The sequence below is a fragment of the Schistocerca piceifrons genome, chromosome X (assembly GCF_021461385.2).
Source record: "Schistocerca piceifrons isolate TAMUIC-IGC-003096 chromosome X, iqSchPice1.1, whole genome shotgun sequence".
Lineage (NCBI taxonomy): Eukaryota > Metazoa > Arthropoda > Insecta > Orthoptera > Acrididae > Schistocerca > Schistocerca piceifrons.
In genome coordinates this window covers 34,697,993-34,770,081 of record NC_060149.1, presented here as the reverse complement: position 1 = coordinate 34,770,081, position 72,089 = coordinate 34,697,993, and positions in this window count along the sequence as shown.

Here is a 72,089-nt window from a genome sequence, read left to right as displayed (position 1 = left end):
TATAGTGATCAGAATACAGTAAATGTGTGATCTAAAGTGTAGAAAAGTTGCATTAATAAATGAGATAATGTTTATTTTGGTGTAAAAATAGCTTGTGCATGAACTTGTTGGCGCGCGTGAAGTTTTTCACGGCGTTGCTGAGTTGAGGTGAAATTCTACAAACAGTGAACGGCGTTGATAATGATGTGTACATAGATTAAGAAACTTTCTATGATATTTTGGTGACGTGTAAGATCGTATAACATGATGTTGACGAGAGCGCAAGCTCGCGCAATTCGAGAAAGACAGATTTTAGTCAGACGGTCGGAGATGGCGCAAAAACGGAGATTATCGCATAAGGGTAAACTCAAGATTTTGACAAGGTAGAGATTGATGTAGAACAAAAAGTATCGAGTGCGAGTCACGGAACGGAACGTAGTGATAGTGCAGAGATAATGGTGGTAGTTTCGCGACTGGTATCACAGTCTGAGAATTCACAAAAAGTAACAAATGATGGAGCTAGTAGGTCAGAAGTAGAATCGAACAAATTCAGAACATTGAACAACATATTTTGAGTCTAAATCATAAGGGACAGTTTCCAACAGAAAGAATGCGTGGAAGTTCATCTGCACTACGTACAGAAGTCGGTGAGACGCCACGTGAAAGACGCTAACGGCAAAATTTACATCAAATAGTGATAGGTGTCGATGGCGAAGAGTCAGATAGTGTGTTGGCAATATTGAAGCAACTCACTATGGTCGTAAAGCAGACAAATGCAGGGTTAGTTGACCTGAAAAGAGAAACAGCGAGTTTAAAACCTGCAACAGATGCAGGGTAAGTAGATTTGTAAACAGAAACAAATGGATGGTTAACAGATTTAAAAACAGAAACGACGAATTTAAAAACCGAAACGGCGATATTAAAAACAGAGACAAATGCTGCCTTGAATGGTCTCCAATTTGAAACCTGTTATAGGTCGGAAAAAGTCCGCGAAGATCAACAAAAACTACGAATAGAAGTCAATGAACAGTTTACTGAAATCCGGAGACAGGCGAGAGACACGCGCGAGCTTCTGCAATCGTTAACTGCTGACCAGAAAAAGATGCGTTGTGACGTTGACCAGGTGCAGGATGCAGTGTCTAATGTTAAACAACTTAGCACCTAAGACGTCTGGTAAGGCACAACAAACCATGGAAGAGTTCAATGTCAGAAAACGTGTCATGCAAGCCGCATTAAAAAGATCCGACACACACACTGAAAACATAGTCTCGAAACATCAGAAACAGTATGAACAGCTTCGTACAGAACTGAAACTGCGTAACGAGAATCTTACCGAAAGCAGTAGCTAGACAACGGAATCAGTGGTACCATACGACATAGTGATGGACAGAAATCGAGAAGTAAACACGTCAGTTGTGCAGTCTTCCGTAGAAGTAGCGGAAACACAAAAACGTCACGAAATTCCAGTCGTACATCTACAACAGGCTGCGGCAATAATTACCGAAACGAAACAGGGCATATAAGAAAAGAACAGTTAACACAGGTGAGCCAAGCAGGTAATGTGCTGTCACAGCTGACAATGTAGCGAGAAACGGTAAACGTGCGCATTCCAACAGGGCGGCAGCCGACCCTCCGAACGTGCACGTGTGACGTGAGAACAGAGCAAGTTACGGCGACACATGTACCGCAATTTCCAAGTTACAGTACAACAGGTTATAGATCGCAAGGCAATATGGATCAAATGGGAAGGCAAGACACTGAACCAGTAACGGGAAATGTAAACGAATCAGTCGGTCCGATACACGAGGAACGGTACGGTTTAGATAACTGCACACCACTGCCTACATACGATGGTAGATGGGACGTAAATATGTCATCTCAAGAGCCAAATGTGGTAAAATGACTAAAAGGAAACATGACACAGTTGAAGGGAACGGATAATGTTGTGAAAACACAAACACTGTATGGTAGAAGAGAAAAATTTGAAAACGATCATTTTTCGACAGTCAGAATATTCCAACATTACAAAGAAAGCGGCAACTGATTACACCCACACACGTTTATAAATCAGTTCCAGATCGGTTTACCAGAGCATTGACCAATTAGACATAAACTTGACTTCATTTGTGGGCATATGGATGGCGCAAAAGTGGAAACCATACAAAGAGTGGCTGTAAACTGTCAATCATATGAGCAATTTAAATCTGCCTTCTTGGAGCGGTACTGGTCCACGGAAACCCAAAATAGAGAAAAGTATGAATTTTTACAGAAAGAGTTATTCGAAAATTCAGGAGGATAGAAACCAGTGAGATTTTTCGAAGAAATAACAAAAAAGAATCAGTGTTTAGATAAGCCAAGCACTGTTGGCAGCTGATACGAATGTGCACAATGAAGTTACCGTTATCAGCAGTCATTGGTTGGTAGGGCAGGAGGTAATATACAAGCATTTAAAGGAATATTAAGAGAACTTGAATTCATTTTCAGTGAAGATGACGTGTGAAACAACGAGCAGTTAGAGAAAAAAATGGTAGGGGGAATAACAGCAACCGAGGAGGCGTTAATAATAATCACAACGGCAATGATAGCATAGGAAAAGGTAATCGTTTTGGGAGGAGTGGCAATCGCCCATGGGATAACAATAATAACTATGGTTTTGGAAACGCACAGAGGACGAACAATAATTATGGTTTTGGTCGGCCGTGGAATTACAATAGCAGGTTTGGTCCTAGAAATAACGGTGGTAACTACGATCCGAGATATAATCCCCGTGTAAATGAAGCCGGAAGGTTTAGAGGTTTTCAACAACAAAGTCCAAGTTATTCAGGTGGAAATAGAATGGCCAGAACACAGAAAGGTTGGGAAAAAGAAGCTTCAGAAGGACAAAACACGCGGAATGAACCGGTACAGGAAGTCGAGTTGAGGCCACCAAACCCACGTGTAAGACAGAATTGACGAGGTGAACGGTACGAAGACCAGTCACAAGTGATTCATTCGAACAGTGAAGTTAATTATATAATTAAACATGTGAATAGACTTAATTTTAATCAACAAGATTCAGAAGTAGGCTTAGGGGGAGATCGGATACAAACACCAGCATTCTGGGATTCAATTGTCTGGGACTCGAGCGATGATGAGGAACAGGAGTTATTAACGGTGAATGTTATAGTAGTACAAAACCTGACGATGACCCGATTGTAAAAGGTGTAGCTCAGCTATACAAAACGGAGAGAGAAATAGTATGCCCAGAGGATAATGTACCATTGGCAACACCAATAGTGGTACCTAAGGCTGATGACACATATAGGACAGGGACATATGAAGAAGCTATAGAGGCGTTAAATATATGTTATGGGCAAATAACTTCACCCCAAAGCATTCAGATGGCAGGTGTTAAAAGCAATGAGGAGAAAAAAGTAACGGTAATAAGCCAGTGGGAAAGGCAGGCCCAACACATTGACAGGTTAACCTATGGTTCTATCGAGGAGGCATTAATACATGAAAATGAAACTAAATCTCCTCATGAGGAGCAACCGATCGTTCGGATTGAGGCAGGTGGCACGTTTTTAGACGCCATTCGTGATGCGGGTAGCGAAATGATTGCGATTTCGGAAGAACGCTTTCAGAAATGTAGCGCTGAACGGACAAAACGTGTTAAAGTCAAAGGACCGATCATGGGTGCGTCATCAGTAATTAGTACGCAAACGCGTTTAACCTTTTCATATCAGGGGCACGAAATAGAAGCGAACATAGTAATTGTGCCGAAACTTTCAGTACCCATAATCATTGGAGCCGATTTTATGGGGCAAAAACGAGTTACACTCAATACGGACGAAGGGTATATGATGCTCGGGAAAGTGCGTCTTAATTTTGAAGAGAAACTCAGACATAAAGAGATGCCAGGGGCTTACAAATAATTGACTATGCAACTGGATCTGTATCAATCGAACGAGGGACATCCACGATATAGGAGGGCGAAAGAAACAATACCTGTAGGTGACGAGGTAATGGTGGAAATTCATCAAGAGATCGATAAGTTGCGACAAGTGAGGGATATTTCAGATACAGACAAAGCTGAATTAGAGTATTACGACAATAAGCTGAGGTGTTTCTACAAAACCCGGTGCCATTAAGAATTTTCAATACGAATTCCAGGTTAAAGAACACAAGCCATTTAGAGTACCGCCTTACACTATTCCACTGTGTTACCGAAGACAAGTATTTTTATAATTACATAAGATGATAGAAGACGACATTGTTGAAACTTCAACCTCAACATACAACACTCCCTTGGGAATTGTAGATAAGAAGGATGGCGGTACTAGGTTAATCATAGATGCAAGACAGATAAACTCCTTTATCATTCCTGAGAACGATCGCCCAGAAAAATTGGAAGAGCTGTTACAAAAGTTCTTTGGAGTTAAGATTTTCTCTTCCCTTGATTTGAGAGCTAGTTTTTGGCAAATAGGACTAACACCTGAATGTAGAAAGTATACAACTTTTATCGCATTTGGACGAAGTTATCAATTCAAAAGGCTCTCTTTCGGACTGAACATATCCTCTGCTGCTTTTACAAGAGGTTTAGGGACTGTGTTGGACAAAGAACTCCAACAGCGTCTCACCTGTTATGTTGATGAGATTTTAGTAGCAGAGCCATCATGGCAACTCCTTAATGAGGTGCATGACAAATTGGTAAAGGCGTTAAAAGAATATGGAGTAACCTTAAACATAATTAAATCCAGTTTTGGAAAAAAAGGTCGAATTTTTAGGCCATCTTATCACTGAACAGGGAATTGAACCTAATCCTAACAAACTGCAAGCCATACAGAACATAGGCATGCCATATAATGGAAAGACGTTGCTTGGGTTCTTGGGACTCATTAACTTTTGTAAAAGATTCATTTCGATAGAATCCCTTGCTACCCCACGTTTATGTGCGTTAACTAGTAAAAATATGCCCTTGGTGTGGGATGCCCAAGCATAACAGGAGTTCCAGCAACTGAAAAATTCTTGACGTTTACACCCTTGAAGAAAGCAACGGGGAGGAGCATAAGCAAAGCGCTGACACGAGATTTCCTTCGACGAGTTGGTAGGGTCGATAAAATGCTATCGGACGGTGGACAACAACCGTTCAGCTCAATGGCGAAACACGCTACGACGACATAAAATTAAGTCTATTTATGTTTCCAGGTACAAGCCAAGCGTCAACCCAGTTGAACGAACGATGAAACATTTGGGAACCCTCATTCGTTTGTATTGTAGCAAGCAGCATAATAAATGTTCGTATATCTATAATTGAAACGGACGACTTTGGACGTCAGCTAGTATAATATATGTTAAAAAGTGACGAAATTCCTCCAGCTGTATAAAGGTGTTGGTTTTATTGGCAACTAGTTTCGATGTTGTTACAACATCATCTTCAGGCCCTAAGTAAAACATACCATACATAAACAAGCAATGCAACAACGGTAATTTTTGAGTTATTATGCAAAACAATTCAAAAATGGCTCTGAGCACTATGGGACTTAACATCTGTGGTCATCAGTCCCCTAGAACTTAGAATTACTTAAACCTAACCAACCTAAGGACATCACACACATCCATTCCCGAGGCAGGATTCGAACCTGCGACCGTAGCGATCACGCGGTTCCAAACTGAAGCGCTTAGAACCGCACGGCCACACCGGCCGGCTAGCAAAACAATTCTATTATAACCATAATACATAATTGACAATTTTAATGAAAGTAATTACATTTTTGGTCATTTCTGTTAAAATGCCATCACTCTGGACGTTAGCCATTTACGTGTTATCACTAAATACAAATTAAGCTGTACATGCACAATCGTATTAATATCAGGTATTAAAAAATGGGAATATATAAAAGCTTAAGCGACAAGCCGTTATTCTAACGGTTAATAATATGGTCGTGTAACATTGTAATTTTTTTTTAAATAAGGAACTATAAAAATGAGAACATCCGCATTGCCAATCAGACATATGTTAGGTAAACTTCATTGTTTACTAGTAGTGAACGGTGGGCAAGGTAGACTAGAGTTACGTTCGCAAAATTCTGTACTGTCGTCATACTAAAGTAACAGTGGCGCAATTTACTTAGACAACTTCGTTCCTAACACCACGAAAGAAATGGTAAGGGACCGAAGAAACGGTGTGAAATCCAGTTGATACAAGGTAGTCAGTTGTGTAAAATACATACTAATCAATTTAAAAAAAACTATTCATTCCAATAAAAGTATAAGTTAACACGTTGCTGAAATACTTTCTATGTCGGTGTCTCATCGAAGGCTATGACCAGCGTCTAAAATAATAAATTGCAGTAAAAAAAATGTGTCATTTTGAAAACTTTCTTAACCCTTTTGGGACGAAGCGCGTTTCCCCAAAGCAGAGCAATTCGGCGTCGCTGTGCGGGCTCCATATCCCTTAGGTTTCTTTCGTCGCTTATAAAATCTACAGTTTTTGACTTATCGGTGTAATTTTTTGTAAATGAAGCTTAAAACACGCTCTTTACCCGCATACCATTTTCATTATTCCACATTGGGCACTTTTTGCCTTGCCTGCGGTGTTATAATAGAAAAAAAGGAAAAATTTAGTTTTTTGATTTTTTTTTAGTTGAGAGGTGATGCATTGAATTAGACATGTTACAATCAGTTGTATCTTATTCTTTAAAGTTTTAGCATTAAAACGACATATAAAATACAGTTTTATCTCTTATGGGACGTCCATTGCAATAAAAATAAGAAGTCCATTTTGAGGGATGAAAAATTTGATTTATGTCAATAAACTATATAATTTCATAAAATTTGCTTACAACAAACTTTACAACTTTGGCATATCAATTTTTCGATAGGCAACCACATTTTACAAGTCCTTTCGGTACTTTGCTACTTAGTAACACCTATTGAAGCACTCAGACACATGAAGAGAAGGGTCGGATGGACAAGTTTCGCAAAAAAAAGGGATACCACATCGGCAAAAGCAGGATGTCTGGCTCTTGCACGACAATGCACGGCCACATGTCAGTCAACAAAACTCGAATGGACAACACTGAAGCACCCGCCTTACAGTTCTGACCTGGCTCAATGTAACTATCATATCTTTGGGAAACTGAAAGACTCTCTTCATGGAACAAGGTTTGAAGATAATGAGTCCCCCGTGCACGCTGCCAAACAGTGGCTCCAACAGGTTGGTCCAGAATTTTACCTTGCAGGTATACAGGCACTAGCTCCAAGATGGCGTAAGGCAGTTGAGAGGGGTGGAAATTATGCGGAGAAATGAAAATATTGTTCCTAAAGGATGTATCAACACACTGTAAAACTTTCATACATGTAGAATAAAAGATGGATTAAAAAAATAGAGTGAATTCTTTTGGAGTGACCCTCGTACATTTAATTTAACATTGTCATTTTTCCTCTTCAAACTGAACTCCATGGCACTAGTTTTCTTTATGTTCAATGTCACTTTATTAGTTACTGATCAATCATAAACTTCCTTGACAGTTTCATTTGCTTTCCCAGCAAGAAGTTCTCTTGTTTTCTCACTGACTAAAATATTGCTCTCATCAGCGAAGAGGATTTTTTCACCATGAGTAACACTACTGGGAAAGTCATTGATGTATATCAGGAACAGTATTGGTTCTAATATGCTACCTTGCGGAACCCCTATATTAATGTATTTTGGTTCTAATAAGTGTTTTAGTAAATGTTTAGATCTATTTCAAGAATGTGTTATCTCTGCTCTTTGTACGCTGTCTGTTAGGAATGATCGAAACCAGTTGTTAGCTACCCCTCTTATTCCTAATGCTTCTAATTTATTTAATAGAATCTTGTGGTCGATTGTATCAAACGCCTTAGAAAGATCTAGAAATATGCCTGTGACACACTCATCTTTACCAAGAGCATCAAGTACAACTTTTGTGAATTCTACTATGGCTGATTTCATATTTTTGACACTTCAGAAACCAAACTGTGATTCGCTGAAAAGATTGTATTTATGCAGGTAATTCATTAATCTGTCTTTCATAATTGCTTACTTACTTACTTTCCGTGTCCGGAACTAGACTTCAGACTTCCAAAAATCAGCCGCCAATATGGCCTTGTCATTTGCCTCCCATAAGTCATTCATTGTGCAGGGCTGGTCTAAATATGTACAGATAAGCAGATGTTGAGGATCCTGGGCAGAACCACACAGAAAGAGAGTGTTCTCATTCTTTTTTAGGAAACCCCATTGCTGCAGGTTTGTCTTGCACTTTGGCACTTCTACCCTCATACGGTTTAGGGTTCTCCAGACTGTGTATGGTAGGTCTCCACCAGCCGCAAGTTCTTCTTTTATATCTTTATGGGGGTTTCTCAGGTCGATTTCCCACCTTTTGAGACGATACTCTACAGCCGACCCTTCCAGGGCTCGGATACGTGACAGCAAACTCTTCCTCGAACAAAGCCGTCGGTCAGCAGGCTGGTGTCCATATAAAGGGTGACGCATGTCCTTTTCTTGCTCGGTTTCTTCGGCTTCGGCAGCGATGTCACGTCGTATGTTGGGCGGTGCGATTCCCATGATTCAGTACATCTTGTGCACTGGGGTTGGCCTCAAGCATCCGGTAACAATCCATGCCATTTCATTCAACGTGACATCAACCTTTCTCGCGTGTGTTGATGCAGACCATACTGGAGCGGCGTATTCTGCGGCTGACACACTGAGCACAAGGGCTGAAGTTCTCCGTACCTTTGGGTTTGCACCTCAGGATCCGCTGGTTAGTTTCCTGATGATGTTGTTACCAGTTGAGACTTTTCTCCTCGTGGCATTACAATGATGTTTATAGCTCCGTGTGCGATCCAACGTGACACCAAGATATTTGGGCGTCTTACAATGCTCTAGACGTTCACCTCTCCATATTACATTTAATTCACGATTTGCCTCCTTGTTCTTTAAATGGAATTCACAGACCTGCGTCTTGGAAGGGTTCGGCCTTAAATGGCTTGCCTCATAATACTGAGAGAGAGCGTCCAAGGTACTAGTTATTTTCTCCTCTGCACCCACAAAATTGTTACCTTGGGCTGCAACTGCAGTGTCATCGGCATACATAAATTGGCGCGTGATGTTTGGAACTGGTTGGTCTTTTGTATATATATTATACAGAGCTGGGGCGAGGACGCTTCCCTGACGTAGGCCATTCCTCTGATTTCTCCACCTGCTCTTCTTGTCCTGGAGACAGACGAAAACTCTCCTATTATGCAGGAAAGTACCTATCAGTGATGTTAAATGGTAATCTCTTGTCACATTATATACTTTCCTGAGGAGCCTCCGATGGTTTTCAGTATCATATGCAGCTGAGAGGTCTATGAATGCCACTCCCGTGATCTCTTTCCTTTCAAACCCATCCTCGATGTGTCGGGTCAGGTTCAGGACTTGACCGCAGCACGATTAGCCTGGTAGGAAACCTGCCTGCTGTGGGATGATCTGTTGTTACAAGACGCTTTCTATGCGACTTAGCGTCAGGCGTTCCAAGATCTTTAAACAGTGACATAAAAGCGATACCGGTCGGAAGTTTTTTGGATCATCAGAGTCCTTTCCTGGTTTCAGAAGTGCAACCACTCGGGTTTTCCTCCACATCTTTGGAATATGGAGCGTTTCTACACATTCGTTTATCAAATCTAGCAGCCACTATAGGGTATTACTGTAGGGTATTGCTCGACTCTAAGTTCATCGATACCAGGAGCTCTGTTAATCTTCAAGCTGGAAATGGCTGCAGTAAGTTCTGACATTGTAAATGGTCCCTTGAGGTGATGATTTTCCTCTGCCGGATCACGTGCTAATGGTTCCTGGTACTTTCTGCCATGAGTTTTGCCATTCATAAGGAGTGTAGTGGCGACTTGGTCCGCCGTGGCGTTAGTAAATTTATCATTTGACTTTGCAGCGTCACCGTTCAGGTAGTTTAACAGTTTCCAAGCCCGCCTACTGTTCACTTTCATGTCCAGGTTCTCCACGAGGTCACACCATTTGGCTTTGCGGTTCTCAGCTATGACTGACACGAGTTCATCGCCTGCTAGAAGTGTCTCATAATCAAATGTGTCGTTATCGAAGAGCTTCTGGTATATTTCCAGTAGTGGCTTTGCGTCCTCAGACAGTCCCATAATATACTGTGTTCTGCATCCTCGCGATATTGTTTTCCTAGACACCTTCTGAACGAGTTTGACAAAAGAGTCGTACATCTCAGGTTGTGGGGAATTTTTGTTATTTCTAGATCAATGAGCTCTCTAAATTTCTTCCAATTGGCCTTCTTAAAGTTGAACCTTCTTTTGAAAGGAACTTGTTCAAACTTAACAACTGCATTGACCGTGCAAATTATGGGCCGATGCTGCGTATGGGGAATTGGCTCTCCAATCAGTTTTCCACATTGGCCAGCGAGTTTCTTGCTAGCAAAGATATTGGGATTGTACCCTTTCTTCCATCTGCCACTATTAAAGGAGCTTGGCAGTTTCGGGTCATGTATGAGCAGTAGATCGTGTACTTCAGCCCAGGTCTCTAGTTCCACTCCGCTGCTGTTAGTTTCTTTATAGCCCCATGTAGTGCTCTGACAGTTGAAATCGCCCAATACAAAATTAAAGTGTTGGTAACTGAAATTTCCAGGCTCAGTGAAGACAAAATCTGATTCTGGGGGTTTGTACCCAGAGGTAACGTTATACTGCTGAGTTCGAACGATTAATATCTCAATGTCTTGCCAGTCAGTCAGTGATGCAGAAGTGACTCTAATTCCTGGCCTGGCGAAGATGGCACTACCGTATCGTTCATGTGGCTTCTCCAAGATCATCTTCTTTCCATCTATTTTGGGTGTGGGTCTTGTACTGCCTCGATGAGTTTCTTGAATCAGGAGGAAGTCACATTGATATTCTTTACACAAGCGAGATAATAAAAATTCTTTGTCTCTCGATATTCCTTCAACGTTTATCGACACGTCACAAGTGGCCTTAGAAAAGACCGTTTGGGTGGGGTCTTATTGGTCTTCATTTTCTCAGAAGTCCGTTCCGGCTGTTGAAGGATTAGCCGCTGATAGATCAACGTTGCCCGGGGTGCGCCCGATTGCCGTTCTCGTTTGTATCTTGCTGTCGCAGTCTTCGTGGAGGCTCCTTCATTGCACCCCTTCATAATTGCTTCTGTTATATTTGAGAATGCTGACAGCTGGGAAATGGGCCGGTAATTTTCTATGTCTTCTGCATTACCTTTCTTAAGCAAAGGTACAACTCTTGCCTGTTTTAACTGCTCTGGAAATGTCCCTGATGTGAAGGATACATTTATTATATTTGTTAAGGGGGCTTGTATAATCCCTATGCATTGTTTCAGCTCACACATTGGTACTTCGTCTAAGCATACTGACTTTTTATTTTTTAGTTTTAGAATTGTTTTACGGACTTCATTCTCTGTGGTTCGAAGTAACACCATTTTATTTAGTGCAACATAATTTACGTGTGTTATATTCGTTAGGGGGAATTTTTGCTGTAACTTCTCTGCAATACTGGAAAAATTCTCGTTTACATAGTTTACTAAGTGCTGAGTATCATTTATTATTTTATCCCCCTCTCTTAGCAGTAAGTTATTTTGCGTTGTTTGCCTCTCCCCGTTTCCTTTTTTATAACATCCCAGACTGCTTTGCTTTTATTCTTTGCATTATATATTATCTTGTCATTGAATGACTTTTTTGCAGCAATCAGCACCTTCCTATAGATCTTTTTGTATCTATGATAGAAATTTAAGAATTCTGGATCATTGCGAATCTTTTTCATGGAATTGTGTTTAAGTGTTTGGGAGGACTTTTTAATACCTGCTGTTATCCATCTGTTTTGGTGCGATGTAGATACAGACATGCATACTTCTGGAAATGCCTTTCCAAAGTTCAATTTAAACAATGAGGAGAATTTAGGGAATTTGATATTCATATTGGTTTCCTTATACACTTCATCCCAGCTTTGTTTTTCTAGTTACTTTGAAAAATCTTTTATTTTTGTTTCTGATAGATGTCGTTTGTAGGCTTATAGTTTAGGGAATGATTCAATGCCTGATTTTACTGTTGTTATTTGACAGAGATGGTCTGATAGTCTGAGATGTTTTACAGCTACATCACATTTTTGCCAGTCCATATTTGTGGCCACATGGCCAATTACTGATGAAGTCGGTGTGATAACCCTTGTTGCACTATTGACCAATAGGGACATGCCAAAACTTTAGAGGATTTTTATGAAGGTGCTGCTGGATTCATTCATGATGTTAGTGTTGATGTTAAGGTCCCCTCACAGAATTACGTTGACCTTTGTACTTGAGACTTTATCTAGAACTTCTGTTAACTTATTGAAAAAAGTGTCCACACTACGACTGGGAGATCTATACACACACAACATGATCAATTTCTTGGTGATATCAAACCCTGTTAATTCAATAGCTGATATTTCGAAGTTTTTGTCTTCACTTACGGTACTGAGGTCATGTGTTGATTTGAACTGTGTTCCTTTTCTCATATAAATGCATGCTCCTCCACCCCTTGAAGTAGTCCTGCATAAGAGTTTGCCTTTTCATACAATGATAATGCTACATGTTGGATTTTTGTGTCTCTACACCAGTGCTCAGTAATACAACCTACTGTACAGTTCAAAGATTGTAGCTCAATTTCTAATAGTTGTATTTTATTTTTTATTGATTGCATGTTTTGATGGAGGATTGTTAAGTCTGTGAAATCCCCAATGTTACTCTTTCCAATGGTTTGTTTCTCTTTGTGACATTTGGTATATGTGATGTTTGAGGTGATAAAATCTGTCTTGTGAGTGATTGTTTCAGTATTTTTTAAAGAGCTGGAAATACTCTTTAGGCAGGGGAACCTGTTGTCTGGATTTACCCTAAAAAGATCTACTTTTCCTACCTATGACAACAGGTATTTGACCATGTGTGGCCCGACATTCTCCCTCTATACTTTCATGAATCAGCTGTACCAATCTTCCCTTTCCAGTCCTGCTTAGGTGTAGGCCATGCCTAGTGAAACCCCAACTGTTGATAGTCCCGACGGGCACCAGAGAAACTTGAGCAAAGTGGGCTGTCCTCAGATCCATCCCTAACCCCACGTTGATTCGCCTCACAGCTCCATCAAGGTGTGGTCGATCATAACGCCGGAACAGCTCAACAAAGTGTACGTTGGTGCCATGAGTCAGGGAAGATATCTTGGCCAGATTACCACCTATATCATATGCCCCATCCCTGTCCTAACTTTTTCCCGTCCCACCCACTATCACTACATGGTCCTCTTTTGTAAAGTCTTTACATAAAGACCCTAGGTCCTCTATCACGTGACTTAGTCCTGCATTTGGCTAGAAGATACTGACAGCCTGGTACGCTGCCCCTAAACTTCCCTGTAACTGAGGGCCTGCACCTCGCCCATGGTTACTACCTAGCAGCAGTGCTTTCTTCTTCCTAACACTTTGTACATTCCTAGACTTCCTGGCCTCGGTTGAAGTGTGCTGCACATTTCCTGCTCCTCGTTCTACTTGCGGCTCTTCTCCACTTAACTCTGGCAGTGGTAAATACCTGTATTTTGTGTTGATGATAAAACTGTCAGATTGCGTTCTCCTTCTTCCTATCCTCCTACTAGCTGCCAGTTTCCAACCACCCTCCACCCCCCTATCTCCCTTGATCCTTATGAGTTCTTTCCTCGCTTCCTCTAACTGTGCCTGAAGTGCACAGATTTTCTTTTCCTGTTCCCCAATCAAAATTTTCCTTCTGCATACTCTTCAGTTCCAGGAGAGAGCCTCTTCTCCCAACATTCTCCCCACTGTATTCCCCCCAGTGAAAATATTTACTCCAAGATTGGCAACAAATCCTTCTACTTACTACCCTATAACAGCTCCCACATTTCTCACTCATGGCCAGATCCGAAAGAATAATTAAGTTTAAGGAATGTTTTAAATTTGTCAAGGACGCGAGATTGGCTGTGTGTCAACAAAAACGAAACAAAGGTCTTTTTCTGTACCGATTTAGGGATACAATGACAGAAGAATGAATCTGTAATTAATCTGCATTTAGAGAATTCGCGTCATCAGGCGTGTTTTGTCAGGTTTTTAAACGTTTGTAATTCCGAAAATTTTGGCCTAGATCGCATCCATCTAACTAGTATACAATACGAAATGTGTTAGTTAAATACGATTTAGAAACGTTTAATTACTCTTTTATTGCGACAAGAGACACTGATGAAACTAGTAGCAGTCTTTTTTAAACGAATTTTGAACTATCAAGAAAACTTGAATAGAATTTTTTGTGTTTATGTCACGCAAAATTTTTAGGTTATGTAGCGATTATCGGGACTTCAGCTAAAGAACAAGTTTTTTCAAGCACAGGCTGTGCTGGGACGCTAATATTCAGTTGTGTGACAAGAACGGACACTACAGCAAGTTGTTGTTGTTGTGGTCTTCAGTCCTGAGACTGGTTTGATGCAGCTCTCCTTGCTACTCTATCCTGTCCAAGCTTCTTCATCTCCCAGTACCTACTGCAACCTACATCCTTCTGAATCTGCTTAGTGTATTCATCTCTTGGTCTCCCTCTACGATTTTTACCCTCCACGCTGCCCTCCAATACTAAATTGGTGATCCCTTGATGCCTCAGAACATGTCCTACCAACCGATCCCTTCTTCTGGTCAAGTTGTGCCACAAACTTCTCTTCTCCCCAATCCTATTCAATACTTCCTCATTAGTTATGTGATCTATCCATCTAATCTTCAGCATTCTTCTGTAGCACCACATTTCGAAAGCTTCTATTCTCTTCTTGTCCAAACTAGTTATCGTCCATGTTTCACTTCCATACATGGCTACACTCCATACAAATACTTTCAGAAACGACTTACTGACACTTAAATCTATACTCGATGTTAACAAATTTCTCTTCTTCAGGAACGCTTTCCTTGCCATTGCTAGTCTACATTTTATATCCTCTCTACTTCGACCATCATCAGTTATTTTGCTCCCCAAATAGCAAAACTCCTTTACTACTTTAAGTGTCTCATTTCCTAATCTAATTCCCTCAGCATCACCAAAATTCATTCGACTACATTCAATTATCGTCGTTTTGCTTTTGTTGATGTTCATCTTATATCCTCCTTTCAAGACACTGTCCATTCCGTTCAACTGCTCTTCCAAGTCCTTTGATGTCTCTGATAGAATTACAATGTCATCGCCGAACCTCAAAGTTTTCACTTCTTCTCCATGAATTTTAATACCTACTCCGAATTTTTCTTTTGTTTCCTTTACTGCTTGCTCAATATACAGATTGAACAACATCGGGGAGAGACTACAACCCTGTCTCACTCCTTTCCCAACCACTGCTTCCCTTTCATGCCCCTCGACTCTTATAACTGCCATCTGATTTCTGTACAAATTGTAAATAGCCTTTCGCTCCCTGTATTTTATACCTACCACCTTCAGAATTTGAAAGAGAGTATTCCAGTTAACATTGTCAAAAGCTTTCTCTTAGTCTACAAATGCTAGAAACGTAGGTTTCCCTTTTCTTAATCTTTCTTCTAAGATAAGTCGTAAGGTTAGTATTGCCTCCCGTGTTCCAACATTTCTACGGAATCCAAACTGATCTTCCCCGAGGTCCGCTTCTACCAGTTTTTCCATTCGTCTGTAAAGAATTCACGTTAGTATTTTGCAGCTGTGACTTATTAAACTGATAGTTCGGTAATTTTCATATCTGTCAACACCTACTTTCTTTGGGATTGGAATTATTATATTATTCTTGAAGTCTGAGGGTATTTCGCCTTTTTCATACATCTTGCTCACCAGATGGTAGAGTTTTGTCAGGACTGGCTCTCCCAAGGCCATCAGTAGTTCTAATGGAATGTTGTCTACTCCCGGGGTCTTGTTTCGACTCAGGTCTTTCAGTGCTCTGTCAAACTTTTCACGCAGTATCGTATCTCCCATTTCGTCTTCAACTACATCCTCTCCCATTTCCATAATATTGTCCTCAAGTACATCGCCCTTGTATAAACCCTCTATATACTCATTCCACCTTTCTGCCTTCCCTTCTTTGCTTAGAACTGGGTTGCCATCTGAGCTCTTGATATTCATACAAGTGGTTCTCTTCTCTCCAAAGGTCTCTTTAATTTTCCTGTAGGCAGTATCTATCTTACCCCTAGTGAGACAAGCCTCTACATCCTTACATTTGTCCTCTAGCCATCCCTGCTTAGCCATGTTGCACTTCAAGTATACAAAACAAATAAAATTTAAATTTGACACTATTTTAGCGGACGAAGAAAATACCTGTGATCTCAAATGGTTCAAATGGTTCTGAGCACTATGGGACTTAACTACGAAGGTCATCAGTCCCCTAGAACTTAGAACTAATTAAACCTAACTAACCTAAGGACGTCACACACATCCGTGCCCGAGGCAGGATTCGAACCTGCGACAGTAACGGTCGCGCGGTTCCAGACTGTAGCGCCTAGAACCGGGCGGCCATCCAAGTCCTGTGGTCTCACTCGAAGGCCATCTTGACTGGTAAAGTTGCAGAAATCGGTCACGGCGAAATACTTCTGGAAAAAAGTCCTGCTTTGTTGTTCAATCAGTAGAAAAGCAGGCTTTTACGTCACTTCTTTCATTCATTGCCATGTTGAGAATGGTACCCAAAAAAAGGTTTTATTCCCATAAAAGTCACAACATGCCAAGCTTTCCACTGCGAACGGGGTTTCAGGGTGCTCATTTTTTCAGTTTTATCGCGGGAATATCGGTTAGTGTCGGCCACAATGTCATTCAAAAGTTCACCGGAAAAATCTAGTTGGAAAAAATCTAGGAAGCTCCTACAGTTTGTCACAGCTTCAGGAATTCTTTCCTTTTATGGCACTAAAGCTCCCCTTTTCCTGTTACATCTGTCAATATACCACCAGCCCGAGGAACACCACTATTTGGGCCACCGCTGTCATTCAAATCACCACCACCCTCTTAATTTTCCTCAACGACGTTTTCTTCATTTTCTTCCTCATTGTCTTCTTCATTTCCCTCTTCCTCTTCCTCTTCATTTTCCTCTTCATCATCTTTTTTGTCATCATCACTTCTTCCTGATCACTCCCCTCACAATCGTCTTCGTCTACATTCCACTCTTCATTACTATCATTCAGCATACTCTCAGCCCCTAGATACAGCACTGGATGTGTGACGCGACAATCGGGCCACGTATACGGGCCTCGCATCCCGAAAGGGTTAACATTTTCACATTGTAAACAGTGTAAAACAATGTATTTCCGTGACAAAATTGCAATATTAAACAATGTCATTACAGCTTGCACAGTTGTGTTCAGTACTAGAATAAGAAACCGCCTAACCATAACCTTACACTTGTAGCAAATAAGAGGTGGCTCCCGAAGTGGAATAGAAGTAAATTAATCGACTATGAATGTTTATTTTGTGAAGGTAAAATCTGGTATCTCCTCAATGGCTTTAAACAGTGCTGTAACACCACTGATTAAGCTCGTTACCTATTAACAAATTAACAAAAAGTAATTTTATTGTTAATGAGTACAGATAAATTTCATCTTCATCAGGGTTCTGTGGAAGGCTAGCGGGCTTTCTAAAATAAAAATGTGAATCGTTCATATGTTCAAATGTGTGTGAAATCTTATGAGACTTAACTGCTAAGGTCATCAGTCCCTAAGCTTACACACTACTTAAGTTAGATTATCCTACGGACAAACACACACACCCATGCCCGAGGGAGAACTCGAACCTCCGCCGGGATCAGCCGCACAAAAAAGGTGAAATGATGGCCCTCAATTATATACCCACAGACTCAGAGATGAAGTATTAAAAGTGTTGGCTGGTTGTCTAGGGGCTGGGATACGTAGTTGCCGCATTACAAGCCAAATACTGTTGACTCTACACTATAAAATATGAATATACTCATGAATAGAATGGTTGAAGGTTCCTATCACTCGACAATTGCGAATTTTGAATGTAACATAGACATTTATAAACGAAAGATTGCAATTAAATAAATTAGGCAGGTACTATTTTAACGACTTTAAATGATGAGTACGGTAGCATAAGTACCTTTAGGAATGCCCTTTATTACTGTAAAACAAGTGTTGGTGTCGATGGTCCAACAGTTAAGTAAAATATAAGCTGAATAACAGGGAAAAATAGATTCCTACTTCACGTAAGCCGGCCGCAGTGGCCGAGCGGTTCTGGGCGCTTCAGTCCGGAACCGCGTGACTGCTACGGTCGCAGGTTCGAATCCTGCCTCGGGTATGGATGTGTGTGATGTCCTTAGGTTAGTTAGGTTTAAGTAGTTCTAAGTTCTGCGGGACTGATGACCTCAGATGTTAAGTCCCAGAGTGCTCAGAGCCATTTTAACCTCTAGAACTTCACGTAAATAGTAACGAACAACAACATAGCTCGTGAGCTATTCACTTCTAAACGCATATTACGTCTTTACTGCAGACGCCATGGAAGAGTCACAAGTGCACTAGTTGGCACTACGAACTATTTCTATCCCCCGCGACCACGCGCAAACTCTTCCAAGTCCAAGTCTTTCCCGCGACTCCCCGTCGCTCCTTCGCGTCCAGCACTCTCTGTGTCCGGCCTAGTACAGTCTACAACTGGCTCCAGTCCTGTAACGAAACGATACTCCTCCCCAACCTCCATACGTCTCTCCACGTGTTCTTTTTGGAAACGATCGCTGTGACTGGCTAGATCGCTCCCGCCCTGTCTCCAAGCCAACGGACACTCACAAACATAATGAAACACATTCGAAATACTGGTTTTTCATTTAAATAACTTGAAATTAAATAAATATTCCTATGGCTGGACCATAAACACGCTCTAACACATATTATTAAACACATAAACAAATGAAACAAACATATATCAACGGGACAGAAACAAAATGTAGTCCAGGAGCCTAATGACTCCTGCTCTCCAAAACACAGTAAATATTTAACCAATTTCTTCATGGATAGTATATGTCGGATATAAACAAAGATATAGATGAATAAATATATTTATAAACATGCTGCTACCGTTTTTTCGTGTAACTGTGGAGTACTTATGACCTGACGCGATAGCTAGTAATCAGCCACTTTGACCTCCAATAACTCATGTACTATTCAAGTTACATGCCTGTAATTTATACCAATTTAGGTTTACACTAACAGCTTTCTAAAGACATGTCGATCGACAAAATCGGATGATCCGTTTAGGTTTTGAAGATTCGTTGCTGGGTGTTACCTGTATAATTCATCGTTAGATACTAACTTTAAACTAATAAAGATACTGAAAATCTGATTACACCATCAGAATTGTCGTGCAAATACTGATGATGTACACGTTTCTTTTTGAGGTATCGTGATTCATCTTGCTACGACTAATTTCTATATGAACTATGAAATGTCTGCCATTAAAGTTTCACAGAGTCCTCCATCTTTGGCACTCCTGGCATGTCTCCTTCATCGACACAGCATCACCATGGAATTCCCAGCCACGCGGTCCTGGACAGCCTGCACGGCCAATCCAACTCCAAACTTAGATGGTGGTGGTGGTTGTTGGGATGTTTAAGGGGGACTAAACAAGTAAGGTCAACAGTCCCCCACAAACTTAGATTATTTACAAGGAACCACAAGTCTCCCGTTACCTCTCTGGTTGAATAGACCACTGTTATCAATCTAGCCTGAAGAAACCGAATATGGACTACATATCTTTTGGAATCCATAGACTACGCTAGTATTGCTCAACGTATCAACAACACATTTTGTTAACTTTATTGACGTGAAACATTACAGTGGGGAAATTGGTATTCACGTTGAACTGACAGGTATTTTAATTGGTAAATACACGCAGCTACGAAGGTCGTTGAGACCGTACACTTAACGTTGCAGCAGTCATATTCAGCGTGACCCAAAAGTCGGTTAACAGTTAAAAATTAGCTAATTCACGGAATAATGTAGGTAGAGAGGTACAAATTGACACACATGCATGAAATCAATTGGGGTTGATTTGAAACCAAAAACGAGTGCAGATGGCGCAGGACAGCATGCTGGCAGGATGAGAATCGTGTATAGAATGAGATGTAATGAAAGAGGAAGCCGCAGGGCTCCAGTTTAATGAAAGTGTACAGTGCTGCGTTTTCAGTGGTCAGTGTCTCTTCTGTACTGTTCAGTGTCTTTCAAGCCTTCTTTCATGCAGACAGCATAATTTCTTACATTCTCTTATTAACTTCACTTCTTAAAATAATTTTAAATTCATGGTCGATATGTCTACTTGCTTTGTGTTTAGCATTTAAGTTAGAGAATAGTCTCTACTGGCTGAAGAGCGGGTGACTGTACCGCTGTCAGGCCCCCTGCCTGCTTAGGGCGATGCCGAATGAAACATCAATACAGAAAAAAAGAGAGGGAATGCCATCTTCCCTAGCCTGGCTGATAAACACTTGCTGGTAGGTACAACTACCACGTAGGATGGCACTCCACTGTGACGCGCATGAAAGGTTTATTGCACACATCGTCTGGTGAGGATTGAAGCCGCCAGTCTTGTCATGCATGGCTTTCCAGGTCCCAGACCGCAACCTGGGTTATTATTGGTTGTTGGGTGTACGCTGCTCGTCCGACATCGTTAGGGATTCTAAAAGACAACATACGCTGGCAATATCTCACCTTATGTATTAATATGCTGTACAGTGGTGCTCACAGTATTGTCCCTCAGCTAAAGATACTGTTGATGACTGATGGCCGACATGCTGAGCATCTGTTAAACAAAACATCGTCTGTGCTAAAAATCAACTGTGAAGGAAATTATTGCTTTTGTATCTTATGAAGCATCATTTGTTGGTAATTTCGTGATTTTTCTTTGTTTCAGTAAACCCCATGTCATTGCAAGCATGTGTGTTAGGTTTTACATCTACAATTACACACATCACAAAAAAAAAAAATTGCATCACCCCGGTTGCCACAACTTCTGCAGATAGACGTTGACTGTGGATATTGCATCACAGGCACAGTCCCTTTGACTGTTCAGAGATGTCACTAAACCCGCCGACAGATGTAAAGAACCATGCATGAGCAGAGCCTGTTAGACGGAGGGGGTCCGGCAGCTGATCAGTTCCAGTCATTCCAGCAGGATGGAGGTATACGGCTCGTGTTGTCTGTAGTTCAACCATGCCTAGACGGTCAATACCGCGGTTCGCGCGTGCCAGGAAGAGCCGTCAACAAGGGAAGTGTCCAGGCATCTCGGAGTAAACTAAAGCGATGTTGTTTGGACATGGACGAGAGACAGAGAGACAAGAACGGTCCATGATATGCCTCCCTCAGGCCGCCCAAGGGTTACTACTAGAGTGGGAGACAGCTACCTACGCTTTATGGCTCGAAGGCACCCTGACAGCAGCGCCACCATGTTGAATAATGATTTTCGTGCAGCCACAGGACGTCGTGTTACGACTTAAACTGTGCGCAATAGGTTGCCTAATGCACAACTTCACTCTCGACCTCCATAGCGAGGTCCATCTCTGCAACTGCAACACCATGCAGCGCGGTACAGATGAGCCCAACAACATGCCGAATGGACCCCTCAGAATGACCATCACGTTCTCTTCACCGTTGAGTGTCGCTCATGCCTTCAACCAGACAACCGTCGGAGACGTGTTTGGAGGCCACCAGGTCTGGCTGAACGCCTTAGACACGCTGTCCAGCGAATGCAGCAAAGTGCGGGTCCCATGATGTTTTGAGGTGGCAACGATATGTGAATGCCATCCTCCGACCGATAGTGAGACCACATCGGCAGCACATTGGCGAGGCATTCGTCTTCGTGAACGACAATTCGCTCCCCCATCGTGCACATCTTGTGAATGACTTCCTCCATGTTAACGACATCGCTTGACTAGAGTGGACAGCATGTTCTCCAGACATGAACCTTATCGAACATGCCTGGGATGGATTGAAAAGGGCTATGGACGACGTGACCCACAAATTACTCTGAGGGATCTACGCCGAATCACCGCTGGGGAGTGGGATAATCTGGACCAACAGTACCTTGATGAATGTGTGGAGAGTATCCCAATACGAATACAGGCATGCATCAACGCAAGAGGACGTGAAACTGGGTATTAAAGGTACCGGTGTGTACAACAGTCTGGACTACCACCTCTGAAGGGGTACGCTGTATGGTGGTACAACATGCAATGTGTGGTTTTAATGAGCAATAAAAAGGGCGGAAATGATGATTATGTTGATCTCTGTTCCAGTTTTATGTACAGTTTCCGGAAGTCTCGGAACCGAGGTGATGCAAAACGTCTTTTGATGTGTGTATATTATCCCGTAAAGAACTGAATTCTAAAATGTTAACGGACTTTTGGGTCACCTTGTACAACTCCTCGCTCGACGAAATATCCATGCCTAAACATTGGGAAGTTACATAGATCACCCCTATATTGAGAATTGGAAACAGGAGTAATCCACTGATTTATAGGCCAGTATCACAGCCTGCGATTATCAGTAGTATTTTGGAACATATGCTATGTTCGAAAATTTTGAATTACCTCGGACAAAACGATCTATTGACACACAGTCTGCAGGTATTTAGAAAATATCGGTCCTGTGCAACCCACCTAGCCCTTTGTTCTGATGAAGTAATGAGTTATTTCGAGAGGGAATCTCAAATTCATTCCGTACTTCTTGATTTGCGTAAGGCCTTTCTTATTGTTTTTCACAAGCAAATTCTAATCAAACTGTGTGGCTGTGGAGTATCGTCTTACTTGTGCGGCCGGCTTCGTGATTTCGAATCACAAAGCTCCGAAAGAACAGACATGACGTACATATAATTACGACGATGACGGACAGCTATCACTTCGGTGTAGATGCACACCAAGCTCGAACTCTTACGAAAAAAAGCGAGATGTCACGAGTAGTGGGGCTAATGAGCAGGGGCACTACATTAATAGTGCATGGTATAACATGAGGATCTAGGTCTGACGGGAGGAGTCCTAGAGTAGTCCGTGCGTTTGTGGTGACGACTGTGTACGAATGGCGTAGTGATCAGTTCATCCGCGTAATAAACAGGAAACCCGGGTTCGAATCCCAGTTCGGCATAATTTTCAACTTTCCCCACTGACACAAATCAGTGCCCACTGGCAGCTTAAGTCTTTAACTCCTTTACGTCTTCACAGTTCGAAAGGCTGTGAATTCGGCTAAATACATAGGAATTACAAATAACTTAAACTGGAATTATGACGTAGATAATGATATGGGGAAAGCAAACCAAAGACTACGTTTTATTTACAGAACATTTAGGAGACGCAACAAGTTTACGAGAGAGACTATCTACACAACGCATAAACATTCTCTGCCACAGTGTTAGAGTGCAGCATGGCATCTGTACCAGATGGGATTCATGGAGGATGATTAAAAGGTTCAAAGATGGGCAGCTCCTTTTATGTTACTGCGAAATAAACGAGAGAGTGTCACGGATATGATACGCGAGTTGGGATGCGAATCATTAAGAAAGAGGTGTTTTTCGTTGCCGTGACCTCTTGTCACAAAATTTCAATGTGCAACTTTCTCCTCCGAAAGCGAAAATATTTTGTTGACACTCACCTACATAGGCCGAAATTATCATTGTAATAAAATAAGAGAAATCAGAGCTCCCACGTAAGGTTTCCCTGCTCGCTGTTAGAGAGTGTAAGCGGGAAGTGATAATGTAAAACTGGTTCGATGAATCCTGTGTCAGGCTCTCAATTGTGGACTGCACAGTTGTCATATAGAGGCAGACGTAGTTGTAGATGTAAACGTTTGCGCTAATTTCGGCAGTCCCCTTTCTGTTTTAAGCTTTGTTGGAGTATAGTGCTTTCAACTTAACTAGTTGGAACAATACTGTTTTAAAATGTTCCAGAGCTATTTTTTTTCGGCCGTATGAGAAATAATCTACTGAGAAATTAATTAGCGGTCGCTGCTTTGAGCAACGGAGAACGGAAGTCTACTGCGCTGTTGTCTCCCCAGACCCATGAGAAAGACAGGCAGTGGCGCGTAAGTCACAGCACGTGACACTACAGGTCTTACGAGTCTCTGGTGGGGAGCTAGTCACTATTTCAGAAGAGTTTAATAATTCTTGACTTCATTTTAAATGCATGCAATTTCTCGACAGCACACGACATAATTTTGTCGTGACCTTTTCTAGGTATCTTTTCAATTACATACTGATTTCCCGTGGGCCCTGCACGGAGCCGACCGTCCGCGAAGTGTGGGAGGCAAGGCGACTGATATGATGTCACGAGGTCGTTGCAGGGCCAGTATATCTCTTTGGCCCCAGCTGTCTCCCCAGTCACGTTAGGGGCGCTGACCAGTGGCAGGATATTAGCAGGGACTGGCCTGCCTGTTAATTTCTACGTACCTTGGGCAACGATGACAACGGCGCAGGGGAAACAAATACAGTGATCACATATAGTCGTGAAGACGCGAAAAATGACGGTGGCGGAGGCCAAGAAGACGGTACAGCCACAACAAATGTGCTGTCCATGAAGAGGGAGGTAATGGCGAACACTAAGGCAAAGGCGATAGTTACGAGCTTGGAATTTTTATCGAATCATCCAACGTAATCCTGCGAGTAACCCAGAGAATTACTACACGACTAGATGGGTGTTTCCACCGCTCGACTGAAAACATTTCCGCACTGAAGGGATTTGTGTAGCTCAAGAGATTGTGTCCCATATGTGTTCCTTCATGGGAGACATCTGTCGTTTCCTTCTACCCCAATTTTCTGGAGAAGACTAATGAGTCTTCTGAAAGCGAATTACGACGAAAATGAATTCATGACATCACTAATACAACTACTGACGTATCAGGACAGCTATATTAATACGTTGTAATGAGTACATGCCGTAACAAGCAGTGGCTCCGTCGATTACGAGGTGACAAAGCAAATCAAAAAGCAAATACATCACCGAATAAACTTGCAGATAAGAATAACACAGAGGATACATGAGTTGGAACGTAAACTTACATATATTACACACATGAAAATGTATAAACGAAACCGACACACATATACACAATTTCACCAAACCGAAGTACGTCACATTACACATGCACAAGATACGAACAATACAACAAACCATTTAAATCTGTCATGTGAGGGACTCTCCACCTCGGAAAAGTGAAACAAGGAGGAGAAACACACATAGAACCTTAATCAATCGACGCTTAAACAATCATACACACAAACCAATAAAAAACCCTGGACTACCGAACCCAGGCTGTTAACAGTAGAAAAATTACATGACGACGACATTGAGGGAAACACATGCGAGATTTTCTACGATGTTAATGTGTATCTAGATATAACCAACACTCCAAACATCAGCAAAGACACCACGACATATGCATTCAGTGCAACACGGATCACCATCAACGTTAACACCACACCAGCTAGCAACACTCACATCAGTGAAAGACATGCGAAGGCAAAAAGTATTGAAGAAGCATGTGCCAAATGCAGTGTAACCGTGTGACATGACATAAAGATTCTAAAATGTCTCGCAATCAGTGTCCAACGGCAAACTACACTCCATCCATCACCACTGCAGAAACCGCGACAGAAACCAGCACCAACAAGAAATCAGTGACACCTACTTATAATAATTTATACTTTAATTTACTTTAAGTAAACTAGAGAAAAAACATATATTGCAGACAGTGCACTGGATACTATTTACATTGCACCATCCTAAGGGTGAGTCTGTCTGTTTTCCAAAAGTAGAGTGGACGAACAGAATAATCCTATGGACACAGAATGTTACTACATCAGCAGAGCTGCTGCTCGATCTCATGCTCCAGGTTCTCAAGCGCAAGACCCAACCAGTCGACTTGGACAGAATATGTGGAGATAATATGGACGAACATATCTCGATTACACACAGACAAGCAGTATATTCTTTGTACACGTAAAATACCCCGGTACACACAGACGCAAGATGAATATGTTACAACATAGTACAATAAACAGTACTACAGACATCTTGGGTTGTCGGGTGTTCTGCCGGATATCAGCGTCGTACTTGCACTATATTTCGGTCACGTAGCTCGAGACCTTCATCAGGTGCGACCTGAGACTGCTCCTCGAGTGGACCTGGTCCAGTATTTATGCCTATGGCCTTCCCCCTCCACCAACGGCTGCAGGCACTTCCTCTGTGGTCCGCGCCCATTCCCTGTGACCTGCTGGAACGTTGCTGCTCCGTTTTCCGTCCGCTGCGGTTCTAGGTATTCCCTCTGCGGTCCGCGCCCACCAAACCCGCTCCTGGGGGTTTCATCTACGGCCTGGGGTACCAGGCGTTCCCCCTGCGGTCCGCGCCCGCTCACCACGACCTGTTGGAGCGTTGCCGCTCCGGTTTTCGTCTGCTGCGGCTCTGGATGTTCCCTCTGCGGTCCGCGCCCACCAGTCCCACTTCTGGGTGTTCCATCTTCGGTCTGGTACTCCTGGCAGTCCGTCAGGGGCTCGTTTACCATCTCCATGTCTCTGGTTCTTCTGTTTGTGTAGTGTTGCAGCTGGCCCCGTTGCTCCTTTAACAATTCCAGAGCCGGATCCCAGGCTCTGCTTAGCTGGTACCCTGTGTCACGATTCATAAGATCGTCAGCCATTTTAATCTCAATCGATTCTCTTATAACACTGTCCCAAAATCTGGGTGTTTGTGCTAGAATCTTGGTATCCTCATACTTCATGGCATGATCTAGTTCTAGACAGTGTTCAGCAATGGCTGACTTAGTCACCTGTCTTAATCTAGTGTTCCTCTGATGTTCTTTGCACCTGATCTCCACAGTTCTTGTCGTCTGGCCAATGTAGGACATGCCACATTGACAAGGTATATTGTAAAACCCTGGTTTTCATAACCCCAGGTGTCTTTGACACTCCCCAGCAGTCCCCCTATCTTGTTGGATGGACAGAAAACACACTTGATATTGTGTTTACGCAGGATCCTACTGATTCTGGCAGAAATAGAGCCAGCATAGGGCAGATATGCCACCTTCCTTGCTTCATCTTGGTCTTCTTCAGGAACCTGTGGTATAGTGGCTGGTCGGAGTGCCCTCTCAATTTGTCTGTCCATGTATCCATTCTTGGAGAAAACTGTTTTGAGACGTTCTATCTCTATGGGTAGATTCTCTTGGTCTGATAGGGCACGTGCTCTGTGGACCAAAGTCTTCAGAACCCCATTCTTCTGTGCAGGATGGTGACAACTGCTGGCCTGCAGATATAAATCAGTGTGTGTAGGTTTTAGACCCAAGATGTCATTAGATCGCCGGGAAAGCCTGAAGAGTTACAACAGTACTACAGATAGAGCGGAAATCCTGAATTTAGCGCAATGTCTCTGAGGCTGCTGTAGTAATTTTAAACAGAACTTATAACGTAATTAAGATTACACAGCTATGCAGTCAACATTTAGATACCACAGAGACAACCAATTGGAAGGTTACATGGGTATCGCATTCATGTACACCCAGTGTAGGCACCAAATACAAACATACGCATGTCACATCAGAGACACATTTATGCCAGAGGCAACAAATTTGTGGTAAGTGCTGACGTTAATTTAAGACTCACCCGCAGAAACTCAGACAGAACAGATGACGGAGGACGCATAATCAGCGACCAGATACGAGAGACACAGTTACATCTAATGAACACAGATAGACATATACCAGCGTGTGCAGGGTTCGACGGTACAAGCAGTAATATCGACTTCACGCTAGAAAATAATGCAGGAATGGCATACGTAACAAATTGGACTCTACACGACAATATAACCAGTAGTGACCACAATGCTATAAACAATACACTATGTTATAAACTATACACCATCACACATTCACAAAACAGCAACCAAATTACACCACCAGACAGCTATTGTTCCACAACGCAGACTATAAGAAATTAACAGAAATTATACAACAACACGAGCTAGAAAACGTCAACGGTGGATAGATAACAAAGCACACTAACTAACACAGGTAATAAAACATGCGCAAAGCACATGAATACCGACGGCAAAGAACACAAAACGCTCTCCAGAACCATGGACTAATGAACGCACGAGTTTCAAACAAAATGCCAGACGCAAACTAAAAGCATCTGAAAAGAGACAAACGCATAAGACTTGAGGCATAGAGGCATGCAAAAGACTTTTGTAGACAGACCCCACACATAACACGTGAACAACGCTGGGAGCGATTTGTAGCAACACAAAGACAGAAACTATGTGGGGAGAATGATACAATATACTGACAGAGAAGATAAAAACAACATTAATTCTGGGAACTGTAAGGTAGGATGGCGGCACGATGATGAGGGGATGAAGGAATACAGCTGTGTTTCTGCTATACAAACTGCTATATGACGACCTCATCGATACAGACACACGGTATCACACAACACTAAGGAAGGACCCACACATACTATACAACACTACCCCTGTCACCTGTCCTTTTCTGCGCAAGAAGAGGTTGCTCTACGCTTCTCAGAGCCGAAAAAAAAACACACACACTTGGACCAGGCGATATCCACCCGGAAACACTTTACAAAATGGCATACAGATTACCCCGTTCCTAAGAACGTTACTGAACGACTCCTTACGGCTGTTCAGGCTACGTGCAGTATGGAAAACCTCCAAAGAAGTCATTATTAAGATACCATCAGGCAGGGATCCTTCAGATCCTAAGTCTTACAGTCCCATTTGCCAATAAATACTCTATTCAAAATTCAGGAGAAGCAACTGTGTAAGCGTTTGCAAACCCACAGAGCTTTCAATGGTATGAGCCAACACCAGTTCGGCTTCAGAACCGGCAAATCCATAGAGGATACCATCAACCACGTCCTGTACATAGTTAACAACACAACACAGAAATACGACAATACTGATTGACATTGTCGGAGTATTCGATAACCTGTGATTGCCCGCAAGGTTTCAAAGGTTAAGACATCTCGAACTACCGCAATCACTTTACAACGATCTACTAGACTGATTTAAAGACCCAGTAGTCGAATGGCAGATGGGCAGCCGGAAAGTAATTAAAAGAATTACCAGAAGCTGTCCTCATGGGTCGATCTGCGGCCCCATCTTCTTAACAATCGATGTGGATGACAGATCTGTCGTAATTGTCGCCTACACCGATGATCTATTAGTTGTAACCACCTCAAACAAAAGAGGCCAGCTAGAATGGAAAGCAAGTGGAGTACTACAAGCAATTACACAATGGTGTCACAATAACAAACCCAGGATAGCCGAAAACATAGCAACATACACGTCACTGAAAGGATCAATTCAAAGTAAACCTTCAGTTAAAATAAGAGACACAAAAGTCAAACGACTACATGTAACACTCTATCTTGGGGTACACATAGATGAGAAACTGAATTTACAGGTACACATAAGGTAAACCACAGACAAAGTAGGAAAAAAAACTACTTAAACAGGTGAAGCAAAATTCAAAACAGTATAGACTATCTCTACTAGTAATACGGACAGACCACTGTGCGCTCTTCTAATCAGTACTCAGCTTCTCAGCTAGCACGTGGTCACACAGACTGAACCTGGTGACCACGAAACCATCAGTAAGACGATAGCAGGGAAGTGTCCTACTCACACCTTCGGTGCCACTTCAGTGGAGGCGCTGAATATGGTGCTCGGAATATACCCAACAGGTATCACGACCAAATACAGACCTGCAACGTACTTACTAAAGATGGCGAATCTAGATGAGGTACACTCAGCAACTGGTGTACCGATACAGACGACACATCACCTTGAAAGCTGTCGTTTGGATACATGCCAAGGTGAGTGGGGTGTAAGTGAGAAGGGACGTAGACTGTACGATTTCCTCCCTGACACATGGGAGCAGTTGAGAATGAAACATATCGATTTCAGTCGCGGTATGGTACATTTATTAACTGACACGGACCTTATCCCACGTGGGCATGGGTCTGAGGCAGACACTTACCTCAGCATTCGGGAGAGACGGTTCCAAAAATGGTTCAAATGGCTCTGAGCTCTATGGGACTTAACATCTGTGGTCATCAGTCCCCTAGAACTTAGAACTACTTAGACCTAACTAACCTAAGGACATCACACACATCCATGCCCGAAGCAGGATTCGAACCTGTTACCGTGGCAGTCGCGCGGTTCCGGACTGAGCGCCTAGAACCGCTAGACCACCGCGGCCGGCGGGACGGTTCCACAGAACACATTTTTTCTGCGGACAATACGCGAACAATACACATATTCTACACTTAGATACACAGAAACAGAAATACATTTATACATAGTAAGGAGAGACCAAGAACAATGGGCACAATTCAATGCATTTCAAAAACTACACATGAAGAGTACCTGCTGGCACGACGATACAGAGATGCCTATCTCCAACGTAAGAACAATTTCCACACGGTGGACAGCGTCATTTACAGCGACAACGACAACAGTACACTTAAGAGGATGAGGCGGGGGAGGAAGATAGGATGAGCAGTAAATAACATACTTCGAACTAAGAATCACATATAAAATGCCAAAATGCACTGACAAACAATACTTGTGAGTCAAATCATACTTAAAGATAGCGATTATTAGAGTAAATGTAGTGTACGGTGCTGAGAGCATTCAGTGCTGTACATGGATGAATACCTAATGTTAATGCATGGGTTTAGCAATAGCATTTACATCCTAATAACTACAAACTGCTTTTTTCTATAATATTTTTAATGGTGGTCAACAGCTCGAAGACACTATTCTGAGGTAATCATCGACAGTCACACTCAATGGTGGCAATAACAAATCTCTCGTACGTCCTAGCATCTTTCTACATTCTTCTCATAACAACAATAATTTATTGATATTTCAACCCCAAATTATTGTTAATTTGAAAAAGAATTCATTACATGTCCAGTGCTGCCACAGAAGCAAAACAAAAAAAAAAAATATGACGAACGAAAACTGTAATATGTACGACCTGTTTAAAAACATCAGGTAACAAGTCTTTAAAATTGCAATGAATAAACAAATAAAAATATCCTTTTCGTCAATGCAGAATTCGTTTCATCTGATCTTCTTGCATTTGTTGTCTCTTGGAGCAAACGACAGACTTTTTAGCAGAGTTAATTCTTTGTTACAGTTAGCTGAGTTTATCGACAGGTTCATCATTTGTCGATTAACTGTCAATCGCCATGGAGTTTCCGACACGTGGAAACGTGCTCTACATTAGGAACGATTCGTCAAACATAAACCCTATTGTTTATCGGCTTCTGATTGTGCTGTCAATATCGGTACACGTGCGCTTCCGACATGCTAGCTTTCGTATTAACCAGCTCATTGGGTGGCGCACTAATGTTCATTTCTGTTTACACGACGACGGCTTTGATGTGGCGACTGGCACGTGTTAAAGCTCTTACCACTAGTGACATTATTTTCGCATGTCATCGAACAGCAGCAATGGTGAAATAATACAGTGATGTTTAATACTGCTGAAATGATGGTCACTGAATAAAAAATTTTCAAGTATATGTTGATGGAGTCAACAGCCTGCATTGCATATTTATAACATAAGTACCTGTTTCAACAGGAAGCAGTCCGTAGATTCTTTCCAGTGGGGTGTCAGTATTCCTCAGTTCATGTTTTGCAGTTTATATATGGAGTTATTATCATATATGGAGTTATTATCATACAGTATGATGGTACTATCGAGACTTCGCTCAATAATTCGATTTACAGTTGTTTTCAGGAATCTGCAAACGTAGAGGTACATGTGAAATTTTAGGCTACGTACAACGCATTCATTCTCTCACCGAGGAGTATAAAATAGGTCTCATACACACAAATCCATAATTGTAATGTTATGACAGTTCAGTAATTCTTCCTATAAAGTTGGCTGAACATGTCTCTGAGAGACAAAAATTACGTATCTAACTGAATATTAAATAACTTTTAAACAGCTCGCATTTTCAGTGTTTAACTGATTATTGGTTTAAGAGTGTGGAGGACATTCATGCGTCAAAGTAAAATTCTATTGTTCTGTTGTAGCATTGGCCATATTAAAATAGTTCAGTACGGGCCTGTAAGAGTATATGAACACACATACACTATTCACATTCTCACTTTAGTTACCCATTGACCTTTAATATCCCTTTCGGTTGTCTTAAGAAAAAATATACCGTCCAAAATTGCACAGTACTAAAGAATAAAAACTTCGTGCCCCTATTTGCTCCATCGTTTCCGTTCCCGACCATCACTCATTCACTCCATGAGCCGAACCTTTACATTAACTAAGTATCTCATTCTCTGGAGGAACCAGATACACACACCACTTCCTAGCCGACGTGGCATTCCCATACCATCTGTGATCTAAGGTACAGCACAGTACTAAAGAATAAAAACTTCGTGCCTCTATTTGCTCCATCGTTTCCGTTCCCGACCATCACTCATTCACTCCATGAGCCGAACCTTTACATTAACTAAGTATCTCATTCTCTGGAGGAACCAGATACACACACCACTTCCTAGCCGACGTGGCATTCCCATACCATCTGTGATCTAAGGTACAGCAGAGACGCGTGAGGGTAAAATTTGATGCATTAGGATAGTATGGATGTCTGTACCCTTCCAATATTGAAGAATGTCACTTAATGTAAAAGGCAACTACTTTTTTCCAGGGTCATAAGCAGTTTCTTCAACTACCTAGAGCATTTTCAGTTTCATTCCTTTTTCTACTTTTCTTAACTGGGTCGCCAGTATTGCCTTTCATACCACTCTCGTTGTCTATTACATTAAGTGTTTCGTGTGGTTCTCTCCAGCCTGAATTCTTATCTATATCAGCATATACACACTTCAAAACGAAGGCATATCACAAAAATCATTAGCAAACGCATTTCCTTCCCCACATTACAGGGTGATTCAAAAAGAAAGAGTAGATTTCAGTTGTTTATTACAAACAAACTACGAAACGTAGGAAAATATTGCGAATGTCGCTGAATACAGCAAAGTTCAGAGTTTTATGTTCGTACAGACGCTATACCATACACTTAACATGAACACCATGAACATCGAAGTGGTAGTCCATTTCATTCCACAGACGCATCAACACGTCCCTGTTTACTTAATCGACAGCTTCAACAACTCGATTTCTCAGATCTTGAAAAAAAAAATGGTTGAAATGGCTCTGAGCACTATGGGACTTAACAATTGAGGTCATGAGTCCCCTAGAACTTAGAACTACTTAAACCTAACTAACCTGAGGACATCACATACATCCATGCCCGAGGCAGGATTCGAACCTGCGACCGTAGCGGTCGCGCGGTCCCAGACTGAAGCGCCTAGAATCACTCGGCCACACCGGCCGGCTCAGATCTTGAAGAATGGCTACAGTAGGTTGGAGAAAGACTCTGTATTTCATTTACACCCACGAAAAAAATCACAAGATGTGTGGTCTGGTGGGCAATGACCTGTTTTCCACCTCAATACAACGTTGTGGAATGGTGTTGTTATGATAACGCAGCAAGACGAGGTGAAAGTGAGGTGGAGTGGCGTCATGCATAAATATGAAATTGCTGAAACCTGCATGAAGTTTAGAAACAAGTAGTTTTGCGGTATGTCCTTGTATGACATTCCTGTCCCCTCTGCAAAAAAGAATAGTCCATAAACTTTGTGAACAGGAACGGCCCCAAACACATTCATTTTCGGTGAGTCTCTTTCACGTTTGATGACGACGCCAGGGTTTTGTGACCCAAAAATTGTTATGTTAAGACGGTTTTCTTTACCTAATAGATGAAGCGTCAATCCGTCAGAAAAGATGAGCAGTTCGGAAAAAGTGTACTCTACCATACCCTTGCGAACTGAAATGTAAAATTTGTACCTAATGTTATGGTCGTCGAGACGCTATTGCTGCAGTAATTTCAGCTCGTAAAGCTTCTTATGTAGGCGTCGTTTCAGAACACGCCCCACCATTGATCGATAAAGTTAAAGTTCCTGACCTGCCCACCTTGTGGATTTCCGAGGGCTCAGAGTGACCGCAGTTTGGATACGCTCGAGATTTTGGTCAGACGTACATGGCCTACCAGTCCTCTTCCCTTTCCATATGCTTCCAGCCTCCAACAAAAGTCATAAATCTGCTTCTGCAGAGGCGGCGTCTTGTTCAATCGACCGCGGAATGCACCTTGCGCTTGTATAATGGATTGACTTTCCATAAATCCTAACACACAAAATTATTTCTCTTGTAGTGCAGTCGCCATGTTATTACAAACAAACAACAGAGCAGCATTGTCAAAACTTTGAAACTTCCTCTGTGCAGTGACATGCGCAATGTTTTTCTATTTTTTTGTAGTCTGTGTATAATCAACACCTGAAATCGGTTCTTTCTTTTTGAATCACCCGGTCTTTTCCACATAGACTTATTAAAAGTAATTTGGATTCAACAGTGAGTTTCCGAGAGAAAGATCCATGAATACGGATATGATAGCTTATATCCCTGCTACTAGTCAACATTTCTTGTGATGATCAATTAATATTAATCTTTGTTGTTCTTTATATATGCCATACACGTTCAGCTTCTGCAAATTACAGCCATTTTCACAAGTAACACAATTTTGTTGCACAGAGAAAGCTTTACTGTATCTTTCTGCAAGATACTTCTCATATTCCTGCCCGGATGGGTAACGCTGGCCACTTCCACAGCATTTGATAAGCAATACGCGTCCCTGGTGTCGTGCCAAATGGCGGGCACCACAGAGATTTCAGTCTTTATTCACTGGGTGACCTAGGGTTTCCTGAGTTGGTGACTGGTGAACGCTACCAGCCCTCTGTGATAGTAACTCTGGGCATGCTTCTGCGATCACCGAGTGGTTTTTGGGTGAGTAATAGTGTGTCACAGGGAGCGAGGATCTTGGTTTCACTGCCTGCGTCACGAGTGCTGTACAAACTTCTACAGAAAAAAGAAAAAACGCAGCCTTATGGTGTGTTGCGTGTCGATGAGGTGCATGGCTATTGGGTGGAGCAGTCGCCTAGGGGCGCCTCTGGGGAACCGACCGCACCTCAGTTGTATAAGGCTTACTCAGAAAAGTGGGGTTCTGTCTGGGTAGTCGAATGTGGTATGTCGTGGGACCAAAGAGGCTCACATTAACAGTTATTGTCAAAGTCCCAGTGGAAGGTGGTGGCATGTGCATAGGAGGGGGGGGGGGGCACTGGATGATTTTCCTTCCACTCCACAAAAAGCTTCGAATGGAAAGCCCTCCCGACACATCTATTGTCATGATGAATAACAGTAAAACAGCAATGCCAATGCATAATGCTATAGTCATTTTTATGAAGAGGAAAGGGGGCACATTCGAGAGAATATCCCCGCTCTATGCAGGAAAGGATGTAGAGGGAACTGCTGGAGTTCTTAAACGTATTAACAGGTTATGGAATGTACCGCAATGATCTTTTAGTGGAATCGAAAAGCGAAATTATATGAGAAATGTGTTAAAACGGGTGGTGACTAGGAGAAAACATCTACCTTAATCCTCACCTTTAATTCACCTATATTACCTAATACATAAGGGCTGGTTTCTTACATGTTCAGGTGCGTCCGTAACTCCCCATTCCGAAGCGCTGCATTCAGTGCTAGATTCTTGGTCACAATGTATCAGCGTGCAAACGGAAACCAAACTGTGGAAGATGTGGTTCAGACGCTCATGATCCAGGCTGGAAATGCAGCCCAATACCTTGTTGTTCTAATTTCTCAGGCGCACATACAAAAGGACAAAGTAATGTGCTGTCTACGTCCAGGAACGGAAGAATCAGAAACTTCGGATCACTAAATGGCCACCATACGTGGAGAAAAAGAAGTATTTCAAGGCTAGGCCACCTCCAGTGTTCGCAACCTCGTTCTCTACCATCGTAAAGCAAACAGTTGCCAAATCTGATGCCTCAGTGCAAATACTAGGTATAGATGCTAGCACATCTACCTTCTACATCGTCTACATAAATCCTCCTCAAGCACCTAAAGGTGTGTGTTGGGGGTACTTCTCCAACCACTAATTGATCGCCCCTACACTGTTCCATTCGCAAATGGCGCGTGGGAAGAATGACTGTCGCTGAGCCACATTGTGTCATGCGACGATGCTTATACATGGAAGCCCAAATAGTTCTGTGGCTCCTCAACAAAACTGGGCCGAAAGCTACAATGCCGACCTATGGCGTGAGGGTTTCTGATACCACTTTTGAAGCCAGGGAAGGACAGGCTACCTCCAGATAGTTAAAGGAGTGTTGCTCCCACTAGCTGTATTGAAAAGACTCTTGAGCAGATGATAAACCGATGCCTGGTGTTGACTTTCAATACTGGAGGATTTATCAGCCGTTTCCAGTGCGGGGTTTGGAAATACCGTCCACACTTGAGAATCTACTTCATTTAGAAGGGCCGATACAAGGATCATTCCTACACAAACAGCAGTCTATTGGTATCGCCTCCGATCTGGAGAAAGCATATGATACCGGAGGAGGAGGAAAGTAGTGTTTAACGTCCCGCCTACAACGAGGTCATTTCTATGGAGCACAAGCTCGGATTAGGGAACCATGGAGAAGGAAAGCAGCCATGCCCTTTAGAAGGAACCATACCGACATTTTACTTAAGTGATTTAGAGAGATCACTGTAAAATTAAATCAGGATGGCAGGACGCGGGTTTGAACCGTCGTCCTCCAGAATGCGAGTCCAGTGTGATAACTACTGTGCTACCCCGCTCGATGCACATTATACCACCTGGACACATAATGTCGTTCGTCAGCTACAAGAATGATAATTTTGTTTCTGTCTTTCCATATTGCTGTGGTTCCTCCTCGCTGAGCGATACGTTTGGTATCCAGTTTGTGCTACATACTCCGACCAATTCCCTCAACAGAACGGTGCTCCTCACAGTATCTATGGCACGATAAGGAGCCCAATTAAATATTCTTCATTTTTGGACGACTTTGCGGTAGTTTGTTTTTCCTCCAGTTTCACGAATACTACACGTGAGCTATAGCTGAGGATTCAGAGGCTGGAGGATGTGGCTGATAGGAATAGTTTTAAATTCCATGAGAAAACGGTTTCTGTGTATTTTAACTGGTACTGACAGTCTTTCTTTATCAAAACTCCGGATGAGGGGTACCATGTTGGATTCTAATATCTCATATCTATTTTTGGGCTTCGTCTTTGAACAGAAGTTAACGTAGCTCCAATAGCTCCGTTATCTGAAATACAGAAGTCTGAAGGCACTAAACATTTTAAAAGTATTACCAGTAAAATGGAAATGTCGTGTGGCTAGGGCCTCCCGTCGGGTAGACCGTTCGCCTGGTGCAGGTCTTTCGATTTGACGCCACTTCGGCGACCTGCGCGTCGATGAGGATGAAATGATGATGATTAAGAACTGGGGACAGATCGGTCCAGTCTGCTCAAATTCTATAGAACCTTAGCCTGCACGCGACTTGACTATGGCAGCGTAATGTATAACGCGAGGCACAACTAAACTATACATATTAAATAATAAATATTTTAAAATATTTTTCTGTGTACGTATAGATCGACTGATATCGTATGTCTGTGTCTGAAATATAAATGTCCTTATAACTTACGAAATGAGTAGTATTTTGCCAAGATAATAAGACGAAAAAGATGTTTTATAATTGTAAATGACTGCATTACTTCAAGGATTTAAATAATAAGTAATTCAAAATAAATACATGTTGCCACGAAGGCCAAGGGTTTTGACTGGACGACTGCCTTGGTCCGCTCGCTGGTGACGCGCGCATCAGTGAGGCTTTGATGTGTGCAGATGCGCAGTCAGTGGCCACAAACACAAAATTAAACTGTAGTAAATTATACTTCGGATCATTTCTAAATTGGTGTGACGTTGATTTACACGCTATTATAGCGTCTCTCAAATACTGAAGTAGCGGACTTACGAAGCAGTAAGATTTTGTGGACCATGGCTGCAGTTGTAACAAGCGATCTGCGAAGTGTCATGGGGGTCAGCGTTTAAAATATTTAAAGGATGTGAACAAGCTGTGTAAGACTGTTGGCCACAGCTTTTTCGACGACGCTACTACGACAAGGCAAGATTTTTATATTGTTTAGTAGAAATAGAGCTGTAATTGAGTAACAGTCATAATAGGGTGAGTGTCGAGCTGGACATATTTAGAATATTAGAATTCATTATTCAGTGTAACTCGAATTTTGTTTAAGGTACAGACGAGTCAAGATTCTAATTATTGTGTCATATATTGTAAACTAACTAGCGTTAAAATTATGATGTCAAGAATCGTACTTGCATAATACGAAAACTTCGCTGATTCACTATAAGGCAAAATGCATTTATCATTCATTTACACAGAATTGAATATGAACCTTGTGCATTGGTAGCCTTTGTTTCCAGACTCGCTGATGTAAATTTTAGCAAATGAAAGTTCATAATCTAATACACAAATTTCAGTTACTGCTAAAGTGAATGCTTTAAATATGGCTGCACAAACGTGGCATCATGTTGAATTTTAAGTAGAATTTACATTAATAAAATTGGCTACTCATTTCCAGTAAATTCCACGATTGTTGACGTACATTGGGTCATTCAGAACTAGTTGACCATAAAACATAGTAATAACATCTATTTCAAGGGGATGGATAAAGTGAGTCACAAATGTCTCTTTTCCTGTCTCCGCAGAGAACGACTGTTGGATTGGCGCATATTATAGTGGTATCAAAAAGAAATTGAAGACAGGCAGTGCTAAATGGAAGGTAGTGCTTTTGTGATATACGATCGGGACCCTATTTCCACCAGCTGTTTTGGATTCAGAAGCCAATATCCTTTTTTCTAACAACAGTCATATTAGAGCACACGTTTTTCAAATTAGGAAAAGAATGATGTTAACGGTATTATTTTCCTAAGTAATAATAGTGCAAATCCTCCATTGCGTGATAGGGTAAGGCTTTTATACTTGCTGAAGATTATTGTGAAGGAAAAAGCTACCATCCATTCTCAGTCCATGTCGTGGGCCGAAAACGCGGAATCGTGCAATGCTTAGTTCCGTATAAAAGTTTTGTCATCATTGGGCACATTTAAATGAATTGACAGACGGTGCAAATAAAATATAAGGCCAATTGGTCTCTAAGTATCGATATTTTAGCAACGTGTACGTATAGAATTTGATGCGGTTCTACGCAGTTTGTCGCGCAAATAGAAGTTGTAAGTAAGCTGTTTATGTTTTCTTATTGGCAACGTTACGTAGCACTCTGTATGAAAATCACTGGCTGTGCTGTGTGCAGTCTGTGGCTGGGTGGCATTGTTGTAATATTCGCTATTGTAGTGTTGGGCTGTTGCCTGTTAACAGCGCGTAGCGTTGCGCAGTTGGAGGTGAGCCGCCAGCAGTGGTGGATGTGGGGAGAGAGATGGCGGAGTTTTGAAATTTGTAAGACTGGTAGTCATGAACTGCTATATATATATTATGACTTTTGAACACTAGTAAGGTAAATGCATTGTTTTTTCTCTATCAAAATCTTTCATTTGCTAACTATGCATTTCAGTAGTTAGTGCCTTCGGTAGTTTGAATCTTTTATTTAGCTGGCAGTAGTGGCGCTCGCTGTATTGCTGTAGCTTCAGTAACGAGGATTTTTGTGAGGTAAGTGATTTGTGAAAGGTATAGGTTAGTGTTAGTCAGGGCCATTCTTTTGTAGGGATTTTTGAAAGTCAGATTGCGTTGCGCTAAAAATATTGTGTGTCAGTTTAAACACAGTCATGTATAATTGTTCAAAGGGGACGTTTCGTATGTCGACCCTTAGCCGAGGATACCTCACTGGAATCTTCTGATTTTTTCTTGTAGTTTGTGTAATTAGTGTAGATTTTGTTTATTGCTAGCGCTTAATTGTAGAGCGAACCTCCTTTGTAGTTGCAGTCTTTCATTGTTGTACAGTAAAACAGGTGTGGCACGCATGTAAATTTGCACCAAGTTTTTCGCAGCTGCGCTTGCAATTAACTAGATATTATTTTCAATCCTATGTTAATGTTTTCTCTTATTTTAGCTCTTCAAATTGTGTTTTTCTGTGTTGTCGTGTGAAATATTGTGACAATAATGGCGTGTGAAAAACGTAATACTAGGCTCCAAAGTAAACTGAGAAATGACAGTGAAGACGAAAGCAGTGTGTTAGCGCCACTATGTAATGAATTAACTAATATTCAAAGTAGTAATTTGGTAACTGTGCATAGGGAAATGGAGCGGGCGTCAAATAATGATGTAGACAGTGAAACAGGTAGTGAACAGGGAAGCATTATCGATCGATCGGTCGGCAACAGCTCGCCTCAGGAATCGGGAATGACAGAACACAATATTGAAAATAATGTAGACTCAGGTTTTGGGTTCTCACCGTTTTCTCAAATAAGTCAAGACACATTTTCCGCTTGTCAAAATGTGAATGTTGCCGGTGCAAATTCACTGCCGAAAAGCACTGAGGAACATGTTTCAGACACCAGTGCATTGTTATTACAATTAATGCAACAAATGGGACAAAAGCTTCAAAAGTTAGACACAATGGAACAAAATCAGAGACAAACACAGCAAAACCTTCAAAAGTTAGACACAATGGAACAATACCAGAGACAAACACAGCAACAGTTAGACATAATGGAACAAAATCTTCGGAAGTTACACACCACACTTGAACAAACACGTGAAGATTTAACGACTGAGTTACATAACATTGAATCGAAATGTCAAAAAGTCTGTAATGACGTAAAAACACAAATTTGTGAGTATTTCCAACCTATTTTTTCGCGTCATGAAAATGCATTACAGAATCACGAAGCAGCCATAAAAGAACTGCAAACTATTGTTCATGAAAATCACCACACCTTGCAAGCTAAAACTGACTCAGTTGCATCTACCGATTCGGTTACGCAACTTGCAAAAACTCAGGAAAACTTGAAGGACACAGTAGATACGATTTCAGCACAAATGGACACTCTGAAACTAGGTTCAGAAAAACACACAGAGGAAATAATTTCACTAACGGATAAAGTAGCCGAACTTTCAGATCAGTTCACTAACTTATCTACAAAGGTAGATGATGATCTGAATGACACAAGACCTGTAGCCTTCACGGACACTGAAGAGTATGAACATATTAGAAAATTCAAACAAAATCAAAATCAAATCAATACACAGTACAAAAGAGAAATCCGGGAAGTACAAGATCAGTTGGCACAAGTAATAAGAGAATTACATATTTCAGAGGACACTCGCGTTCCAGTACGGGAAGAGGGACATAGAAATACGGAACAACCACAAAATAATAACACAGGACATTTCGGAAATTATGAAAGAAATTGGCAAGGCGCATTGGATTTTGAGCTGGAACCGCCGAAACGAAGTAACAATGAGCGATGTGCGGCTCGCCGACACGAAGATTTTGAATATAAGCTGTTCATTACTACATGTACATTCAAAACATTTAAGAATTCTGACAACGACATTCATCCACAAGCATGGCTTCATCAATTCTCTCATTGTTTTCCTCCCAACTGGTCATTGGAGCACAGGTTAGAATTTATGTGTGGCTACTTGGAGAATGAACCAGCTGTATGAATGCGATCGGTCATTCACGATTGTCACAGTGAAGGAGAATTTTATCATGCCTTCCTCTCAGCGTATTGGTCTCAAGCTACAGCAACACAGCGAGCGCCACTACTGCCAGCTAAATAAAAGATTCAAACTACCGAAGGCACTAACTACTGAAATGCATAGTTAGCAAATGAAAGATTTTGATAGAGAACAAACAATGTATTTACCTTACTAGTGTTCAAAAGTCATAATATATATAGCAGTTCATGACAACCAGTCTTTCAAATTTCAAAACTCCGCCATCTCTCTCCCCACATCCACCACTGCTGGCGGCTCACCTCCTACTGCGCAACACTACGCGCTGTTAACAGCCAACAGCCCAACACTACAATAGCGAATATTACAACAATACCACCCAGCCACAGACTGCACACAGCACAGCCAGTGATTTTCATACAGAGCGCCACGTAACGTTGCCAATAAGAAAACATAAACAGCCTACTTACAAAGTACCAATTGAAATAACGTAGAATCGTTATTGCTCACCCACAGGTGCATGGATCAGCTACATCTGCCTCTACATGCACATGCATACTACGCAATCGCCCGCACGGTGTATGGCGGAGAGCGTATAATATCCCTCTTCCTTTACTGTTGCCGTGAGGTGTAGTCGTGCGGTCTCAGGCGTCTTGTCACGGTTCGCGCAGCTCCCCCCATCGGAGGTTCGAGTCCCTCCCTAGAGGATGGGTGTGTGTGTTGTCCTTAGCATAAGTTAGTTTAAATTACATTAAGTGGTGCGTAAGCCTGGAGACCGATGACCTTAGCAATTTGGTCCCATAGTCCTTACCGCAAATTTCCAAATTTTCATTTACTGTTACACTCGCAAATGAAACGGGGGAAAAACGACCGTCTATATGACGTCTGTCTGTCCTGATTTATCTCATCATATCTTCATGGTTGTTATGTGGAATGAACGTTGGCGGTATTAGGTTGTCATGTGGAATGAACGTTGGCGGCATTAGAGTTGTTCTCCAGTCAGCCTCAATTGTCCGTTCTGTCAATTTTCTGAAGAGTGCGTCGCAAAAAGAACTTCATCTTCCCATTTGAGTTCACGAAGCATTTCCGTCATACGTGCATTCTGACGAACCCACCACTAGCTAACGTATCAGCACACCTTGGAATTGTTTCAACGTCCTGTGATCCAACCTGTTCGGGATAAAACACACGCAAGCAGTACTCGAGAATAGGGCGCACTAATATTCTGTACGCTGTCTCCTTTATAGATGAGCTACACTTTCCTACGATTCTCGCAACAAAATGAAATTGACTGTTCACGTTCCTTCTACGGTCCTTAAATGTTCGTTCGATTTGATACCCCTCTGCAGCGTTACGTTTAGGTATTTAATCTGTCAGGTAGCACACTACTAGTGTTGTATTGGAGCATTACGTGATTGTTTTTCCAACTGATGCATTAACTTACTTTTTTTTTACATTTTAAGCACGTTGCCACTCATTACACCTACTTGAGACTTTGTGTAAGTCATCCTGAATCCTCCTTCAGGCATTAAAGGACGACACCTTCACGTACACCGCAGAATCGTCAGCAAGAAGCGTAGATTGCTGCTCATCCTGTCGATCAGAACATTTATGTTTGCAGAGAATACGAGCGGTCCTGTTACACTTTCCGGGGGCACTCCTAACGATACCCTTGCCTCTGATGAACGTTCTCCGCCAAGGACAACGTATTGAGTTTGATTAGTTAAGAAGTCTTCGAGTAACTCACATATCGGACAACCTATTCCATATGCTTGTACCTTTCTAGACAGTCTGCAGTGGGGTATCGTGTCAAACGCTTTCCAAAAATATACAAATGTGGTGACTTGGCAAGACAGCCAAGCCACTCGGAGGTAGCCGAAAGGCACGCGTTTAAGCTCACGCAGACTGACGTGAGGTCTGGAACAGGACAATGTCTTGAGAGTTGCAAATAAAATACGAAGATCTTGGAATACTCAACTTTAATCCATAATTGGTGTACATCGCTCTTGTTGATACATAATTTATAATCTCAATATAAACTGGTAATGGCGCCTTGCTAGGTCGTAGCAAATGACGTAGCTGAAGGCTATGCTAACTATCGTCTCGGCAAATGAGAGCGTATTTGTCAGTGAATCATTCCTAGCTAAGTCTGCTGTACAACTGGGGCGAGTGCTAGGACGTCTCACTAGACCTGCCGTGTGGTGGCGCTAGGTCTGTAATCACTGACAGTGGCGACACGCGGGTCCGACGTATACTAGCGGACCGCGGCCGATTTAAAGGCTACCACCTAGCAAGTGTGGTGTCTGGCGGTGACACTACAACAAATATGAAATCTGCCTGCTGCTCTTCATCTATGGTTCATAGCATGTCACATGAGAGAAGAGCAAGCTAAGTTTCGCATGATCGATTCTTTCTAATTATGTGTCGATTTGTGGACAGAAGCTTCTCTGTCTAAAGGATGATGGCTATACTCGAAGAAGAATTCTGTTGAATAGTTCTGCTGCAAACCGATATTGGTTTGTTATAGTACTGGCCCATCATTCTTTTACCCTTCTTACATACTGGAGTCGCCTGAGTTTATTTCCAGTCGCTTGGGGCTATACGCTGGACGAGAGATTCGCGATAAATGCGAGCAAAGTAACGGGCCAATGCCGCAGTTTACTCTCAGCAAAACCGAACTGGTATTCCAACCGGATCTAGCATCCTATCTGTTTTGAACTCTGTGAGTTGCTTCTTTGCCTCAAGGATAGCTGTTACTATGTTATCCATATTGCAGTCTATCAGACCGTCAAACGACAGTATGTTTGTACAATCTTCCTGCGTGAACGAGTTTTTAAATGCGAAATTTATCCACCCTGTATGTTTGAAAGGCCGATAGTTAACTTGCACGTGGAGGAGTACTTTCATATCAACTCTCTACCTATAACTTAAAAAAGGACTTTCAGCGGCATTTTGTCTTAGTATTTTGAGCATATGGTTGTTTCTTCTGATGGATCTAAGCAAGGAGACAATGTCCGGTGTCCTGTTATCTTCCCAATGAAGGCATTGCTCAGTGTATTGTGAGGAGCTGTGGGCAGTCAGAGAGGCAATCGAGCAGATGAGTTTAAAGTGTACCTTTTCTCGACTGGTCTCCGAGAAACTGTATAGATGTCATCGACCCGCTTAGCGATTTTACTTATCATTAGAATTTTCTCCGGTTTTCGGCAAGATCTGTCGCCAAGGTATTGTAGTGGAAGTTCTTCTAACCTTCGCTCATCAATATTCTTACAGATGCACGAGTGTCTGCTAACTTTTGCCTGCTTCCTCAGCATTTTCCGAATCTGATTGTTAACCTACAGTGGGTCTTTCTCCGATCCATTTACACGGCACATACTCTACTTGTTGTGTCACCGCCAGACACCACACTTGCTGGGTGGTAGCCTTTAAATCGGCCGCGGTCCATTAGTATACGCCGGACCCGCGTGTCGCCACTGTCAGTGATTGCAGACCGAGCGCCACCACACGGCAGGCCTAGAGAGACTTACTAGCACTCGCCCCAGTTGTACAGCCGACTTAGCCAGAGATGGTTCACTGACAGATACGCTCTCATTTGCCGAGACGATAGTTAGCATAGCCTTCAGCTACGTCATTTGCTACGACCTAGCAAGGCGCCATTACCAGTGTATATTGAAATGGAAATTATGTAAAGTCAAGAGAGATGTTCACCGATTGTGGATTAAAGTTAAGTATTCTACTAGTACCTCCTGTTTTGCTAGTCTTGTTTCTCTGACCTGTTCCAGAACTCGCGCCAGTCAGCGTGTAATTAAACGCGTGCATTTCGGCCTCCTCTAGCAACACAGTGTTGGCTCTTCTGCCAACATTTCACTACTGGCCATTAAAATTGCTACACCACGAACATGACGTGGAACAGATGCTAAATTTAACCGACAAGAAGAAGATGCTGTGATATGCAAATGGTTAGCTTTTCAGAGCATTCACACAAGGTTGGCGCCGGTGGCGAAACCTACAACGTGCTGACATGAGGAAAGTTTCCAACCGATTTCTCATACGCAAACAGCAGTTGACCGGCGTTGGCTGGTGAAACGTTGTTGTAATGCCTCGTGTAGGGAGGAGAAATGCGTACCATCACGTTTCCAACTTTGATAAAGGTCGGATTGCAGCCTATCGCGCCTGCGGTTTATCGTATCGCGACATTGCTGCTCGCGTTGGTCGAGATCCATGGACTGTTAGCAGAATATGGAATCTGTGGGTTCAGGAGGGTAAAACGGAACGCCGTGCTGCATCCCAACGGCCTCATATCACAAGCAGCCGAGATTACAGGCATCTTATCCGCATGGCTGTAACGGATCGTGCAGCCACGTCTCTATCCCAGAGTCAACACATGGGGACATTTGCAAGACAACAACCGTCTGCACGACAGTTCAACGACGTTTGCAGCAGCACAAACTATCAGCTCGGAGACCATGGCTGCAGTTACCCTTGACGCTGCATCACAGACAGGAGCGCCCGCGACGGTGTACTCAACGACGAACCTGGGTGCACGAATGGCAAAACGTCATATTTTCGGATGAATCCAGGTTCTGTTTACAGCATCATGATGGTCGCATCCGTGTTTGGCGACATCGCGGTGAACGCACATTGGAAGCGTATATTCGTCATCGCCATACTGGCGTATTACCCGGCGTGATGGTATGGGGTGCCATTGGTTACACGTCTCGGTCACCTCTTGTTCGCATTGACGGCACTCTGAACAGTGGACATTACATTTCAGATGTGTTACGACCTGTGGCTCTACCCTCCCTGCGAATAATAATGCACGACTGCATGTTGCAGGTCCTGTACGGGCCTTTTTGGATACAGAAAATATTCGATTGCTGCTCTGGCCAGCACATTCTCCAGATCTCTCACCAATTGCAAATGTCTGGTCAATGGTGGCCGAGCAACTGGCTCGTCACAATATGCCAGTCACTACTCTTGATGAACTCTAGTATCGTGTTGATTCTGCACGGGCAGCAGTACTGTTGAGTGGTACTTTAGATAGGTAAATATATTAGTGAAATCAATGTGAAGTGAAGTAGAAATTAGAAAATAAATGAAAAACTTAGTTTATTTTAGAAGAATTAGACACTAGCAAACAGCGGACAGAGCAGCAGTGGCAACGTCCGGCGCTTGCAAGTCAGCACATTCAATAGAAGCCATCGCCCTCCCCACGTAAGCGGAACTGTCGATTCAGCCGTCAGGGCATCGCCCGACAGGCTCACGTGTTTCTCAATTGTCACATGTGATCAAAGGCCCTCGCCTACATACCAAGAGCCAAAGACTGACGTTGATCAAAGGTCCTCGCCTACATTCCAAGAGCCAATTACCGACGTTAAGAAGATTCTTTGAGAAGCTTTTCAACGTGACAGAAGAGGCAGTGACAGTGAAGTCGTTCACCTCCAGTGAACTGAAGTAAATAAATAGGCGAGACGCAGTTGGCCCGACAGTAGTAGTTTTCAGTTCAGTTTCAGTGCTGAAGACCGTCACGCAGGAAGAGACTACATTGTACACAGAAGCACCAAGTCCGCCGCTGTAATGGAATAGCAAGCAGCAGCCTCGCCGCCAGAAGACAGAAGTTAGAAGTTATTCGAAGACTGATTTTTCCGTACTCGGGTGACTCGTGAGGACGGGAAGGAGACGGCCTCACATCAGCAGTCACCTGTGAGCTGGGATGAAGATCTGACAGCCTAAGACTGGCAAGCTGGAGTCCGTTGTTCGAGTCCGGGAAATTGGCCTTCCCCTGCCGCGCCGCTCCGCTGGCCGGTGCACAACACACGCGGCCGCTCAGAGAAGAGAAACCCTGGGACGCCACATCCAAGGTATCACCATCCTATTCATGACTTCGTTCTCAATAATTAAACGGGCCACAGCACGATGCGCGTCTCCAGTTAACTGGGTGAAACGGCGACACGAGATCCACACCGCCAGGTGTAATCAGACGCCGCCGCTCACGCAAGCAGAAGGCTTCGCAAACGACACAGCTGCCGCTCTCCCAGCCAGAACAATCCAGTAAGAAAACCGTTGTACAAATCTTCAATAAAAGTTGTCTTATGTAAAAATGCTGTTTCATGCTACCTCATACCCGAGCCAAGGAAGAACCCACCCTGTCCACATGTTGCTAAGAGAGAAAAAAGTAATTTATTTAGTGTTTTTCACCCTGTCATAATGCTTTAGAATCAAATGCCCTTTGGAGTAATGCTCATCCTGACGATTGACTAGCATCAAAAGAAAAAATCCATTTACAGTACCTGTACACGCCATCCAAGCTCTGTTTGACTCAATGCCAAGGAGCCACGAGAGTTTACTATATCGTCCGCCCCCATACAGACAGAGGTAGTCGCGTCGTGAGTAGCAATGTGACTGATTGCTGAGTGGACCAGGTGGTGGCTGGAAGTGCCCAACCAGAAGCTACGGGTGGTCGAACCAATTGTTCGACCATGGCGCATTTTTTCCTCAACTCAAAGGTGGGACGAAGCGATCCTCCCTTGCCTTTGTATTTGACAATGCCGAACGAGACATGCTTATATTCTGCGATATTAAGATTTGTCGGAATACAGCGTTTGTGGCGTCACGCTCACTGTGCTTCACTTTAACGTTGTGTGTTTTGTATACTGATATTAGGGCAGTCTTTGCTCTACCGATGGACTTACCCCCAATTTTAAGCGATGACAGTGGCAAGAAAATTCTTGATATTTTTTGTGGCGTCAGGACTACAGCCCAATTCATTTTTACGATGTTTTTTCTGTACTTTTGGGTAGCTGGCTTATCCTATTTGTTTCACGATCAACCAGCATGCATATGCCACCCACTGTTTTATTAACACCGGTACTTTTTAAAGTATCAGAACAATATGAATAGACATCATGAAACTGTATGTGGAAACTGTATGTGAATTTTTTTTTTATTATTTTGCCTCTTGTTATATGACCTTTGCTTTTTGTTTTGGTAAGAGTGACTAATCGCGCAACAGTACCATGACTTTGATGGTTCAAATGCCTCTGAGCACTATGGGACGCAACATCTTAGGTCATAAGTCCCCTAGAACTGAGAACTACTTAAACCTAACTAACCTAAGGACATCACACACACCCATGCCCGAGGCAGGATTCGAACCTGCGACCGTAGCAGTCCCGCGGTTCCGGACTGCAGCGCCAGAACCGCACGGCCACCGCGGCCGGCATGACTTTGAGACAGGGCACTTATGACCACACCACCCAACCATAATCCACTTGTTGTGACTAAACGAAGTGTTCCCTATGCTTCTTAGTTACAATGGTATTAGTTACTTCAGCGATTAACTTTCATCTTCATTCAGCAATTACAGAAAACGTAAATAAGCAGATTTAAGCAGATCCATCGCACTCTTGTTTTCATTAACCTCTGGACTGTACACAAAACATTTTAAGTAAATGGACACTGAGGACGTACAGACGAGCGCTCGTTCTAAATGTGCATGCGTCTCAGAAGGGGAGGAGCTTAAGATCCATCCCACATGGCGTAAGATTCGCTGTGAGCTAACTTGCTGCCTCGTGTGACGGCTCCAAAGCATGCTCTGTCGATTGCTAGTCTACTTCCCTGCAAGCAGCTTCGCATATTTTCCGTGATGTACCTAGTGCTGTTTCCCTTGCAGAGTCTCTCAGTGCTACTAGAACTAGCGAATCAACTCTGTTTTATTTCATCATTTACGGGTGATAACTGTTACAAAACTGTGAGAACTATAGTTTTCGATGGCTGTTAGAAGTGAGTTTAACGGATGTCGATGTGGAGATATGGATCATCGTTCTCGTGAATGCAAGTCCAGTATACAGCAACGAAATCACATTTGGTAGAAAATTGCTGTTAGATACTATAATTAAGCCAACTGCGTGGATTTACAGCAGAAAGTACGTGGTTTATGACGGTAGGAGAGTAACATCAAGACAGAGTTGGATAGGAGTCCGAAGGTATCAGTCCGTTGGAAGTGAGAGATGGGACGAGTGCCGAGGTGGGAGAATGTTTAGTCAGCGTGCAACAAAAGTGAGAGTTTCATGCATTTCTTCTGGATTAGATGTTGTGGATCGATACAAGATACTGAAGTACTCTGGGACAGATGTGGATGTAACAATAATAACTGAATAGGAGACTGCCGTGGGAACAGCCAACTGGAGAACATGTTTAATAACTTAAAAACATTTCCAGAACTGAGGTAGATTTCATAGTTCATTGCAGAAGTAGTAAAAACTCCGATTACGAAAGAATTGGAAAGGAATCGGCCCCTTAGACACGTTTTGGAACTACGTTTTCTACTAGAGTGATCCTCTGCTCATTTCGATCACATTTTTAAAAACAAATGTTAGTAATCAAACGAGAGATGGGAGCTCACAAAATGATAGCGTGTGGTAGTTACTTTGGCTAAAATGTGACGGAACAAATAAATCAGATACATCTACGCTCCTATGACTGACATAAAAAGCTAAATCTCCGTCTGTTGTTCCTGTTGGGCCATTCACTACAGGCAAGCCACCATGTTACTCTCTGCCAACGGCTTCACTCGAATGAATTATGGAGGTTGATGCGGTCAGCACACTACTCTCCTGCCCACTGTCAACTTCCTAATCTCGGAGCTGCTAACTCCCACTCAAGTTGCTGCTCAGTCGGCGTCATAAGGCTGAGTGCAACCCGTTAAAGTCCCCCACCAAAGGAAAATGCTGCCAATTTAGGATCGCCTGCACAGCAGTCTGACTTGTTGAGCACTTAGCTACGGAATTAAATATGTCTTGCGTATAATTCAATCACTGGAAGTCAAGGACTCCAAAAACTGAATTTCCGTTTCTAGCAAATGAGCAAGACTTACAATGTGCAGCTAGACTTCCGTTTGGTTGGCTTATACCACTTTCATGTTTCTACATGAGTGTTAGTATTCTGGTACGTATGTGGCAGATTAATTCTTGTATGATGACACAGGTCAGCGGCGGAGACACCGACACCAGTACTAGCCACGACAGACACTGATACCTCAGAATTGCGTGTGCGGTGTTAGCTAGTGAAGGTCTTCCAATAGCGCGGCGAATGCGGCATCAAGGATGCTCAATCAATAATGTCTTTCGTACAAGAGGTTAATGTGCTACTAAAGTGCGCGTCATTTATGTTGGCGGCCGAGTTTAGGTTCGTTCTGCGCATCTGACGTCACAAAACACAGTCAGCCAATGAACAGAGAACGACGTTGCCACATCTCGACTGCAGTGCAGAGCATGGACGAGTGTCTTCAGTTTTAGAAACGTTCAGTCATAAATAAAGTAATAGAACAAAAGCAATGTCTTGATAGCAGACATTCTTTTATAGAAAGTTTGGAAAAAGCATCCTTTATACCAACTGCTTCATATTCTATTAATTAATTAAACCAAACAAGCAATAAGACTCCTAATTCAGGCGATAGCAAGGAAAGGTGTTTGTATCACTCTCACGAACTGCTTTTTCGCAATAAAGAACAGCGGTAATTGTTTATTTCCTATTGTACTTCGACGAAGCGTGAGTAATTCGTAGTCATACCAACAGTGTTTGTCAATATTTTGCGTGACGTATTATAGTCCTCATAGCATTATGTAGTCAGACGACCTGCGTTAGCGTAACGGTTAAGGTGTTCGGTCATTAACGGAAAGGTTATGAGTTCAAACCTTGTGTGGTGCTTAATATTTTCATTATTTAAAAACAATATCGAAGTGCCTTACTTCACGAATTATATTCGTTTGAATGCAATTTTTTGAAATTTCTAGTGCTTTGTCTCTTTATTAACCCTTTCGCTGCTGCAGACACGTGCTCGTCGCATTCCGCGCTGTGCGCGATTTTGTCACTGCACTGCTCGCCTGTGCAGACACATGGTGTTCCGACTGCTTTGACGCTCTTATCATTCGATTCCACAAAAACTATTTGGCCCAAAAATTAGATTTTTACACATCTTCCTGACTGATACCTTCCCCCCATAAATGACTTAATTTTGTTTCGATGTTCAACGCAGTTATTATGCAGCATTAAATATAGTAAACCATTGCACGAAATTTTGAAGAGATTGCAGAGGTAAAAGTCCATAGAGTATACTTTCCGTATGGTCGATTTTAGTTGCCACAATGTTGAGAATGAAATGTGGACAAGATACGCAAATTTCACATAAAATTTACTGTATACTCTATGGACTTTTACCTCTGCGAACTCTTCAAAATTTCGAATGGTTTACCATATTTAATGCTGCATAATAACTGCGTTGAACATTGCAACAAAATTACGTCATTTATGGGGAGAAGGTATCAGTCAAGAAGATGTGTAAAAATCTAATTTTTGGGCCAAATTGTTTTAGTGGAATCGATTGATAAGAGTGTCAAAGCAGTCGGAACACGATGTGTCTGCACAGGCGAGCAGTGCAGTGACAAAATGCAGGGAGCACGTCTTTGTAGCAGCGAAAGGGTTAATGCGGCCGCGGTTGCTTTACTTCATGAACTGCGCGCTCCCCCCTAAACGTAAGCTTGCGAACTATGCTATACTGTGGCGCTGCTTCTATTGGCGCGTGCGTCGTGTGCAACTGGCAACGCAGCAATCTCCCGCGTCTGGGCTGGCATGCGCGAGCCGCCAAGGTAAAAGGATTGAACTATAGGAACCGGGTAGCGGCGTGAATCTTCAACAAAACACGGCCGGCAGCATACGTGGCCTTCCTGATGCAATGATGGAATCAGTTTGGTAACCTGTGAGCTTACGACTGGTCTCGTGTGTTATGCAGGCCCTTGGAGGCGCGCAGGAAGTGTATCCAAATGCCCCACATTGAACGCAAGACTCTTGGAGCAGCACGAAGTGTAAGGCAGTGACACACAGAAATAACCCTCCACTCGGCAGTACATGTTCAAGAACCGGAACCATCAGGTCTACCTGGCAGCTCGTAAACCAGCAGCTTTGTCTAACTCATTACACTGCTTTGCGTGATGTTGTAGTGGCTCGGCCACACATTTGACTGATGACTGTCATCGAGATTATCACAGCGACGGAGACAAATGTGTCATCAGTCCCTAAGCTTACACACTACTTAACCTAAATTCTCCTAAGGACGAACACACACACACCCATGCCCGAGGGAGGACTCGGACCTCCGCCGCGACGGAGACATAGAAAGTCCAAGAACAAGTGCCATTAGTAGGTGAGCTGGAGGATTTCTACCCATAGAGCTCCGGTATCTTCTGACAGGAGCCTATTTCCTGTCACGTAGATAACTGCGGAAGTGCATCATTGTGCGACGCATGAAGCAACCCATCGCACCACTACAGAACTCCACTGCGTAGGAGAACATTACGTCAGCATTACTTTAGCACCCAGTGCAGGATTTTTTTTATTGGAGGACGTACGTGCCCCTGTGGTTGTTGTGAAGTCATACATCCGACTGATGTTACAACACTTGTTGGACCCTTGAAAGAATTTGGTCCTCTGAATTTTAGATTACTGCTTAACTTGCGAACTACTAAAACAACTGATGTGTTCACATTTTTACTCTGCAGTTATGGTGCCTTCTCTCTCGCATCCTTATTTATATTTCTTTACATTGCCTGTTATTCTTCCCTGCACATTCCATCATTCATTGTATGGCAATTGGTACCCCCATACTCTTCAGACCGTGTGGTCGGTACTTTGAGTTTATAGGCAATGGACTGGGTGTTTGGATCTGGCATAACTTTCCCTGCTGATAGTGGAAGCAGGCTACACAAGCGATGATCAGCATTAACAGACTTTCTGTGAATGAAAGAACAGGTTCTGGCTACCACTATGCTACTGCCAACATTCTGGATCATCTGCCCTGCGCTAATGCATCCTTTCTGTGCTATTACAGCGTCGAAGAACTAATTACCTTGCGGTATCTAGCATATTATTTAGGTAGATTAAGTTCTTTACGACACAGTTTCTAAAACATTATGTTACGACTTCTGCGCCACTTGTTAGCAGCAGACACTGTGGCTGCGCCAAAGACTGAGACGGCGTGGAGTTTTACAATTATTTATTGAACTTTCTTTACAATTTCTCCCTCGTCGTCGCTGCCCAGCCCTGCGGATCCCTCTGCCTGGCTGCTGCTGTGTAGATTTTACAATTATTTATTGAACTTTCTTTACAATTTCTCCCTCGTCGTCGCTGCCCAGCCCTGCGGATCCCTCTGCCTGGCTGCTGCTGTGTAGATTCTCCGACAATGCGCGCAACGCGCGCCTCTGATCGCACTCGGGAGCCTCAGTCCACCAGTGCTCCGCTGGAGCCAGGATGCCCTGTGGTTGAGATAAACTCGTCGCTGCTCGGCGCCCCAGTAAGTGAGGTCATCTGCCGACGCCTGTTGCACCGGCGGCTGGGAAACCGTCAGTCCGGGAGGTCCCGTCATGGGCGGGCCACGCACCGTGGGGCCGGGTTGCCGTGAAATCCGGGCGTCAGTCCCCGGCGGCGCATGTGACCGAGACTGCGTTGCGGCCAGTCCTGCTGGAAGTTCTCGCTGTAGTTAGTCAGCCATGGTGCCGACCGAACTCGGGCCGCCCTCCAGAGCTGAAGTTGACATCTGGCCATGAACGAATGACTCTTGCGAGCTGGAACAGACTTCCGGAATCGTCACCTATGAAGATTGAACATTCGGGCACGTACCACGTCCGTCCTCAGATCCGAACTGCTTCCTATTGGCTTCTGTCTGTTGCTGCCTACGCTCCACTATTTATACCCGGCAGGAGGACGTTTTTTACCCTCGGTGGTAGCTTTTTGTTATTACTCCCACAGTGTATTGCAGCGTAACTTAGCGGGCTGTCCTCACTTCCCCTTACTCAGCACTCTCCAGGCTTCGCTCGGCGCTCGGTCTGTGCGCGTCTTTGCGGCAGTCTGTTGGTAGACTGCTGCTGTCAGCAAGGTTATCTGTACACGCTTACTTCGCAACGCCTCGATCGCCGGCGCGCCTCTGTTTTGCCATTCTCCACTGCGTGAAGCAACACTTACTACATATGGCCGCAACAATTATGTCGTACGCACAGCACAGAATTCGTTAGTTTCAGAACCATAGTTCCTTTTATTGTCACTGAAGGCTAAAGAGTCGGTTCCGAGATGTCACATTGTGTCTCGTTTAACACTGTCCCACTGTTCCGTAATTCCAAATTTTCTTTTTTCCTTGAGTGTCCTTTCTCATAGCAGATGGTGATAGCTACGACTAGGTCATGCAATTAGTACACCAAATGCAGACCCACTTTCAGAAAATACGATTTTGTTACAAGGATGTTCCGTCGGCTTCCTCCCGCACGTGTTCCGCGTTTCCCCACGACACTTTGGACTACCGTGGAGGAGCATATCGTAACGTGCTCCTTCTAGCATCAGCGCAGCTCTTTTGTTGTCGCCTTAATCGTTCAGCGTTGCTTACTTTCTGCCCTGAAATCAGTGGGCGTCACAACCGTTCCACTAATACAACCTCTCCAAAGCTAAACTCAATGATAACTGTGGGTTACGTTCTCTAACAGTGCTCGACTCGAAACTAGAACCTGCATAAGTACAGTGAAATACATTATATAAGGCATACATCAACATTATCCATAGTAAATATTTTCCTTGTATTGACCTGAGCTTCACTAAGTACATCTTTGTCAGTATCCTCGTCTCTCCATGATGCAGTTTTTCAATAATTAACTGCCCAAACTGTACCGAACAGCTGTAACACAAAAAGAAAAGAGTTTGAGAGCTGGCTCTTTTCCATTCACCAGCTGGTAATTGCTATATGTTTCTCACTGATCGACTGTTATGATGCAGATCTCACTTCTGTTCATTTAGCCATTCATCATCCTCTTACATAAGGACCATTTTCTTTATTTCAGATTAACTCTAGTTCTTAAAGCACATCTCAAAATACACACAGATTGTGCAGGCTCAGCGTGCTCACTCTGTTGTACCATTTTCCATTTGTTAACCCCTCCCTTAGTTTTAGGTTAACTTCAGTAATGAACGTAAAGCCTCAATGCGCCCTGGAATGATCGAATACGCCCAATGTGGACGGCAGTTGATTGAGTAGGGTCCTGATTTAGTCATGCGAAGCAAGCAATCAATTGCTTGTACTGAGTCGCGATGTGAAATGGAGAGTACATTTGCTTCTCACAGTGTAGCATACCAAATAGTTAAGATTAACTTACCAGTAACCGTGCAACTAAATATTCTTGGCGATCCCCAGATAATAGTTTTTTCATGAATAACATCGTCCCATTACTGCGAGTTAATACATTTTTCCATCCTCATTTGTCTGTGATGTAATATTCTGTATGGTTTACGATACCCACGCAGTTACTTCTCCTCTGGGATTCTATGCCTTGTCACCGGGGCACTGGAAAAGCCCCACAAGGATTAAACACATCCTCATACTCCGACAATAAATGTTCCGTTGCCATTGTCTTTGCTCCTTCCAAGTGCGCTACCTTCTCCTGTCATGCAGGTAAACTGGCACCTGCTTAAATCTATGGTCAGAATTTGCTCTATGCATATAGTCTCCCTGTAAAATCTCCAACTTTGTGACTGTTAACCCTTAGGGCAACTTCGTATCTGTGGTCCCAAAACTACTTACTCCAACGATGACGACTTGCTCAGAAACTCTTGTTTGCATACAAAACTCCTGGTTGTGCGCTGTCTCATTTTGCTTTAATGTCTCCATTACACACAATACGCTCACTACTAAATTGGTTGCTACGTAGCTTTTCCATAACTTGTGGTACATCATGATGCAAGTTTATAATTTGTGGCCCTGCATGAAGTTTCTCTCAACGTCAAGCACATAGATTCTACGGGCCGCACTCCCTTCCAAAGGCGACAAGTCCGTAGGTTCTAGGAGCCAGCGAGTTCTGTTGATTAAAAGGCACTGCGTGTTGTTTCCGCAGCTGTGACTATCGAAAAACGATGTTTATACTATTATATATTAGTTGCACTTACAGATGGCGTGACTGTGCGTCTTTTTTTCCCGGTATATCGTTCGTCGTGAGTTATTGCTTTGCCTGCGGACAGAGTGTATTATTGGTATTCTGTGTTAGAGAAATGGTGCGCCATGATTTATCTGATGAAGAAATTCCTTTTTTGCTGAATTTTCCAGACATTGTTGATGTCTAGATAGTGAAGATGATTTAGACGACATAGGTGTCTTTGAAGGCGGCTGTAGTAAATGTGTTCAGGCACAGAACTGTAAAATGGTGGCAGAAAATGATTTTTAATTTGCTCTTGCTAGGAGTACCGAATGCATTTAGGTTACACAGTTCATTTCAGACAAAGAAAATACCAATAATTTATTTATTTACCTATATTGCCAACAGCTCGAAGTAACCAAAGCGAACCTGTGCATTGACTGACACAGAGACATTTCTTGCAACATTTACCATGCACAGGCAAGAAATATGCCTTCCGTGTACGTTATGTTTGTTCTTCAAAATCAAAGAAAGAAACTGGGAAAGCGTTGCGCAAGGAGACACGTTATCAATGCGAAAAGTGCTGTGTCGCATTTCTATGGAACCCTGGTTTCAAATATTTCATACTAAAATGCAGTATAAACCAATGTAGAAAGTGCTATTGTATTTAAATACAATATTAAGCACAAATCATTACGTATTTATGAAATAATTTACTCTACCTATAGGAATGAATGACTTTCAATTTTACGTAAACGACTGCATGTATAATAATATAATTTGTCCATGTTATACCAGACGTTATTTGGTTCATATTTGCATATTTAGGCGACAAATTGGACTTCTGTTAGATTGGTATTTTATGTTAGATATTTTCCTAGATATAAAGTTTTGAACACCGTTAAAATCGCCCGGATTTTGCGTTCATGGACAAGTATTGGGGAATCACTGAGAATGCTAAGTGGTTTTACTTTCGCCAAGGATACTTGCGACAGTGTGCCACTGTCAGCATTGTCCCCCACATGAAACGAAGAGCCATAAAGCTGAACCATGCGTCGATCAAAGTTTTGTTTTAGCGTGACGTTTAAGCAAAGGACATAAGCGTAAGACAGCACAGTAACCATCGCCAACATTAGACAGGAGTTCTATAGAAGAGAGTTTTTCGCCGAAACTCAAAAACTAAATAACGCTGAACCTAATGAATGCCCATTCCACTCAACCTACATCATGGTGAGCCCAACTTCCGTTTAACCATGATGTCCAAACTTGCCAAGACACCTGCGAACCTGCGTCCAGTGAAACCTTACGTTTCTCATCATCCAATAAGCCACCACTGCATATGCTTAGGCCGCTCCGGAATTCCATTGCCATTCAACGTTGAGCTACTATTCCAACACGGTGAGCACCTATCATGTCCTTTGTCAAGATTTTGCCTTCAGTCCCGTTCTCGGTGCACCCTACGTTGCAGATCACGTCATTCTCATTGTACTGGCACATGAACCACATAACGTGGAAGGAAGACATAACAGGAATGGTATGTTTTCTTCTTTTCTTTCTTTTCATCTCTCTACATATCAGGCATTGAAAGAACCAACCGCTGATAATCAAGATTCCCTTAGTTCTGGGGCCTAATAAGTCCTTGATGTTAACAGAATTTCTCTCGGTGGTTTTTAACGTAAAATGAGTTTTGCGACTCCAGTTCACAATCTGTGGAAAGAAGCAAGGTGTAGTCTGATAGTTTATATATCCGTGAGAGTTGCAAAAAGTAACGAGTATTGCAGCCTGGACGAGAAAAGAGAATTCTTAAAGCCACGTGTTGGACGTACCATAGAAGGTAATGAGGTTAAAGGGCACTGGCAACTTCACCCTAACGACCTATAGGCGATCTTGAGGGCAGTGGAGCACATGAGACGTAATCATGCTACTAAAATCGGCATCTTCTTCAACTTTCAAAGTGCTCTTAGGTTATCCCATCACATGTACTCAGCAGGAATCAAGTCCCCCTCCACCCACAGAGGCACGGGAAGTATGAGCCATTCTACTGGGTATCGGTGCACGTTAAGGGAAGGAAGCTGCAGATGATTTATCTAATGATGTCTGCATGTCAAAAAAGATTGGAAAATATGTTGTCCATGCACAGGCTACCACATCGCCATCGAAGCTCAGGACCATTCGTCAGTGAGAAGAAGAGTGGGTAGGGTTGGTGTGCAACAGGCTGTGGCTGCTGACGAAAACAATACAGCTATGGCGTTTCTCCTGCCTGCCACTGAAATGAAATGCAATGATCTAATGGAGACCTTGTCTGGGATTCTGAGGCTGCCCTGTGCATGTTTTCTATTTAGTGCCACTTCGGTGACTTGCGCGTCTTTGAAATGGAGATGAGATGAAATTATTAGACATTAAGCCAATGACGGAAGAAAACCAGCGACCCAGCCGGAAATCGAAACCGAGATCTTGCGATACACAGGTAGTGACACTAAATACTAGAACACAAGCTGCCGACAATGAGGCGAGAGGGAATTCCTTTAATGCGCCCATGGACAGGGCAGTGTCCTATGACTCATGGATTCTTCCTATGACCACAGAGGTTTACCAGTGAGCAGTGTTCGTGTTGTACAGACGATAACACGACACGTTTTGTTGAGTGTATTTTGTATAACGGCAGTATACCGCAATTCAGCGTGAAAGCCGGTTGCAACCCCTTTTAGGAAACGTTGCAACAAATTGGTTTGCGTTTTAAGTATCAGTGTAGCGTTTGAACATCTGCCTTGGTTATTAGATGGAGGGTTTAAAATGTATTCAGCATATTGGCTTATCTGTTTTTTTACGGTAGACTGTCCCATATTATGTCATTTTAGCTATTGTGTGGATTTTGTACGTGTATGTTAAAGATAAACTGTCTAAAATAAATTTATATCACGTTTTGTGTATTTTGCGCTTCTGAGTTAAAACGTAAGCGACAGTGAGAGACTGGGGCAGACTGTCCATTTTTTGACTAAGATGATTTCATTAAGTCCCTGATGACGTTCAACACATACAACCAACCAACCAAAAACACAGGGAGGAATGAGTATATATGTGCAGAAATATCACTACAGTCTGTCATAAGCTTGAAGGCAGTAAGTAACTTATAATTTCATGAGTATAATAATTTATAGGCTTATTACACGTTAAATTAGTTGCGTATTAGGATAGAACGTAATAAAAATCGAGAAGTGTGTCTCTTACATTGAATGGAGATGCAATTTTAACAAAGCAATATGTTCTAATCCGATCAAATTTATCATGCTGCGTTAATATGGTGAAATTCAACACATATATTGACAGATAGCATAGTGAAGGAACAGAGTGTAAGTGTCACACGTACTAAAATCATGTTCCAGAGCTTCTCGCAGAAAACAAATTAGAGAAGTAAATGTTCATGTATATTCATATCACCATATATCTATGAAACAACTTTGTACTTGAATAATAACTACTCAGTTTTGTTATGTAAATACAAACTTACGCCAAAAAAATGGGTAGTACCATCTGTAAGTGAAACAGTTTAAATTAAGTGAAAAGAATCCCTTAAGTGTCAGATGTATTCTGTACAACAAACTATCACAGAGCTATTGGAGGTGATCAGTTTCTTAGCCTGTATATCTTCAGCAGATAATGCTAACATACAGTGCAAGTGTCTACTGTATATTGTCTACAGGAATACTTCTGTTAATCCCTTCAATCTGTGTTGTAGCAGTGATAAACTAAATACCAACCCGCTGATGAAAGCTTAACAAAGGAAGTAGTGGAGAGAGTGGGGCGGTGTTAAAACATATCTTCGTATGTTTTCAGAGAAAATGACAACAGAATCACAATGTAACAAAGGGCAGGTGCTTTTCTAATAGCACTGTGTAAAATTATCCGAGGACAGACAAATACTTCTTCCACTACTACTACTGATATTATTACTGAGGGAGGCGCCAAGCCTGCCATCCTCATCCGACATTGTTACATACCTCTATTTCATAAAAGGGGTAAAAAAGTTTGCAATTCAATTCAAATCATTGGCGCAGAATAATTTTATCGGGGAGGTAACGCCACCTCCTCTTGTACTCTTGTTGGGAGCATGTTTCCAGTTCAAGTATCTCCGCACGAACCAGTGTGAGCAACTCAGGTATTTTTTTTTCTTTAACACTTCCTCATTAACAATACAGAAATCACACTGACATGAGATTACTACGGGTTTTGCGGGCAAACTGCTGAAGGCAGTTATAGGGAACACGACATACGTACTGTATGACCTGAAAAGCAAATATAAAAAACACTGAAGATTCGATGCAATCAATTTTATAAAAAGTGCTTGAACATTGCAATAGTTCAGCATTAACATATTTCTGTTATTTTAAGTGAATTATGTCACACTTAACAAACGTTTCTTAGTAATAAACAACGAAGAACATTCACTGCAATTTTGTCAGTTACATTTTACAATGATTAAAAATTAAAACTTACTCTGCTAAAGACAGAAAGGTAGACAGTCGTCTACATATTGATATTTAGGAGGGTACTGTCGCTATAATTCGTCTTGAAAGAGAAGGGAGGTACTCAACGTGACAGTCTCCCAGCAGTTTACCGAGTGGTTGGCCGTGGCAGTGGCCAGCACACTGGACTCGAATTAGGGAGGACGACGGTCCATATCCCTGTCCACTTATCCAGATGTGGGTTCACCGTGGTTTCCATAAGTCGATTAAGACAAATACCAGGATATTTCGTTACAAAGTGCATTGGTGATTTTCTTCTGTGTCCTTCCCTAATGCAAGCTTGTGGACTGTCCGTAAAGACCTCACTGTCGACAGGTCGTTAAACACTAACCTTCCTTTCTTTCTTAAGCAGGTAAACTCCTCAGTACAAAGTACTTGATAGAACTTCAGAATCTCGGTAAAATGTAATTTCATTTCACTTTAACATTTTCCTTACAGTCAGTGTTTTCGATTTTTAACCTGCGAGGTACTCGTTTTTATTTTGCGCTTTAATTCTCGGTTCGTTTAGGAGGGTCGCTGTTGTTAATTTGTAAGCGCCGCTTCTTAGCGGCTGTAATGTAATTAGTGGGGCTGTTAATGGCAGAACATTCAGGGAGCGCAAGGAGCTACGGTCTTTGTTCCAGTAAGTGGTGAGCCATTGTGCGTACGGTCACCTGCGGCTTTTATCGATCGTCACTGACCAAGCCACCCACTCGTCGGTTTAGCGCATACTTTCACTCATAATGTTGCTAAAAACACCATACACAACTAGCATACCAGCTGCACAACCCGTAACAGTTCATCTGCACGAGAAGGCACACACGGTGATACAGTAGGGGTGGCCAGTAATGTGCATAGGGAATTGGAGCATATGAAGAATTGTTGGTTTTGCTCACGTCTCATGTTTGTCATGTTTGTCAAAGATAGTAAATTCATTTGAGAGAGAAATTCTGAAGAACAAAAGTAAATCAACGCTGTTCCATCGGTTAGACCCACGTTATTGTACCCAAATTTAAATTCAGTCTCTTCGTTTAAATATTTCGTAAGATATCCGTTTAAACAGTGATTTGGAGTCTGAGATACAACACACCCCGTCAAACTGAAAAGTCTCTTGTGTCTGTGCAGTAAACATGATGGATGCTTAGTCAAACATTGAGGCCAATCCTCTATGTCTACCAGATATGTCCGTTAAATGCTGCTTCCTCCTGGCCCGAGTGATTTAATAATTTTTTGTTTCTGCTCATATGAATACTACACGAGCGGACTGGTAAATTCTGTCACTAAACTGAAGAATGAGCGGGCGAGTTCCCACTCTCTCTACAGAACTACCTCATAGGAAGCCGCTGCAGCCAGTTTCCCAATATTACACTGACCCTTCCATAGCGCTCCTTTTAAATGAATGGCAACGTAGTGCGCAGACACGTCTGAGAGTGTTTAATTGCCACTAAATGTGTCAACAGTGTACAGAATACAGATATTAGTAACTATTATATTTAATGTATGAAACGCACATCAACAGAACCCACGTAAGTCAACGCCCGTTACACTGCACTGTTGGACTGAAACAGTTTCTCACCGATCCAATACGGCAGTGGTAGCGTTCTTCCAGGAGAGTTCCCTGCCTCCACAACAGCGCTCGCACTGCGATTTACAGGCAACCTATACGCTATAAGTGAGTTGTATGCAGAGAACAAAGATTTGTACCCACGTCGCATCGTGAGAGGTTGTCGTCAGAAAGATAAGGATGGTTGTCTCACTAGTCTCTGCACCATAGGGGAGGAGGTTCATTGAGGGGATTGAGGGAGGCGAAGGAGGGGGAGATCTTAGGGTATTACGATGAACTGTATAAATTGCCTTTAAGTGAGAAGACAGAGTGAATTCCTATAAGCCGCAGCCAGCCATCTTACAGTTACGGATAGCTTTAGAATTTTTTTTATTTGCCCTTTTTTAAAAGTCTGAATATTTGCCGTGTTGTAATTTTGTAACTGAAAATCTATGTGTCACTCATTGGGTTAACTGTATGTGTAAGTATCCCTGTAACGAGAGCTTACGACGTCAACGTGAAGTGTCGATAGCGAAAAGTGAGCGTTTAGTGGTAGGACGTGTGTAATTATCAGCGAATGTTTCGTACTGCGTAATCTGAAATCAATGTGTAATGAAATGCAATGTGGACGTGATCGTTCAGACTTAACTGATGCGCACAGCCGATGGACAGCAATTAACGGCAGACACTTTATAAACACTGAAGATTAAGACAACCTTCAAAAACCTTTTTCCGATATTTGTAGACGTTAAATGCAAATTTGTAGCTCAGAAATGTACGCAATATGATTTGGCCTACACGAAAACTGTGAAAAGTCTGTGAGTGACAGCGATCGAAATGTGAAGTGAGAATTGAAAACGAGATAATAATTAGGATAACGCGCAGATTACGTGCTGTGACAGTGGATGACAACCTCCACTGAGGTGGCAAAAATCATGGGATACCTCCTAGTATCGTGAAGGATCTCCTGTTGCCCGGTATACTGCAGCAACTTGACGTAGCATCGACTCAACGAGTAGATGGAAGTCTCCTACAGAAATACTGAACCATGCTGCCTCTAAAGCCGTCCATAACTGCGAATGTGTTGCCGGCGCAGGATTTTGCGCTCGATCTGATCTCTCGATTACATCCCATAAAAGTTCTGTCGGATTCGTGTGGGGCGATCTGGGTGGCCAAACCATTCACTCGACTTTTCCAGAATGGTGTTCAAAGCGATCGCGAACAATTGTGGCCCAGTGACATGGGGCATTGTCGTTTATAAATATTCCACCGTTGTTTGGGAACGTGAAGTCCATGAATGGCAGCAAATGGTCACCAAGTAGCCGAACATAATCGTTTCCAGTCAATGATCGGTTCAGTTGGACACCGCCAAACACCGTCAGGTGGCTTGCGGAGTATGGATGTAGATCTAGATGTAGAGGACTCAGTCCATTCCATGACACAGTCCATTCCGCAACATTATGGAGCCACCACCAGCTTCCACAGTGCCTTGTTGACGAGTACATGGCTTCGTGGGGTCTGCGCCACACTCGAGGCCTACCATTGGCTCATACCAGCTGAAATCGGGAATCAGCTGATCAAGCCACGGTTTTCCTGTCATCTCCTCTCCAACCAACATAGTCATGAGCCCAGGAGAGTCGCTGCAGCCAGTGTCGTCCTATTAGCAAAGACGCGCACGTTGGTCGTCTGCTGTCACAGCCTACTAATGCCAAATTTCGCCGCACTCTCCTAAAGGATAAGTTCGTCGCACGTCGCACATTTATGGCTGCGGTTGTTTCATGCAGTGTTGCTTGTCTGCTAACACTGACAAATCTACGCCGCTGCTCTCAGTCGTTAAGTGAAGGCCGTGGACCACTACGTTGTCCGTGGTGAGAAGTAATGACTGAAATTTGGTATTGTCAGCAGAGTGTGGACACTGCATGTTTGGGAGTGCTGAATTCCCTAATGACTTCCGAGATAGAATGTGTCATGCATCTAGCTTCAATTACCACTTCGCATTCAAAGCCTGTCAATTGCCGTCATGCTTCCAGGATCATGTCGGAAACCTTTCACATGAATCACCTGAGTACAAATGACAATACCGTCAATACACTGCCCTTTCATATCTTGTGTACGCGGTACTACCGCCATCTATATACTTTTATGTCACTAAGCCATGACCTTTCGTCACATCAGTGTACTTTTGTTTTATATTGAGGTTTTCGGCTTAGAATGTAGGAGAAAAATTTACATTATTTGTTTTGTCTTCGATTGGCTAGCACGTAAGGTGGTAAGACAATGGATCAGTGCTCAGTCAGTAATTTAGCAAGTTCTCCCTTCGTTAAAGTTTTACACAATTTAAAGAAGTATATTTGCACATAACGCCGTCATGGAATTCTAAAATTTCCGTCCTTTGACGGACTTTGTGACTGGGTCTCTGTTTCTACAACATTTTCATGTGATACTGTGATGGGATCAATTTCTTCTGCTTTCGTAGGCTTTCATAAGTGCTTCCACCGCCAATACGTATCCTGAATACAAGTGATTTTTCCATTAAGGTGTGGTTTTCGTGCCTAAATATTCCGGTTTCGTACTTCATTTGTTCATCGGTGTTCTAGCAGGCGTTAATTGATTATGTTGAATTATGCTACATTTTATTCCTACTGAATATCTGTTCATGTAGTTAATTTTTGACTATTTTCCTGGTTTTGGTTACAATGCATTTTCGTTTCCTTCTTACGTGATTGTTTTCTGTGGATCCACGTGAGCTTTAAGAAACGTTGGACGCTATATCTACCAGTACTTGACTGTTTTCTTTCTCTTACCCAGAAGGACACAGCATTATGAATAGATTTCCAAATGCCAGTTGTGTAGATGCTCTCACAGCAATAGGAATCACATTACTGTACTTTAGCATCAACACATGGTAGCCTTTGAGAAAAATTTTCTCTCATTTCCAACAACAGGGGTTATAAAATATTTATCCATTGTGGGTGGGGACCACTGGGACTGTGTTTCTTGAAATTACTGCAACCAGTCGGCTTCTGTTTTATTCATCAATTTTTATTATCCCATTAACGGTTTCGAAGCGCATAGCGATTCATCATGAGATGGTACAGTCTTATTTATTGTGTGCAACAGTGTGGGAATCGTGTAGCTGTGGGAACATGCATAAATGAAACAGGTAAGCACTGAGTGCGGCGAGTATTATTCGCATTACGCGAACGATTTTGTTGCGCTACTTACAGTTATTAATATCCGTTGTTTGGTTGTTGGTGCTCGCAGTATTCTGGAAAATATAATGAATGTTTTTCAATGACATTACTTTTAGTGCGCTTCACACACGTAGCCAGAGGTAACATCTTCCACATCCGTAACAAAACGTAAATAAACCAAGAAGTACAGCTAAAGTCATGTCAAAGAGTTTGTGTTGGGGCCGGGCGTCTCTTTTTTCCGCTATTGTAATATACACTGTCGACAGTAAGTATGTATATATCTCTCTCTTGCAAAATTAACATGTAGTTATATGGCAAATGTGACATGTGCTACTTATAGAGTCTATTAAACAATGAATTTAGAAGATATTACATCGACAATTTTAGCACTGAAATAGCGGTTGGCATGTCATTTATCTTTTGTTTAACTAACATACATCAACACTTGTGAAATAAACTATAAATATTACAGCATTAAGCAGAATGGTATGTTGGAGGAGGAGATTGTGTGTGTGCGTGGATGTGTGTTTGTGCGTGCGCGCTTGCTGCAGGGAAAGACACACACACACACACACACACACACAGTCTCCTTCTTCAGTATGCCATTCTGCTTAACATTTCATTTTAAAAAGTATTTGTCAGTGTTACTTAATTAAAAGCTAAATTAAATGGCAATGGAAATCTCAGTGTTAAAATTGTAGATATAATATCCTCCAAACTCTTTGTTTAATATATTGTTTAATAGCACTTGTTAGTTTGCAATGTAACTGCACGTTATTTTGGCAAAAGAGACATAGATACATACTTACTGACGACAGTGTGTGTTACAAAAAGTTAACAAAGAGACACTCAGGCCGAACAAAAAGTATCTGATTAAACTGTAACTGTACTTCTTGGTTTATTTACTTTTTGTAAAGCAGGGGCAGCGTGTTACCTGTGGCTAAGTGTGCGAAGCGCAGTAACAATAACGTTACTGGAAAACATTCATTATGAATACTGCGTGCACCAACAATCACCCAGTGATACTGATAACTGTAAGTAAAGCAACAAAATCAGTCTCATAATTTGAACAATGTTCGCCACGCTCAGTGCTTACATGCTTCGTTAATACATCCTGCACAGCTACACGACTCCCACACTGCTGCAGACAACCAATAAATACACTCCTGGAAATGGAAAAAAGAACACATTGACACCGGTGTGTCAGACCCACCATACTTGCTCCGGACACTGCGAAAGGGCTGTACAAGCAATGATCACACGCACGGCACAGCGGACACACCAGGAACCGCGGTGTTGGCCGTCGAATGGCGCTAGCTGCGCAGCATTTGTGCACCGCCGCCGTCAGTGTCAGCCAGTTTGCCGTGGCATACGGGGCTCCATCGCAGTCTTTAACACTGGTAGCATGCCGCGACAGCGTGGACGTGAACCGTATGTGCAGTTGACGGACTTTGAGCGAGGGCGTATAGTGGGCATGCGGGAGGCCGGGTGGACGTGCCGCCGAATTGCTCAACACGTGGGGCGTGAGGTCTCCACAGTACATCGATGTTGTCGCCAGTGGTCGGCGGAAGGTGCACGTGCCCGTCGACCTGGGACCAGACCGCAGCGACGCACGGATGCACGCCAAGACCGTAGGATCGTACGCAGTGCCGTAGGGGACCGCACCGCCACTTCCCAGCAAATTAGGGACACTGTTGCTCCTGGGGTATCGGCGAGGACCATTCGCAACCGTCTCCATGAAGCTGGGCTACGGTCCCGCACACCGTTAGGCCGTCTTCCGCTCACGCCCCAACATCGTGCAGCCCGCCTCCAGTGGTGTCGCGACAGGCGTGAATGGAGGGACGAATGGAGACGTGTCGTCTTCAGCGATGAGAGTCGCTTCTGCCTTGGTGCCAATGATGGTCGTATGCGTGTTTGGCGCCGTGCAGGTGAGCGCCACAATCAGGACTGCATACGACCGAGGCACACAGGGCCAACACCCGGCATCATGGTGTGGGGAGCGATCTCCTACACTGGCCGTACACCACTGGTGATCGTCGATGGGACACTGAATAGTGCACGGTACATCCAAACCGTCATCGAACCCATCGTTCTACCATTCCTAGACCGGCAAGGGAACTTGCTGTTCCAACAGGAAAATGCACGTCCGCATGTATCCCGTGCCACCCAACGTGCTCTAGAAGGTGTAAGTCAACTACCCTGGCCAGCAAGATCTCCGGATCTGTCCCCCATTGAGCATGTTTGGGACTGGATGAAGCGTCGTCTCACGCGGTCTGCACGTCCAGCACGAACGCTGGTCCAACTGAGGCGCCAGGTGGAAATGGCATGGCAAACCGTTCCACAGGACTACATCCAGCATCTCTACGATCGTCTCCATGGGAGAATAGCAACCAGCATTGCTGCGAAAGGTGGATATACACTGTACTAGTGCCGACATTGTGCATGCTCTGTTGACTGTTTCTATGTGCCTGTGGTTCTGTCAGTGTGATCATGTGATGTATCTGACCCCAGGAATGTGTCAATAAAGTTTCCCCATCCTGGGACAATGAATTCACGGTGTTCTTATTTCAATTTCCAGGAGTGTATATAAGTATGTACCATCTGACGATGAGTCGCTAGGCGGTACGAAAGCGGTAATGGGATCATAAAAATTGTAGAACAAAACAAAAGGCGACTGGTTGCAGTAATTTCAAGAAACCCTTAACTGGAGCTATATCCAGCGGACTTAGCATGTTAAGTGGAGTTTTCAGATTGTTTCCTACTGCAGTATGCAGAATACCACGTTTCTTTTCCTTCTTCTTTCGTGCTGATAACTTCCTAGTGTGTTCAAAGGGATCAATAGCCATCTATGGGAGAACATACACCATATCGTATAAATTATATAAACGCTGGCCATTAATATAAGATCTGTGAACAGAAAGCAAGGCATGGGTATTCGATAGAGTGCCCTATATTTAATCTAACAATGCACGGTCACACATGCATATATAACGGACACCTGTGTGTTCTTTCTTCATCATCTGTGATATTCCTAGCAATGAGACTTCATTTTCTTTACGACATAGGTGTAGCCCAACCACGAAAATAACGAAGTCCACTCACATTCGATATTCTTTTCCATCGTTTCAGGTCCATAATCCTAACACGATCAAAGTGATGAGAAACTTTTTAAACATTTCTCTTGGAGAACGGTGGTTTTTTAGTACTTTAAAATGGACATAGAAAGCGGTCGAGACCGTTTATGTTCATTTAATAGTGACAACAGATTTGCATTACAACAACCAACTCCTGCGTGTGTTTTGTATTTCATGTATGAAAATCAAAGTAATTCTCTCGATAATTCTACCGTCAACATCGTATATCACGCACAAACACTGCTCCCCTGCCACACCTAACTTTACGCACAGTATTACGACAACCGATCTACGGAAAAAAGTCCTGCATCCGAACAGAAATCTCACAAATCGTTGTCCGCTGCACAATGCACAAGGGAGGATACATCGTACAGTCTTCGTATATGCAGCTGAGGACCTGTTAACCCAATATCGAGCGTAGATATGGTGGATACAGATGTGTCGAGGAGCATATTCACACACACACACACACACACACACACACACACACACACACACACTCACACACAAACACACTGTACATATGTGGCGTTACGACTCGTATTACAATATTAATATTTTTATTTAATGTAATAAAAAATAAGCATTCATCCTGGAAAACGGTACTAGGCTTCTTTCAAGCACTGAAATCCCTTTATCTACGTGTGGGGAGATAACTCGTACAAAACAAGAGTTGGAGTGGGACTCGGAAGGGAGGGACTACGTGTATACATATGAACCCAACAGGTCACATAGTCGTTCGCGCTATGCTAACGTTAACGAGAACGTTTTTATCTGCCATTGAGTTACGGGTTATGACAGGTGGTAGGCCAAATACAAGATGTAGTATGTCGCATCTCACGCCAATACAACGGTAGCGCTTCTGCGACAGACTATTGCAGTATGTGATTTTAACGGCACAGCACTTAAGCTATTGGATCGTATGATGAAGTACCGTGTTTTATTAAAACAACGAAGCGCTAAAAACACCCGGCTGTTAAGTGCTGCGACAAGTTTCGGTGCTGACCAGATGTATCCATTAAATGAAGATGGGAAAAGTGTGTTCGATGACATTGTGTGAGGTATTATACAACATCTACCGTGTGATGGCTGAGGGTTGGGTGTTTTCATAGCAGCCTACGGGCGGGATTAGATACATGGTGGATTCAGCATGCACAAAATGAAATATCTGGTAAATATCGACTTATGGCAGGGATTTTAATGGAGGAAAAGCGAACACATATTTTAAAACAAAATACAAATATACGAAAAACGTGTAATAAATTATTGACGTTTTTAACAGTTACAATACAAGTATAGTTATTGATTGGCGACTCCATAGTGTCCTGTGCAGTACGACCACATAATGGGTATACTTGAAAGGAGAGACAGCATTACTCGTATATTTTTGTTTACTATCGCAAAATCGATTTTCGGTCACTTAGTGACCATCTTCAGTGCAGTAATATATAACTTAAATTAGTAAGCACTGGTGTTAATAAGCTTACGGCGATCACATAGACTCTGCAGCGACAAGCTCTAGACTCGAGAGTCTATGTGATCGCCGTAAGCTTATTGACACCAGTGCTTAGTAATTTAAGTTATATATTACAGCACTGAAGATGGTCACTAAGTGACTGAAAATCGATTTTGCGATAATAAACAAAAATATACGACCAATGCTGTCTCTCCTTTCAGGTATACAAGTATAGTTTCCTTCGGCAAAAATAGAACATGGTTTTTATACTTCAATTTGTAACTGTGGACGGGCTGTCTGAGTTTGACTCTGAGGAGAGTGGTCTAAATGTGTTACTGACGTGAATACTTTTTTTTTAAATATGGGATGAAGCTGTAATAAATTGATACTTTTTTCTACAAGGTGTGATTGTGTTAAATTCCATTACACATATTATTCTATTTCCCTTGGTAATAGATGTATTTCGTTTTCCGAAATATATCCAATTAAGTAATGTTAATTTCTGAAAACAAAATGCTTGTACTGTAGCTGAAACAGTTGTCTGGCGCGGACCACACGTTGAAATCGGCTTTGTTCTGTATACGCAAAAAAATCCAAATTTGGGGGATCCCCTGGCACCTCACCCTCGGACCTGCGGCGGGAGAATCCACCTCCAAATACGATTTCAGATGTGACGCTGGAGGATTCGCTTCCAGACCGAACGTGGGCAAATGTACTGTTGCACATTATTCCGGACTTCGTACAGGTGGATACGCTTCCAGACCGAATGTAGGCGAATCCATCTCTGCACACTGTCCCGGTTGCTATGCGGGTGGATTCGCGTTTGGTCCGTACACGGGAGAATGCACTTTTGTATACTCTTCCAGATTATACGCGGGTAGGCTTGGTTCCGGACAGAACGTGGTTAAATCCACCTCTGGACGCTATTCCGGATATAACACGGGTGTATTAGCTTCTGGACCCTATCGCGCAGGGCTTCTCCAGAGAGAAAACATGATGTAATAGGCTATAATTTCTTCAACTGAGAATACCATCTGCAAACTGGTGCAGCTCGACATCCTGCCAACTGACGTTTACCATAGCTAGTCTAGCAAACAGCATACAGAGTGTGAGGAAACTCCCGTTACTAACTTCTAGGACTCGAAGAGAGGAGTGAGTAGATAATATTCTGAATTGGAACCTATGACCAGGAACGTACCGTTTCCGTGTTACAATCTTTTGAAAACACGTTGGTAACGTGACAACTTTTACAAGTAATTTAGTATGTGTGACTCAGTACATCATTTGTTTTACAGTTTCTTCATTAACAGCCAAAGAAACTGCTCGTTTACTCTTTGACTGGTACTCTTCAACGTGATACAGTACGGCCTCTTCCCAGTCAGGTGTGCGGCGTCTCTTTGGAGCACCACAGTCATGCCTACCTGTGGTGAAGTTACGATTTCTAGAAGCCGTTTGTGGCGAAACGGGTATGCGATGGAGTCAGATGTTGTGAAGACCGATCTTTGCTCTAACACTCACAGACACGTGAATAAGGCTCAAACCACGACGGAGAGGCCGGATAGACGTCAACTGACATCAGCGGATCCGACGTAATCACCCTGACCCCCTCCCCATCATGACTAACCTGTCGCATAGATACCTAGAAAACATGTTTCCTAGCAGCTGCATCACGGAAACGGTACGTATCCGGACACGGATTGCTGCTC